At 32.2% G+C, this 72,089-nt stretch overlaps 3 protein-coding genes across 4 annotated transcripts in view; 2 read left to right on the top strand and 1 right to left on the bottom strand.

Annotated features, from left to right (window-relative positions):
• The first annotated feature begins 944 nt into the window (after positions 1-944).
• Positions 945-30,351, top strand: LOC124353087 (transferrin-like). Of its 2 annotated transcripts, none has more exons than XM_046802902.1 (15): positions 945-1,102; positions 10,323-10,419; positions 11,411-11,550; positions 12,613-12,743; positions 13,605-13,749; positions 16,151-16,311; positions 17,309-17,445; positions 18,896-19,053; positions 20,626-20,854; positions 23,488-23,639; positions 25,089-25,277; positions 26,871-26,981; positions 28,004-28,137; positions 28,780-28,938; positions 30,037-30,351. In XM_046802902.1, the coding sequence occupies exons 1-15, from the start codon at positions 1,018-1,020 to the stop codon at positions 30,208-30,210; spliced, it is 2,202 nt and encodes a 733-aa protein (XP_046658858.1). In that variant the 5' UTR covers positions 945-1,017; the 3' UTR covers positions 30,211-30,351. The 2 variants fall into 2 exon arrangements, with proteins under 2 accessions (XP_046658858.1, XP_046658859.1); XM_046802903.1 differs by having other exon boundaries at positions 20,629-20,854.
• A 23,283-nt stretch (positions 30,352-53,634) lies between these two features.
• On the bottom strand, positions 53,635-54,615 carry LOC124354940 (ester hydrolase C11orf54 homolog). The gene has a single exon (XM_046805759.1). The coding sequence runs from the start codon at positions 54,613-54,615 to the stop codon at positions 53,635-53,637; it is 981 nt and encodes a 326-aa protein (XP_046661715.1).
• Positions 54,616-56,245: 1,630 nt separating this feature from the next.
• The window catches only part of LOC124354946 (FK506-binding protein 5-like), a 23,478-nt gene continuing 7,634 nt past the window's right edge, over positions 56,246-72,089 (top strand). The window contains exons 1-4 of the mRNA XM_046805774.1: positions 56,246-56,597; positions 66,496-67,369; positions 68,285-69,503; positions 70,984-71,027. Of these exons, the coding sequence (XP_046661730.1) occupies positions 66,536-67,369; positions 68,285-69,503; positions 70,984-71,027 (2,097 nt within the window). The 5' untranslated portion in view covers positions 56,246-56,597; positions 66,496-66,535. The remainder of the gene's footprint in view (positions 56,598-66,495; positions 67,370-68,284; positions 69,504-70,983; positions 71,028-72,089) is intronic.

Below are 72,089 nucleotides of genomic sequence, written 5' to 3' on the forward strand. Positions count from 1 at the left end.
TAACAGTTTTGATCTTGTATTTATTTTATAACTTATTATTAGATACTTGACAAAATGGCACCATAATATGACTAAAAAAAGTTAATAAAAGTAAAAAATATAAAAATGTGTCTAAAAATAATAGTTACATCATGGCCAAATCACACCATGTTACCTTATCTATCTATAATCTGCACTCTCATCTAGGAATAGAACCATGATCTTCATACTTAAAACCATCTTGCCCAGAGTGACTTGCAGACAATTATTTTCATAATTATGAATTTTAATTTTGAGTAAATTATATTGAATATGTGCTGGGAGATCATACAATACAAATTATCAATTTTGTATTAAATTTGATTTATACATAAATGTATTTTAAGAGAACTTATTCTTTTTTAATATTTTTAAATTGAATGATTTAAGCCATGATTTTACCCAGAAATTCAGTTTTTTAAACCTCTAGTGTAATTTTAATTACTTTTCATCAAACCAAATGGTTTAATGTAACATGAAAACATATCTATACATTTTGTAAATATTTACAGAGAACTTACTCTTTTTAAAATTTGTTTTATTTATAATAACAGTATGCCATGCTTTTACCCAGAAATTTAATTTTTTAAACCTCTAGTGCGATTTTAATTACATTTCATCCAACTAAACGGTTTATTGTAACATGAAATCATATTACAGTGTAAACATACAACTTTTAGTAAAGAAAGAAAGAATTGTTGCATCTTTTTATGACACTATTATAGCAATTGAAAGTTTTTATATGGTACCATGAAACTTTTACAATGTTGAGCACATTGTCAATGTACACTGTTAGCCCAGTAGGTTGTACAGAGTTTTATAACAGTAATATATTGGGGTACAACCATGATTAAATTTTTTACAGTTGAACAGTAGGTACACTGGCAGCCAATGGTGATGCTAAAGTGAGTAATCTAATATCAACACCACACCTGGTGATAAGACTTACTGATAAAAGACTTGAAAGGTAATCTGTGTCAGTCCTGGCGACTCTCAGGGATGGTTAACATGGCTACTCACCTACCTGTCGGAATCGTGCTCCTACTGTCCGTACTCATCGCTAACATCAACGGAGATAACATCTGTAAGTAGGTTAAAACATGTTTAAACATTAAATTAATAATATTACTAGAAAAGCAGTTAACAAATCCAACTCATTTCAGAGTGGTTATTTGTGTGTAGGAATATTTAAAGTAGAAAATTTTACTGTTTTATAAAATTATATTTCAATCCATAACGAGTTTCTAAATCTTTTTTTAGTAGTTTTTTATACTTTTTTTTGCTAACATAGGTAATTAAACTGTGCTAGGTGAAATAATTATGTTACAACTCTTAATAATCATCTAAAGAAATTTTTCTAACCATACATACGTTTGAAGTACTCTCAACACAGAAAAGAATTGTTCATTAGCAGTATGGATTATAAGAATGCCTCTGTACAAAAGTATTTGTAAACTCTGAATTCGTTACAATTTATAGTTTAATACAGGAGAAAATTGTTCCTAACAAACCCTTCAAAATTACCAAAAAATTGGTTTTATATACTTTTTAAACGGATGAATAAAATGTTATAAGTATCATTGTTTTTTAATATCGTGATTATTTCATTAACGTTGTAAATATCACGTTGTTGTACTAGTCATCTTAAGTATTGTAATTTTACAAAATGGTTATATCGTGGGAATGTAAATAAATAAATAAATATCACAGCAGTCTGAATTCCAATTTCATATAAATTTTCATTTTCATTTTCATATAAAAATCTCAACTGAAATTTAACTGTTTTGAAATAAAGATAACCACAAGAATAAATTGTATGCTTGTTAAAATTTTGTTTATGCTGGGAGAAAGTTCTAATCGGTCAACTGTATTACAGCGAAATATTAAGCAATAATAATAATTGTTTGTCACTAAACCTATCGTATTTTTCTGGGATACCAATACAAATTTATAATTCGTACACCCAAATAGTGTTCGTTTGTGTTTTAAAACTGAAAATACATTTAAATTTGGAATGAATATTAAAATTAAAAATAAAAATATACCCTTATCAGAATATTTTATTATTTTTAACATTAGTGATAGGAGGTCCCCACATTTTGTACTGAATATTCAAATTCAAAATTTCTTTATTCAGACATGTAACAGATTACAAGAATAGCGTCACAATAAATCTTAATATAAATTTATCATTTATATAGTAAAACATAAAAATCAGTTTGACACTCACTGAAAAAGTTAGATTTGGCTATCTAGCCTTCTACAGACTAAAATTAAAGCAATTTTTACATCAAGGTAGTTATTAGTTAAGGTAATTATTAGGTAATTTAAGGGGATTTTATACATTTCTAAACATACCCAACAATACTTAAAAGTTATTTACATATTGAAAAAAAAGTCTTCAAAAGAATACAAGGATAACGTTAATAAATAATCTTTAAGTAGTTTTTTGAATTTTTCATAATTTTGCTCATTTTGAATATTGAGAGGAAGGTTAATCAAAAATTTTGTGAAACTAGTTTTCTTTTCATAAAAATTCAGCCTATGTTCTTCCACACATCTGCTACGTCTTAAATTGTAATCATGATGACTTAAAATACTAATTGGGTTGTTGTATTTTTTTACGTATAAAACAGTTTCATAAATGTATAGATCATATACAGTTAAAATTTGAAGTTGAGAAAAGAATGGTTTCACCGTATCTCTTTGTTTTAGGTTAAAAATTATTCTTAGAGCTTTTTTTGTTGTAATAAGATTCTGTCCAGATTTATTTTAGTTGTGGCTCCGTATATGCTTATATTGTAAGACATATGGGAATTTACCATAGCAAAGTAGATGGCTTTCAATGTCTCAATGCTACACACCCTTGAAATTTGGCGTAAAGCAAATAGACCGGAGGACATTTTTTTACCACATAATCAACATGTTTCTCCCAACCTAAATTCCGATCTAATATTATTCCAAGAAACTTTGTATTGTCTACTTTATTCAATTTTGAATTTCCTAAATATATGTTAGGCTCAAATTATAATCTTGTTTGGTACTGAACGATACAAAATTTGATTTATTTGGGTTTAGCAAGAGATTTTTGGAACTCAGGAAATCTTTAACAGTTAGAAGGTTTAGGAAACATTAAAGCTCAATGTCTTCCTGTTTATTACCTGAAACCGTAATACTTGCATCGTCAGCATAAAGGCATATTGAGCCTCCACCTAGAACCGTCCCAGGGAGCCCCTTTAAATATGCCGTTGATTCAATTAATTTATTAATTGAATCATAATTTATTAATACACACAGCTAGTTTATTCTTCAGAAGATTATAAGGAGAAGAGCTGTTCTAACTAGTGTGCAATGGATTAGTGCCTCCTTATAAAAAAATAATGCCTTAAATCTTCTGAATATAATTTGAACTACTCTAGAATTTGCTGAGTAATGAGATAAGGTAACTTTTCAATTAATGGTTTCTTAACTGCTGGTGTGATTCATTTTATTTTCAGCTAAGTCCACTCTGTGAGTCATTTGGAGCCAATCACGTAACTAGTCATAACACAATAATATTGTTCACCTCATTTGAGATTCATACTAGTTGTTTCCAGAATAAAGATTTTATGACCTCATTATTTTCAATGGAATTATAGTTAGTGGTGAATAATACACATCGTGAATCTCCAATGGCAATAAAATATGTTTTTGTTAATAAAATTATGTACTTTCCACAAATTAAACAAATTAATTTCTTATGATTGATCAATAAATTTTTAAACAATTATTAAATATAAAATAGTATTTTCAATTATACTTCTTTAATTTACAAGTTGGATAACAGAAAAAAACATTAAATAATATCTAGGTAAGAATGGGCTTTCATATTTTTCAGGGCCTATCAAAGCTGTTTATGTCCCTGTCATTTATTTAGAGTAAAAATAAAATTGAACCAATGTAGACTCTTGAGGGACCCCAGCAAAGAATTTAATTTTCATTATGACAACTGAATCCTCATAATGGAATTCGAACAATATGGAACCAAGAACATAGCCAGGAAATATTTTTGGGGGGCACAGTTTTCAGACAACTGATATTTTTCTATAGTGGACAGGGAGTAAGGCCCCATTTTGTTCCTTAAAAAGTTCTTGACCCGTTTCTTTGTTGAGAACGATCTTTCAGCAGTACATGTCAATAATACTGAATTAGTTAAATAATAATCATTGTTTACTAGAAAAGTAATTGAAAAAATTTGGGGGGGTTTGGACCCCGTAGACTCCCTTGCTAGCTACGTCCTTGTAGGGAACCTAAACAAACCTGCGATGAACTGCAAGAAAAAGTAAAAAGAGTTATTCATTGTTCCACATAAACTCAAATCTTCTAGTAAGAGTTTGATCTGAGAAAAATTGACTTTTCAGCTATATTATGGTCAAATATTAAGCAAATAATAATTACTATTCTGTTGCTAAACAATATTTATATAGAATTTTCATTTTGATTTCAGGCCTCATTAAAAAAAGTATGTGTCTGCATTATCAAAAATTAGGAAAGGGAATAAGAATTTATGGATACCACCTTGTAGAATGTTTTAAGTGATGTCTATATTAGAAAAAAGTAAACCAAACTATAAGTAAAATTACATACTTCCAAATATAGACTTTCAAATATCGAAAATGAATCTATTTGATAACTACAGGAAATGCGATGATTCAAGAGATGATGTGTTTATTGCAGCTTCACAAGATTAGAGATCTTATCTGTTTACACTTGTTTGTCACACTGTTACCTATTGGATGAGTGTTGAGATATTCTCGGTTTTATGATTAGTACTCAAAGCAGTTCTTTACAGCCAGATATTAGTATTAACTATTGTACTAATACTGATTAATACTTACTAAGATGTGATGGATTCCGTCTTTATCAATTAAATCTAAAGATGCTCAATAATGTATTTTATACAAACAATATCATTTTATTGTCACCGCAGTTCATGTTTTCAATTCCAAAACTATTCTTTGGTTTAAAAACTAAAACTGATCACCAGAGTTGCCATTTTTAATCTTCAATCTTTAGGAAATTAAAAATTTAATTTCTATTATGAGTCGTACAAGATCTTAGTGTTCTGGAAATCTAAGATCTGTGAGACTAATTCTCCCATTTGATTCGATTCAGCAAAACAAAATACACTGAAATAAATAAGTTTAGTGAAGAGATTAGGGGTTTTTCGTGTGGCTGTACTATTTTTCACTATACAAAAGAGAGTTGGCATTATTGGCAGAAGTCTATAATGTTATAGATTATATAAATAAAAGTAAAATATGAAAATGCTAAGTATGTTAAATGTCAAATATCTTTTATACAACTATTAACAGAATAAACAAAATAATAATATAAAATATAATTAAATTCACTAATAATATATTTATATTCTGTGTAAAATATTAATCTCATTAAAAAATCTTCTTTATAATTCCATGTTTCTCTCTGTTTATGTGTTTTTGCCATACCTTGGGAGTACTTATTGTATTGGTTTGAAGTTCAATTTTAGTTTCCAGTAGAAGTGTTCATTGCGAGTCAAACAAATGGTTTTTATATGTGTATGCATATGCATCTGCATGCTCATGTTTAAGCATGATATGTGACAAACAATAAATTTAGATTGCAATTAGATAATAAGTAATTTAATAGACCTTATGTTTTATTTGTCTAAAAATTTGTTACCTTTGTAACCCTACTAAAAAACACTAAGTTCACAATTTTTATTAACTTAATTAATTACATATTGCTCTCTGTATGCGTGAACAAATCTCTACCTATATATTTAAGTACATACATTTATAACACTATGGTTATGCCTGCAATTTATAATGGATTTTTTAATGAAAATGAATATGGATATTCTAAAAATATATGTTTAGATCATTATTAGGACCGAATTGAACTAAAGAAGGCAGACCCCCATAACAAAAATAATTTTTTACACAATTTCTCTTAAAACCTTGTCACAAGAATTTTTCTTATCACATTGCATTTGGTGTAATTGCAGAAGACTATGAACAAATTGAGCAATTTGAAGAGATCTACAAAATAATTCTAAACTTATGTCATGAACGTTATATACTCATATTAATAATTCTTTTACTAAAATATTTCTTACTAAATTGCCCATTGAAGTTTAGATATAGTAGCTAGACAAATATTATCTGTTTTTTTTATTAGGGATTGAACATTGAAAAAATATCTGTTTAATTTCTAAGTTAGCTTTTTTATAGCATGAAAACAAAAACTGTTTTTTTACCCTGGGACTATATATTTTTTAAGTACACTTAAAGAAGAGTAAATATGTTAAATTTGAATTGGAGAAAAAAACTTTTTAAAGTTATAAGTCAAATAAATTATTTGGAATTTTTATTACAATATTTTATCAAAACATTTTAACCATTGTTATCATAATGATCCCTCTTGTTAGTTTCCGTTTTGTATTAGAAAAAAGTCAGAGTGACTGAAACAAACTCAAAGACATACAAACGAAGTTTCCAAGGATATGAAACTTAAAAGTTTGTACAAATCTGACCTTTTTTTATTAAAATATGTGAATGGTCTAGACCAGGGGTTCCCAAACTGTGGTACGCGTACCCCTGGCGGTACGCGAGACGTTGCCAGGGGGTACGTGAGCAGGACCACCCCAGTTTGCCATTATGTTCCGGCGAGGGAAATTTCGGGTTGCGGGGGAAAAGCGAGGAGAAGTTTAGTTTTGCGCGACGAGAGGCTACATCACTTACGCTCTCCACCTTCTAGTTTCTTTGTCAGTTTGTCTATCGTCTGCCAGTCTGCAAAGTGTGTGTGGTTTTAAGCGTGTGTCATACTGCCACATTATTTGTGTTATTTTATTCATTATTTTATATACAGTGTTTGTTATAGCGATATGGATAAGTGATTAAGCAAGTCTTCAAACGTTAAGAAAGAGCAAAGAGTTTCATCATCACTTGAAGAAGGTTATTTTACTCTTGTACCTAGTACGTCTTCATCAAAATATCAAAGTTCTTCTGTGTGTTCTGCGAAGCCATGTGGTAAACAAACGTGCGTACAAAAAAGGCGTAAATATGATACCAGCTAATTGTCTTATGGATTTACTTTTAATGAAGTCCATGACAATAAAGTTAGGCCAACATTGTGTAATTTGTTTGGAAACACTTTCTCACCATGCAATGAAACCACCTCTTTTTAAAACGTCATTTCCAAACAAAACACGAAAATTACAAAGATTAAACCATTAATTTTTTTTTTTAAATAAGGAAGCTTTCATTAAAAGGCAGCAAGATAAATATTAATTCTTTTGCCAGTTTGAATTTAAAAGCGGTTGAAGCTTCCTATACAGTTAGTCTTAGAATTGCTCGAGGGCAAAACCACATACCATTGGGGAAACATCAATACTAAAAACATTGTGTCAAACCATGTTAGGAAAAAATGGGGCTAAAACAGATTGATTCACTTTCGCTTTCTAACAATACAGGTTTCTAGAAGAATAAGTGACATGGCTGCTAATGTAAAGGAAAACATTACTCATGAAAAATAAAAAAACAAATATTTTGCTATTCAAATAATTGATGAAACAACCTGACGTAACTAACGTGGCTCAGCTAATATGTTATGATGGTGGAAATACTGTCGGAGAAGACATGTTATTATTTGCCAAAACTTGCCTTCACACCCAAATGCAAATGAAATATTTGGGAAAATTAGACATATTTATTCGAGAAAACGAGTTGAACTGCGAAAAATGTGTAGGAATTTGCACAGATAGGGCAAATGCAATGGCTGGAGTTCATAAGGGAGGTTTTTACTCAAGTGCAGTAAGTAAGCCCAAAGGCTAAGTTTATTCATTTTAGTCTTCACCGAGAAGCCTTGGTTACAAAAGAGATGTCCAGCAGAGCTGAAAAATGTACTGAATGATGCAAGCAGTAAAGACAGTAAATTTCATTAATGCCAGAGCACTGAACTCACGCCCTTTTCCATAATTTATGTGATGAAATGGATAGTATTCACAAACAATTACTTCTGCACACGGAAGTAAGGTGGTTGTCGAGAGGAAGAGTGATACCTCGAGTTTTTGAACTTCGACAAGAAATATTGATTTTTCTATCCGGCACAGACTTTTAGTATCGTGACCATTTTTCAGATGAATTATGGTTGATCCGATTGGCTTATTTGGCAGACATATTCAGTATGTTAAATGATGTTAACAGGGAAACTACAAGGAAGCTATAACAATCCCATTCCAAGTTATGGACAAAATCAATAGTGTGAAACTAAAATTAAGATTTGCAGAAGGGGAAGCAAAAGAAAAAGCCAAGTGTCATTGTTCCCATCTCTTGAATCTTTTATTAAATAGAACGAACTTTTCCTGAGTCAAACAATTTTGAATGACATCAGATCATTGTAGCTCCCTCCAAGCTAGATTCACAAAATACTTTCAAGACGATCTGAGTTCATACTCGGTGGATTAAAAAACCCCTTAGCTGAAATTGAGAGAAAATTCTTCCATCAGCTTTTCTCTGAAACTCAAAGAGGAACTTTTTGAGTTTAAACTGTGATTCGGATCTGAAAGAAGTATTTAACAAAACCACTGTTATTGATTTTTGGATCAAACGACTTCAGAGTATGGTGAAATTGCTGACAAAGCAGTTGAGTTTCTACTACCATTCCGAACTTCCTATCTATGTGAGGCGGGATTCTCACATCTGGTGTAGTTCAAAAATAAATACAGGAGCCGAATGCAAACAGTGGAATGTGATCTCAGACTCAAGTTAAGCCCAATTATGCCAGACATCAGCAGTTTTAAGCCGTTCCATTCAAGCTCATCCCTCACATTGAATAACTGATGATAACTATATGAACATTTTCATTGTGCGACATCCACAATCTGAATTTTGTATTTTGAAATTTGATTATAATATATGTATTAATACAGTTTCTTGCATTTTATTATTCCAACCTGACAAGTTTTAACACAGATAACTAAAAACTAAATATATCAAATTTGTATTTTAATGCATTACGGATCTGTTATTACTATAGCATTTTATCTTTGAAATTCAGATTTTATCACATACGAGTGATTATAATTGCATATAAAAACGAAAATTAAAAAAAGGCAAACTAATGATACATGTACAATTTAAAATATATGTGTTATGAGCCAAGGGGTACGCCATAATACACAGTACAAACTAAGGGGTACGTCACCAAAAAAGTTTGGGAACCGCTGGTCTAGACAGTATTTTTGATAGGACATGTTTGGGTGATGTATCATCCATTGTGTTTCTCAAATGGTAAAAAAAATTAGGCATAAATGTTGTATGGAAAACTGTTAAATAAGATAAATTTAAGTTCAAGAGCTAAGAAATCAAGATACGCCATGCTTTTGTTTCTGAAATTTATATTGCTCTCTCTTTGGACCTGCCCTAGTTTCTAGCAATCTATTGTAGAGTTTTAAATTAAACATTGTGTTCCTAACATGTTTTCTACAGAGGCTTGTGTATAATAATGACACTTTTTTCAAACATGTCTGATGAAGTTTGCTACACCATTCGACCAGCACACTGGTCATTGGTTTATGCAGCCCTCCAGACTAAGATCATTTGACAAGCATGTCTAATTTTTCTCTACTAGCAAGAACGTAGCCAGGAAAAACTTTGGGGGTCCAGATGGTGATATTTTCCCATAGTGGACAGAGAGTAAGGCCCCCATTGTGTTCCTTACAAAGTTCTTGACTTGTTTCTTTGTTAAGAAAGATCTTTCAGCAGAACATGTTAGTAATACTGAATTATTTAAATAATAACAATAGTTTACTAAAAAAATAATTGAAAAAATTGAAAATTTGGGGGATTCCGGACCCTTTGGACCCCCTTGCTGGCTATGCCCTAGTCCACTAGCTCTTAAGACCTTAGTTCATGTGCAGAATCTCCTGTCAATAGTCTTTTGGGAGATTCCATGAACTTTTTCACATCAATACACAACTCTTTGTTTAAAATTATTATTTACAATAGTTGATATGAAAAGGAAATAGGATTTTGGACGTTACCATTGTTATTTGTTAGACAAATAGAACACAATTGTTCCGTTCTTATAACAGAAACAGAAAAAAAATTCTTGCAAATATCAGACATTCTGTTTTCAGATAACTTTCAAAGATCACAAAATTAAAGAATTTGTTGAAATGTTTGGTATTTTGCCTCATGAATTTTTTTATATACATTTTAAAATCCGAAAAAAGTTATGATGGAAGGATATTACGTTCTAATGTTTGAATTGGTTTTCAGACCGCCTGTGTGTAACGAACCGGGTGAATGTGCTGAACCGATGTCAGACCGTGAAGAGAGGTGATAGCCAAGTGGAATGTGTCCCAGTCGCGGACAGGTGAGGAATATTATATTCACAATGGTTATTTTAATAACTACTAAACTACCTATCTTAACTTAACTTTACCAATTCATTCAACTTAACTTTACTGAAAAAGTTTGATCTAAAAGGAGTTTCCAATGAATTATCATTCTAAATATTTGTTGACATTCATTCTCTACTTTAGATTTTTATTTTTCCATTCCTCCCATTTCAATCTTTGATGATATGGAGCTCTGACCCCCTTGGGTATATTTTTTCGAATGGGTTAATACCGCCTTCTTTATTGTATGGATTGTGATTTTCCTTAAATAAGTAAGAAAATACATATTATAGTAAAGAATGGTTTTTAATCTTTTAAATGTTAAAAATGAGTTTTTGTGAAAATTGTACAGACCTTGATAACATACAGCTTTAAAATTTGTCTCAACCCAGTTTTTATCAGTGTGGGTTCTCTTAATTTTTCTTTTCCAAGATGTAAAGAATATGTATAAAAACAACTTTGGCATTTGTAGAAACACGCAGTTCATCTACTCATACATTTTTCCTTGGTCTATACCAATGTATTTTGGATATTACAAATTATGCATCAGCCCCAGGAATTATGCACATTCATAGTTTCCAATAAAAATAAATTATATGTGTGCTCAATTGTAATATATTGACTAGAAGATTGTTTAATTGTATTAATGTAATAATTGAAGGAATGCTTCTGGACAACTTGTAAGTTTTTGATAGTTACTAACTAATTAAAAATTGAAAAAAGCTTTTGAACTTTTTTGGACAATTTATGGATCCAAAGCTTCTATGTGACTGACTGTATTTTCAGTGTTGACTGTACCTTGAAGATGCAGCAGGGAGATGCTGAATTTAGAGTGTTCACTGTGGAGGAAGCTCTGCTTGTGTCTAACTTCAGTAACAACTAATTACAAATTGAAAAACTTCTTGAATGTGTTATGGGGAACAACGGTTATGTATCCCAAACTTCTATTTAACTCTATGATTTCAGTGTCGACTGTGCCCTCAAGATGCAGCAGGGAGATGCTGACTTTGGAGTGTTCACTGCAGAGGAGGCTCTGCTTGCGTCTGACTTCATTGACAAGAGTGTTCGAGTTGTAGCTGACATCCGTCATGTAGAGCGTTCCACAGGTACAGCCAATACAAGAAGTGAGCTTCTGTTTTGTTGTAAATGTTAAAATATCTGGTGCAGACAAGATTAACAAGCTTTAAGATTATTTTGATAATATCTACAGAAATTTGTTCCTGAATGATATATGGATTGCCGGCTAGACAGAAAATATTTTCTATCAAAGTTACGATCCTCAAGTTTTAGGTCTACTCTGAAATAACCAGAAAATTAATAATTATTTCTATATTAGGTTTTTATTAAGCCTTAGAATTTTTGTTGCTGTACTAAACGCACACCACGCTGGTCTTTCACTTACGCAATTTCAGTCCAATTAATCATAATGTTCTTTTGGAAGTAAGCCATTGTTTAGAGATTTAGACTGAAAAAGCCAGAAATAGTGACTTTTTTGTTCTCTTAGGACAAGAAACTTATAAATTGCACTTAGTCCTATAAGGACCTTAGCGCTGCTTCCGGAGTCACACGATATTCATGATGGGTAAGGTTAAGGGGGTAAGGGCCGCCTCCTATCGAGATTCCTGAGGAAGAACTTGCACACTAATCTCAAAGTCATGTACCCCTGGAAGAACGGGAGGCCAGCTCTGAACCAGCCTCTCCAGTCAAACCAGGCAATGGGTCGCACACCCTTATTGAGGCTAGCAAGAACGTCTGATACTTAGGGAACATATCCCATCAATTTCATAGCCATCTACCGCAGTAGACTAGACCTATCGAATTACCCTTGCACCCCAGAATCTCAAAATTTGCGGTTAGTGATGTGCCTCTCCTGGACATCCATAAGGTTGCCCAGATTTAAGAAACACATCGGGTTTTGCTGTGCCCAGTGGTAGGTTCAACTGGAAGGTACAGTATACACCAGCCAGAAGTGATTCCTCCTGCGTTGAAATAGTGACTTTTAACAAGACCACTTCATTAAAATTACTTAAGTCACATAAACCAATGCCACATTAATCACACCATAAATGTAAATTGGTAAGTATCCGCACATAAAGATAATTTTCAATAAATGTACGGTATAATACATGTTGACTTGAAGATGTGATTAACAAAAATCTGCATTACAGATCCTTATGCGTTCGAAGCCGTGGCTGTAGTGAAGAACACGTATGAGGGCACCCTTAACAGCTTGAAGGGCTCAAACTTCTGCCACCCTGGATTTGCCCCTGGGGGTCTCTGGACCGACTCAGTCCTCAAGGTAACTGACAAACTATAAATTGTTATAAAATAATTATAATCAATATTTATACAAAACTAGTCTAATGGTGATGTAACTATTATTAATTTCTCAAAAAGTCCGTTTTAAGTATATCACACCAGGAAATATATGAGCTGAGAAACAAATTATCTTTTCATATTTTTAACTCTTTTAATATCCTCCAATTTCGATCTCCATGAAAAAAAAACATAGTTGACGATTGATTCATTTCTTAGAAAAAATTCAACATGTTTAAAAAAAACCATTTTGATTGCTTATAAAATTGGCTTTCGGCCACTGCGCTGCTGATGGGATAGCTTCATCAATAAAGTAAAAAATAAACAAAATTAAATAGTGATGTTATGTTAAAACAAAAATGGTTTATTTGGAATGACAAGTTATATGAAACATTTACTTGCTCACATTTACGTGAACACCCATGAAAACGTTTATGTTCTGTTTTAAATATTTTTGGAGATGTGGTTTTGGCATTTCACAAAGTTTAATATTAATAGTAATATAAATATGGTATTATTATCATCTGACCAAGAGGTCATGGTGCCAACTCTATGGCAGGTCAATATACATTTTTAATGGGTTCAGACCATTTTTCAATCAGTTAAAATGCTATTGGCACAGAAAAATAATTTTTTTTAATTGCAAATATATTATAAGTATTATTTACTATTGAGCATTCTGTATTAGTGACAATTATTTAAAAAAAAAAAAAAAAACTGTAATTTAAGATATTTTTGGGATGTAATTAATATCAACGGGGATTTGCGAAACAAAACCAAAGTAATGAATATTTTATCAAAATATTTTATAAATTAGCTAAGTAACTTTTGCTTCTTGTTTTAGCACTTTGAAAGATTTGTGGTCTCAACTCCTTGCGAGAAAAGTCTCTCAGTTGTGGAACAAGAGATTAAAGCTTTGTCCCACTTCTTCAAGAGTGCGTGTCGTCCTGGTCCGTGGGTGCAAGATGATATGTTCGATAATCGACTCAGTAAGGAGAATGTGGAATAATTTTTATAATCAATAGTTCATATTAACAAAACAATTTCTATTTATAGTATTTACTATATAATTTATAATAATAATAAATTTACACTGAATAATTTATAATTTTTTGTAGCCATTTAATAAGTACATAAAGGTAGACTCTAGAATCAGGGAGGGAGAATTTAGGACAAAGCCCTTAATCCCACCACTACCCCGGCAATTATGTACATCCAGTTTTTCTTCCTGTACTTTTGTACTTAAACCCTATATGTCTCTCCACCTTCCCCCAATACTTATAGCCCTGAGGATCATTACTTCTTAAATCTTCTTTTCCTTAATAGTTTCCATCAAGTTTTATTTGTCTATCACGTTTTGAAATTCTTAAATGTCTTATTCAATTAATTTATTACGTCTTTTTACGGGTCTTTCATAGACCGGACATCGCATTCATTGTGCATTGTGTTGGTAATTTGTTTAACCTTTTCTACAGTTTACACAGGCTTCTTTATCCTTCTTGTCCTTATTCTTACATTCTCTGTATTTATGTTCCTCCACACACTAAAAACATCTGACCTTCGACCTTTGCAGTGTTTTGCGACATGCCAGAATCTTTGACACATAACACCTTGCTAGGTCTATATAATCTTTTACCCTGCAGCTTTGCCATTCTACATACTCTCTCTTTTCCTCTAAGCATGTTCCTACCTTAACTAAAGACTCCACCACTAGGTGTACTTCCCTACCTTCATTATCTCAGCAACAAATAGATAGTATGCTGTCATAATTATCTAAGTGTTACTGATTTATTTCATTCTTCATATTGTATAAATACTGGTGTTAATTCCATGAAAAAGTTGATTTATATTTATTTACCAAGGCAGGTTTTGATCTAAAGTTAGCCAAAGTATTTTTCCTGACTCTTTAATAGTTATATCTAGAGATCTATATTAGTGAATATGATCATTTTGAGGATTAGCTGTTGAGTTTTTTGTTCATTTAAAACCAAATCATTGTTGTGATCTTAAACCAGTGTTCACCTTAGGGGTAGGTGAATCTTTTACCACTTTTTTCAGTCCCAGAATGCCCTTGAAGTCCATATCAAGGCGACATTTACTCCCAGTTGTTTTCTACTGAAGAATCTTACCATGGTAAGGACTTCAAGGTCAAGTTGGGATTGAAAAAAGTGGGCAGGAGATTCATTTGTGTCTTAATCGTCACAGTCTCCTTTGAAACCCCAAGCAGAGTATGGACAGATGAAAAGATAACTTTTCTTTTAGTGTACACTTTTCTCTCCCCGTTGTTTGGATTGATCTTTGGATCCAGGTGTGAATCCATCAGTTTCCATCTACAGATAATAAATAAAATCCGTTTGGATTCCAACAAAATAGCTGGGGAATAATCCTCCAAATACAAGGCTCAGTGCTGGAACCTCTTTTATTTCTTCTTTATGTTACAATAATTCTCAATTTTCCTTTGTGGTTACAATGTTTTAATCAAGTCAAGAATTAGATATGGTACAATACTTAAGAGATTCTGTAAAGCCAATTTCTTTAATAGAGTATTCTGTCGCAAAAAGAGGGCCTTAAGAATACTTTGGAGATTGGACCAACTGGAGAGCTGTAGGTATTTCTTCTGATCAATTAGAACTCTAACATTGGCAAGTCTTTTAATTTACCCTTCTATGTTATATTTTTCAAAACAAAACCTTTTAATTAATCAGTTCAGACTATCTTTATTAACAATTTCTTGTTTTTACTTTGATCGAAAATGATTTAATTCTTTTTCTCAGTCTATTAGATATCAGAATAGTTTATAATAGTTTAAAGTTAATTTAAAAGCCCACTTTGTTAGGGGAGCATTTTATAGTCTACTAGAGGCTTTTGGAGAGATCATGATTTTGATGCAGCAGATGTACAGTTGCTATCTTAAATTTAGTTAGCAATGGATGGTTACATTTTAGTTTTCTTAGTATTTTGTTTGATATAAATATCATTATGTTATTTTAGGTCAATTTAATAACAGTTTGTTATCGTTACTTGTTACTTTAAAGACTGCTCTGTATTGATTATTTGGTGTGTAAATAAAGATACAATTCAATAAATTGCAATTTTTAAAAGTTTCAAACTTTAAAAAATTATCTGATTTTGATAATATAGTTTCAGCAAATACTCTAATATGGCTGAAAATTTATTTTATTGACTGTATCTAATCTCCCTTTCATTTACGCTGCAAAGTCTTCTGGCTTTGTCCAGATTTTATAACCTTCTCTCGTTAGGTATTTGAAAAGTTAACTTCTCTGTAAAATTTTGCAGTTCTTCATAGAATTTCATCTTTTACTCTCTCGTATATTAGTTATGATTGAAATAATTGCTAACTCTCATCCCTAATTTGAAACATTGTTGCAGAGATGAACTACAGTAACCTGTGTGAACTGTGTGACTCGCCCAAGACGTGTTCCTACGCGTCACATGAGTCAGGGAGTCACCGTGCAGCTCTTACTTGCCTCACCCACCGTGGTGGTGACGTCGCGTACGTTGCTCTCCGTTACCTGCGGCAGTACTTTGGTGTAAGATAACTTATTTCTGAAGTTGACAGTCTTACTTAAAAAAATTTTATATCTAGTTTCTGAGCTGTGAATGAACTGTCTTCCAAAATCAAAATCCCTAATTGGTTTATCAAGATTAGTACATTTTGTGTAATATAATTGATAATGAAATTCACTGATATCAGGGTTGTTGTATCAGGATTGGAATGTACATTCATTCATATTGTATTGGTATTGGAGGAATAGTTACATTTTTATTGATTTATTAACTTAAGATCTCAGTTTTAATTACTGCAGATTACTGGATGTTCCAGTTTCTCTAAAATTAATTTGTATTTATAATCTCTTGAATGTTTCTTTTATTTGAAATAAGTTACCACAAAAACTAAAAATATACTCTGTGCATAAATTAGTTTTAAAATTTCAAACAGAATCAATTTTTGTATCATCAGTTTTTAAAATTTATGGGAAACAGTTTTAGTGTAATATTCAAAGCTTTTTTAATGGTGTAACACATTTAAAAAGTAAAAACTGTTGATAGTGCTATAAATAACTTACTGTATGTTTTTCACATACAAATTTCATTTTTGGCATACTTCTTTGCCAAATTAGGCCAGATATAATAGGTTTTCCTGCATCGTATAGTGTTATGTATTGCATAATAAATAAATTAAATACACATATTTCATTTAGAGTACTTGTTGAAAAGTGTTGAAGGAGAGTAAATAACACAACACATAATTATTTATAAATTTTTAAGGATAAGAGATGATTTTGCTCTCATATTTATTAATGCATATTCAGAAAGAATTGAGGGGCAAAAAAGTATTTTTATTTGAGGCATTTTTTTAAAGATATTCTCTCCAAAACCGTTTGTTCTCTTAAGATTTTTCATCCTTTTTTTCTTGTAGTTGAATCTTGTATTGTATTAATAACAAAAGTATGGCATATATAATAAAAATGATTTTTTTCTGTCATGGTTGTAAAGTCAACTTTCAATTATTTGTGATATGACTAGTTGGAGTCAGGATTCACAGCGATGGCCGACATGAACGATTTCAAGATCTTGTGTCCAGATGGCAGCACTGAGCCTCTGGACAACCCGAGCCCTTGCGCTTGGGTCCAGCAGCCCTGGAGTGGAGTCTTGGCTAGAAGGTGGGTAGAGCTCACGTCAATTAGAGTGATGTATGACAAAGAATTTTATCTAGTAAAATTATTTAGGGTACGTCACTGCTTCTGTTACGAAAACTGTTTTAAAATTTACTGATTAAAAACCTGTTAACACCTTCACTGCTGGTCTATACTGAGTAACACCATAGAACTAAGCATCCGCACTGTAAGGCATCTGCCATAGTTACCATGTTAACTGAACAGCAATATAGTATAAAAATATGTCATATAGTTTATAACACAGGTATTTCACCTGTTAAACCACCTAAAACAATAACAAAATTCTACTGTTACTCCTTTAGCTCTAAATAAATCAGCTGACAGTCAAATGATGATTTCATGGTAAAAATACTCATAGAGAATTTTAAAAAAGTCCTATAAAATCGAACATGGGTTGGTGAACAAAGACAGTTAAGAATCACTGAGCCCGCTTAATCTGTAACCTTTCTGAGCTACAGTACTGCAATTTTGAGTATTCCATTGCAGCATTTGCACATTGCTTTTTGTAACAGTTGTAAACAAAAAATTATTGGCATTATTCTTCTATTTTAAGGTCTGTAACAACACAATAAGATCTATTATTAAGGATCCAGTACATTGCAAAAGACATAGTAGAAGTATTGAAATCAATTAATAATTCTTTGTTTAATAGTTGGTTATTTACAATGGATGATTTGAAAAGATAAGAGGATTACGGACATTTGCCATCATTAAGTGTTAATAAATGAAACATAACGTTCCAGGGACTGGAATTCAATTTCCCTTTCAGGTGTCAAATACTAAAGAACAAGTTGGAACATGCAAAAAGTAAACTAGTCGATACATGAGTATTTATTTAATCCACTTCAACATTGATGAACACACTAAAAGTCAAATTTAACCAAAAAAGTTGTACATACAAAACAATCGCATATGAACTCTGCACATTTGTGTTGTTTCTAGGTTTTACATTTTTGCTTTTCCTGACATGTTAAGGAGCTCATGTATGTTTATTTTTTTATGTTCCAATATTTCGTTGTTAACTTTGATTTAAAGGTATTCACCACTATTGTATTGTATTGTTTAGTTTACTTTTTGCATAAGCTTATGCTTTATTATTTGACATCTGAAGAAGAAGATAGCTTCTAAATTTGTACAATATTATTCTCTTATTATTCTCTTCTTATTTTACTTACAATTGGGTCCTCTTCTATTCTTTTAGATAGATTTGCAGTGTAGGGTTAGTATATTGCCTTGGTTGTTTGGAAATACCCAGTGAATTCGGAACTTCATCAGGAAGATAGCTTGTTAGGCAGCATCTGACAAGACAACTTGATATTCGAGAGGCTTCATGTTATTGAAAGTGTCATCCTAGATATGCCCATGGTGCTTACAGGTGATACTGGCACTTCACAACCTAACAAACTAATCTTATTATTTTCTTATTGTTTTGTAGAGACATTGCAAACACACTGCAACCCCTGCTGCTCTCTTGGCTAGTAAACCAGCCCATAGATCTCCCAGCCTGGCAGGAGGCCTTGTGGGATCTCATGATGGAGCCTGACCATGTCATCAACAGCGTCAGCTCTCTACTCTCCAACTTCGTTCGCCAGAGTCAGTATCCTTATATCTTACAAGCAGATTTTTGCTGTACTCATCTTAGAGTTGGACTCAATAGAGAAATTAAACAAGGAAGGAAATCAAACAAGTTGTATGGGGCCACTGCAAATAAAAATCTGCAAAGCATTCTGCAACTTCAAAAAAAGGCAATTAGAATAATACTAAATTTAAAGGACCAGGATTCTGTGAAAGATTATTTTTCTAAATTGGGAATTTTAACTGTTTACGTCAATTAGGGTCAAGTCACGACTACTTTACTCGAAATAAAAACCAAGCAAGTTGGCAGTACATAAACACTCGTTGGAATTTCATTACAAAAAACCAAGCTCGGCAGGAATTAAGTTTATAAATAAAATTCCAAAAGACTTATTCAGTATAGAAAATAATTTATGTTCAAAAGAAATCTTAAAATATATTTTAACCAATAAAGTTTTATATTCATATGAAGAATTTATGGAAATATAAAAATATTTTAAATAAAATATTACTGATGCCGTTCTTTATTTGTATAATTTTAAATGTTATTGTACAAATTATATGAATAAAGTTGTTTTGAATTTGAAAGGTCTACAATATAATCGAGAGATACAGTTCCAAATACGACTAATGTTTAGAACCATTAGTTTTTTTTTAGTTTTGTTAACATTACAGAATTACTAAAACTGGTGGAAACACGTCAATTCATAAGCTGAACTGAAGATAACATGGGGAATGTAGTGAAATCTTAAAGTATAATTCAAAATTTTGCTTGGAGATTATATCTAAAACTTGTGATCATAAGCATGGAGCAATGTCATTTTATTCTTTATCAGCCTTTGCCATGATGTGGTGGCTACTGATCATGCCACTCAAGTACTATACTTATCATAATCTTTCATCATTAAATAGATAAAGCACAACCTCTTGGTTCTTGTATTATCTGTAATCCTGACCGTACTTTGATGGTTGGTTCTAAAATACAGTTTTGACTAATTAGTTTAACTAAGAGCACTGAAAATTTAAACTTCATTCAGTTGAATCTATAATTTAATGGTATTCTTGTTACCAATCAAGACTTTGTTTGAAGTTTGTTTATGACGATGGAAGGATTGTGGAGGAAACAGGATTTTTCAGGACATTTTACCTTGAATTTAATTTATTTACCTGAAGGAGAGATCAGATTGCAGATCTCGAAACAGAGTGTTGTTTTTTGTATCACTGAACGATGGCAAATGTCCGGAAAAATCTTGTTTTCTCAATAATCAAGAAGTAGAAGAATAGGTACACATACTCGTACTTTTTCTCATTCCAGAAGTGTTTAAAAACATCAAACTGAACTGCTCAGCAGTGTTAAGGGGCTTATACTTAGATTACATTTTCATGAAATTGTGGTGGATTCAAGCACGATAAATTGGGCTATTACTATTGTCAAGAAGTACATGAACAAGTATAAAGGAAAATGCGGATAAACAGTTGTTAAAAATAAAATCTTATGGTAAACTGGGAATTTCTGTTTTATTTATTTTGTAATGAAGAGGTAATTGAAAGTATCAAGGAGGCGCTGATGCACTGACATGTGACTTGCAGTAGGTGGGGAGACTCGACAGGCATGCTCGGGAAGTGTGAAGTGGTGTACCGTAGAGAAGACGGAGAAGCAGAAGTGCGAATGGCTCAAGGCGGCTGTGCAGACCCATGGGATACAGCCATCGATTGACTGTGTGGAAGCCAAGAGCAACTTTGAGTGCTGGGGACACGTGCGTGACGGCATCGCCAACATTGTAACTGTCGACACCGAATATGGCTACATAGTCCGCAAGTCAGTAGCCATAATACATACACATCTACTTACACTTTTGCTGCCGTGATATCCCATATCTTCTTAAGTTACAGTATTTTATATTCCTGAATTTAATAGTATTGAGTAAAGCCAGTTCCTTCAAGTATTAAGATTCAAGATGTCTTTATTAAGCAACATAAAAAGTTACAATAGAGTTTGTCAAACTATTGATTGGGCAGTAATACTTAAAGAATAATAATTTTAGAACTAGAGACTTATTTTAAAATTAACAGGAACGTTGCAAAAGACATAAGAACTTACAAAACTACTAACTGGTATAAATAGAGAGTGTTCGTAGGAAATTATTTAAGAAATAATTAAAGTATTATAGGGTTAAATAATCAAAAACAAATTGAACAAGAAACACAAAGGACATATACAATTAAAACCCAATGAAAAATGTAACAATATAAATATTTAAAATTTGTAAATCAGGTGGTTAAAACTTAAAATCTCAAAACTATAAAAACAAAAGTTAAAACTTGACAAGATAAAATTAAAAACTTAAGGAACTAATATCACAGGCCAAATATTCATTCACAGAGTAAAATGCCTTTTCTTTAAGCCATTTGCTTACAACTCTTTTAAACCTATTTATATTTACAATCCATCGTCCTTTTGGTAATTTATTTAATAGTTTAGTGTTATATAGATATGACTACCTTTTGTTTTTTCAAGCCTGGTCCTTGGCAGCTCTGACATGTACTTTTTCTAGTTTTATAAGTGTATATGGTTTCTCTAATAGTATAATTTTGCAGATTTGCTTTCACATCCAGTAAACAATAATATATATATACAAAGTGTCATGCATATTATGTGTCAAGACTTTATATATTTATTAGCTGTCTTATATGCCATAAAGATTTTGAAGACTTACCATAAAACAAGATTTCCTATTGTACGTGGCAGACATTATAAGCTTAACTAACAATCACAACTTATCGATTGTTTTGTTCACTGCACATCAATTCCTTACACGATCATGTCATTAGGAAGATATGTGTTGTTCATACATATTGCAACGTAGAAGAAGTCTTTTCTTGACAGTGCCACCAAAACATTGATGGTCTTCAGACACCAAAATTCAGAGAAAGCACTATGTCCACTGCGCTGTGACTGAACGTTGCATAAGACATGTGAATTGTTGTTTTTCTTAGAACTAATTTAGAAAATTGAAAAACATGTAATGTATCCAGTGTATGATTTCCATATGAATATGATTCATGTCAAGTGAAACCATACTTCTCAACAATAAAATCTTATACATACATACTATAATCATAGTTTTATGTAAAACCATATGTTTATAAATAAGAAATTTTTTCTAAATAAATAAAATGTTTATTTTTTTTTTATGGCATTTTCGGTGTAGTTTTTAGAACGTCCATAAAAGAGGACGTTTATACATAGTTTTTTAGACGTCCGGATAACAGGATGTTGGCGCTAAAAGGGTTAACAAGTTAACAATTTGAGAAGTATATCCTTGCCATAGCCTTTGCCAACATCCAAACAGTATTATCTTAGTGTATCAAGTTACCACTTGAATTTAAAATCAGGGAATTTAGCACACCGGAAATAAACTGGGAATCTTATTGGAATTTATTGAAGCCGAAAAAATCTCTGAAATATTTTTTTCTCAAGAACTCTAATTTAGGCCTAACATCTTTTTTGATTGGGAGCAGAACAATCCCATTGATTGCTTTTTACAACCCATGGTCGGTAAAATTGTGAATGAACATCAACAACACAACAAAAAGCGTGTCAAAACCAACTGATTGTGACTTAGTGTGGTGTGATAAATGATGTGTTCACAAGCTGACTCTTAAGCCCGTTGATCCAAGATTGTTCATTTTGGTTAGTCCTAGCTTTACATTGTGTTTCACAGTGCGTGACTATGATCTCGCAAACAAACAAGTTATAACATGAACCACAAACTATCCCTAGGAGAGTATAGTTCTGATTACCAAAATTTGGTTGTCACTTAAATTTGGTCAACCTAATGGGTATACAGGAGCAGTATATCACTAACAACAAATGTTGACATGTTGGGGTAATAAGAGATAGTTGATACGAGTAGGTTTAGTTTACTGGGAAGGATGACTATTGGAGTGGGTGGGGCTCCCTTTACATTAAGGATTTTTTTTCAAGCTAAACACGAGAGAGTATTATCTCTCTTGCCCGCTTTGACAGATCTAGCCTTCTGATCTTCCACGGTAATATGGCTGAGTTATACTGCCTGCTATCCATCATTATGGAATCTTGGCAGGAGTGGTCCTTATCTATCATGAATATTCTATCACTCTAAGATGATGGAAGTGCTAAGGTCCTTTTAGGCTAAGTGTAACACAGGTTTTCCTCATCATGAACATGAACATAAACCACATTTTTCCATTGACTTCTTTGCGCTTATTTACTTCGTAGCCGCAGAATTTTATTTCATCTAGCAATTCAGTACAGTTAGTTATCAAATTAACTATCTTTTTGCGTTATATGATATCATCTGAAGACAAATCGAAAAAAAAAAAAATTTATTGCACGGAAAACCAGAGTAAATTTAAATATTCACTCAACTTTATATAACTTTAATAACGTATCAAAACTGGTGATTTCAGATCTTTCAACTTGTCACCATTAGCGTACTTGGACAGTGGGCTAAACGCAAACTACCAGATTCTCGCCATCATCAACAGTTCCGACAAGCAGATCAAGAGCTGGCAGAACATCAGGCAGAAGAAAGCTTGCTTCCCAGAATTTGGAGGACTCGGTGAGCAGAGGATAAGATTTATTTAGTGTGCTTGTACTACATAAAAAAAATGTATCCATGCGTTAACAAAAAAATTATAACAACTAATATTGAATATTAGGCTTTTGTGGCCAGAGTCTAATATCAAAGTCTTCCGATTCACACTGTGTTGAAATATTGCTTACACAATCAACTTCTTGAAATATTTTGACCTTACTCAACAGAGTCATCTTCAGTGAACAAAAGTTAAACTAAAATCCCCGTTAATAAGCAGTCATACAGGTTAGTTGAAGGGGCAGAACTTTATCAGGATTGGCTGAAGCTTAACTAACAACCAACCAGTTATATAAATTTGGTTTCTTTATCACAGGTTGCCAACTTTTAGATAATTTCATGCTGTCTTCTTTCTTGCTGTTTGTTTTCTTTGTTTATGTTTGTGAAACATCTTATGGTGGGAGCTATAATTTTTTTATTTCATCAGATAGGATGTTCCAGTATTTGGCACCAGTGTATGATGGTTGCTTTTCAAATTTAGTTAGGAAGTGGATAGGAAAAGGCATAATTGTTGTGGTGCAAAAATCAAGATGGCTATAGTAAATCTAGCTCTTGAACATTCACCACAACCAAACAAACAAGTTAACTAATTTTTTGAATAATGAGATTTCACAAGATTTTAAAGCATAAGGTGGTGTGATTGATTTTAGGGAGTTCACTTTCTTAAAGCTTCAGAGTTGAAGCCCCTTGAGGTGACTGTTTCTGAAGACAGTAAAAATAGAAATTGTTTTATCACTATAAGAGCAATTATAGGCATGGAAAGGAATAACTTTGGGTAGTTTTTAGACAAGGCCAAAGGAAAATGGCTGAAATTAAGGATATGATTTTGTTACAGTGGGTATGTATTTTATGAAATATGAGTTATGACATGAGAATTATATGATTTCAGTGAATTACTGATTTAAGTATGGATATACTTGGAATATGGAATACAAATATTTTAAATTCAATATGAATATACAAGATGATGTTTTTTATAAAAATATTATAACAAGAAAATTAATTTGTATATATTATTCCCAACAGTTATATTTCATACTCATAAACACTTATCTTCAACTGTTTTTTCCGTGTTCTTGATTTCAAGACACTACTTTAAATGCTTACAATTTCTTGTGTAATGAAAAAAATATTTCCCTGTCTCTAGGATTGAAAAAATCTAAATTTTTGTTTGTCAATCCTATTAAGAACCAATTGCATCACCTTAATTTTACTATGTTCGGTTTTTTAATTTATAATACCATAATATGCCTTGCACATCAATACTTATTGCTGTAAAAGAAAGATCACTTTGGTAAATAGAAGCATCTGGTAACCATTTTCAATTCAATACTAAATATTGGCTATAATTTGAAATTGAAGACTTCTAGAGTTGAAGTGTGGTGATGTTGTTCAAAATGTCTGTTTTTCTTCTAGCCTGGATTTCAACGGTGGCAACACTGATTGAGAACCGCCAGCTGGCAAGGATGTGTCCACACGCAGCAGCCATGGGCAGTTTCTTCGGTGGAGCTTGTGCCCCAGGAGCCAAAGACATAGAGCACACCCGTGGCTCTGGCGTCGTCCCAGCAAAACTCTGCTCAGTCTGCAGTACTCACAACAGCTCTGGTAATTGTCTCATTATAATTCTCCGGGTAATGCAATTTTTTGCTTTTTTCTCCACTTTATCTCTTCTGAAGTGAGTAAGATTACAGGCAATATACAGGGGTGCTGAAAAGTCCCGGGACGGTCTAATAACTTTTGAACTAATTACAATATAAGAATCAAAATTTACATCAAGCTTTTGCTCATATAAAGCTATTATTTTATGTATTTCACCATGATATCCTGCTTATGGGGGACGTCCCGCTAGGGGTTGGTGAAAAATTCTTAAATAGAAGCATAGGTCGAGTCGTACATCAAATTAAAGCTCTTTTAATTAGAAACATTTTGGCGAAAATCTGACGTAAAAACAGTTAACGCATTACAAAATGGCGGACACTCAAAGATTATAAAATGCAGAATCTTTCAAATGCAAACATTCTGGTTGTTAGAGAAAACTGAGACACTTATCTTTTATTTTACTTCTTTTACTTGAAATAACTTACCAAAACAGTTATAACAAATGTTCAAAGTGTTTGCCTTTAGTTTGCTGACAATATCCCAATTGATTGTAGAACGCTGATATCGCATTGTTTATCTGGAAATTCCTTATCAGCAGGTAAGGTTATTACCTTCCTTATCTGGAAGGTAATCAGCTGGAGCAAACAAGACCAAAAAGACAACAATGAAATTGCCAGCTGACAGATACAGTTGTTTTATCAACTCAGTCACTTAGAAGTCTTCAAGCCCTAATTTTGCAAGTAGTTTCAGTAGTGCTAGTTTATTTTGCTATGGCGCTTTCCGAGAGAGAAAGAATAACTTTATTAATGATGCGCGGGTTTGGTGACCCATAAGCAGGATATCATGGTAAAATACATAAAATAATAGCTTTATATGAGCAAAAGCTTGATGTAAATTTTGGTTCTTATATTGCAATTAGTTCAAAAGTTATTAGACCGTCCCGGGACTTTTCAGCACCCCTGTATATAATATTGCCTGTATACATATATATATATATATATATATATATATATATATATATTCAGCTCCGTACTATCTGGAAGTGCTGATTGGCTGCAAATGCACATTAATTGTTTTATGCTTAGGCATACTTTAAGCTAATTTATAACCGTGAAGAACAAATTAGTTGATATTCTATTGACAATATTCATAAATACAATCATAATATATCCAGATGGATTTGGGTGGTACTCCTTTTTTTGTTTATCCACCAAACTGTAAGCCAAATAAGGAATTGGTATAAACTGTATGCAAATATAAACAAAATAAGCTGACTAAATAGATATTTTATTAAATTTACAGCATATGAACATAATTTAAGAATTGTTCAACCACTGACACAAAAAATCAGATTAGGAATTTTTAATCATATATCACAAATTGCACAGGTTGTTAAATAAAATACAAATTTATCTTCACTAGTGTCTGCCTTTGAATTTCAAAGTCAAAATTATTATGATTTGGAAACAAAATAATTATTGATGATTAAGTTATGAATAATGTACCTCTTTAATACACTATTTCTAATATTTATTAAAAAATAATTGGTATTAGAACTCAAGATGAACTGAAAACTAATAATTAACTAATGTGTTTCAGACTCATGTTCCACAACCTCCAGCAGTGTGTACTATGGTGATTTGGGAGCCTTACGTTGCCTTGCCAATGGCTTTGGAAACATTGCATTTGTGGATTACAGGCAACTCCAAGGTTGGTTTATATATGATTTTTATACATATAAATGTAGCTTGACTAAAAAAATGTGATCAGCAAATTTTGAAAGGCCTAATCAATGATTATACTTTGCTCATTAGTAGTCTCATTGATTAGATTCAGTTTTAAAATTTCATCTTGGCTTAAGATATGATTATTTGTTGTAGGACCATGCCTGGATTTCACACTAGGCATGTATCTAAGGGTAGTAGCTTAAAGGGGTAACAATATTTCTTTTGTTGGGTTATGAACTTTTTTTATTTACCACTTAGAGCTAAATTGAAATTAATGTTTTTACGTAATTTTTTGTAATGTGTAATGTTTTATAATGCTTTTACTGTACTGATTGTCGATACCAAATATACAGTTATAGTGTTAGTAAAGTCGAAGTCCAAAATTTCCTGCACCACTGTCCGGCTCATTCGTATCGTTCTCACTGACAATCCGAATTCAGCCTCAACTCCTGTCACAGACGCTGGGTTGAGGCTGAACTCAAGGTCTGAAGGTTAAAGATATTGAGGTTGAGGAAGAAACAATTATTTTCTATCGTAATATTACTTCCTGATCAGTAAACAGGAATAAAATATGTACTAAGGAGGGAAGGTTCTATGAATATTGTCAAGGAGTGGTGGACACAAATCAAGATCTGGTGGGGAGTTTTCCTCCACAAGGACGTAACCAGCGAGGGGGTCCAAGGGGTCCGGACACCCCCAAACGTTAAATTTTTTCAATTACATTTTTAGTAAACAATTATTATTATTTAAATAATTACTGACATTTACTACTGAAAGATCGTTCTCAACAAAGAAACGGGCCAAGAACTTTTAAAGGAACAAACTGGGACCTTACTCTCTGTTCACTACGGAAAAATATCAGTTGTCTGGACCCTCCCCTCCCAATTTTTTTTCTGGCTACGTTCTTGTTCCTCCATAAACTTTAACTGTTTCTGACTGACATAATTTATCTGAAGAAAAAATAATGGAACACAATAAATAGTAACAAATATGTCATTTTTCTAGGAAGCAATGGAAGGCTGGCACAGGACATAGACCCGAGCGCATACCGTGTGCTATGCCGCAACGGTTCTTTGGCGCAGTCCGTGGGACTGAATGTGGACAACAACTGTGCTCTGTCATACGGAGTTGGCTCTGAGGTTCCTATTTACTCAATTCCAGAATTATTATTAGAAAATTGCAAGGAATTTTGCATACATTGAAAACTACGACTCAATTGTCGAAATACTCACAATAATGCAAGGCAAAGTCAGAATTTTTCTAAAAAATTAATAACTGACTTAAAAAACTAACATTTTTATCAAGCCGTAGATACTTGTTGATACACAAAACACAAAGGCAAGGTTGAACTTTTTTTATATTGCCAATAAATATTACTCTTTTATGATCCTATTGATATTTTTTTAATTATGATAAGGAATACTACTATGTATCCTTGATTTTGAATCGACTGAGCGAGTTGAAGTGATTGTTAAAACGGTAATTTTAGATCAACTGTCACTCCAAAGAAGTATTGGGTTCTCCAAAAAGCATTGACTTAAAGCTCAGTTACATCTTTTAGGTAGATTATATATTATAACATTAAATTTGGCAGAGCAAGTACTTTTTGTGATTCAATGTTTATTGAAATTATATGTGTGTGTGTGTGTGTGTGTGTCAATGATTTAATACCATGGATTGATAATTAGAAGATAAATAATAATTGCAGAAAAGTTCAGGTTTCTAATTTATTTGTTTCAAATACTTTTTAATTCAAAATTGTATAGATAAATTTGGTTTAGATTGTGGCTCGAGCAGACAGATCTGAAACAAGGAACACGGAACTGACAGAACTGCTGCTAGAAATGGACCAGTGGTTTGGATCCACATCTCCCAGCAAGATGGACAGCGTCTTCCACATGTATTCAGAATTCCAGGGCACGAAGGATTTGCTTTTTAAGGTAAGTCCTACCATTTGTAGACAAACAAAACATCGATTTAGATTTTTTTAAATTTTTGATAAATTAATCATATGGTTAAATGTAAAAATAAACAATATGTTATTTAACAATAGACTACGAGCAAACCAAAATCAATACCAATAACACCCAGCAAAATAACTATTACTATTTTATCAAACTGGGAAGATTAAAAACTCTTTAAATTGGAAATTTATTTTAAAACAGTAATTTAGAACCCGATATCCTTCTTCCTTCCCACAGCCCTTGTCTAAACATCCTTATAATAATAAGAGTATAATGACAGCTATTTCATGTAACATAATATTCTTTTAAGGCTAATGAAACAGTGTGAAATTTGGTAGAGTTTTAAGTTTTCTGAAACAATGTATTTCTCATTTACCTTAGCTTTTTACTTAAGAAACACTTTTTTACTCAACTTTTGAAAATTGCCAGGAACTGAACTTTTTATGTGGAAAATTCATCTTTTAGAAATTGGATGAGTAATTTTTAATTTGCATATGATGATTATTTTTATATAGTTTACTCTTCCTTAGTTTATAACCCCTGAACCACTGGCCCAATTTTCATTAACTACAAACCAAATTTCTGTAATGTTTTGTGTTACTATTGAGGGTTTTATTGTGTAGTATGCTCTTAAAAAACTAGGTCAAACTCAAAATATCTATAGCATATACAAATTTAGTACAGTAGTAGTTTGGTAAAGACAACTAAAAAAGTGAGTTGTTTTAAAACAAAAACAAGTTAAAAATACCGATTGGATAAATAACACATAACAATATATTTAGGCAGATTTGATTTTGTTATTAGCTTTAAAATTTTATACCACAATGTTCATAGTTTTAATACTTGATAATTTTGAGATGAGCTCAAAATATAAAGGATCTTTGGCTTCAAAGGTTTTTCTGTAGATTCCCTGTGTTAAGATAAGAAATCCATTGTATCCAACAAACAAAAAAGAAGATTTTTAAATATCTATAAATAGAATTTTTTTTAAAGTAAATAATCTGTAGTTTAGAATCTAATGATAGCATTTTGTCTGATTTTTAGAATTTTTAAAACTATGGATGACTTTTTCAGGATGCAACTAGAGGATTGGTCCTTCCAAATGACGTAGGTTATTCCTATGTAAATGACTACAAGAAACTTCAAGATATCAACAGCGTATGTGTGAAGACAAGAAATTCAGGAGTAGCCATAATCCCTTCCATAATTGTTTTAATAGCAGTCTTTATTAGTCCTTTTGTAATTTAACCAACTGACTCAGATGGTTCAAATCACTGCCATTCAACTTCTGCCTCCTTGTCATGACCATTTCATTGTATTTTGCTGATATAATTAATAATTCTGTTCTTGTGTCTAAGTAATTTTTGGTAATAAATGAGTTTTGTTAAATGTTTGTCTCAGAATTTCTTCACAATCTCTGTTATCCCATTAACATATTTGTAGTTCTGTACAGGAGTAAATGACATCCAGCATGAAATCAGGTATAAATTACTGAAACACCTTCTCCGAGTTATCTGCACAGGGACTTTAGAGATGCAGACTCCTCTGGAAATCCTATTCAAACATGACCCACTTGTATAACACGAATAGTGCTGAAATATATGAGGACTGGCTGGAATAATTTCTGAACTTTTGGAAATAGCAAAAAAACACACAAATTTTATAACATACATGCAACATTCGTAGTCCAGATATTCCCCAGCCTGAATTTATTCATCTCTGCCTTGACACTCGGAGCCCATAGGCGGATAAATCTGTCGCTCATGGGCAATTACGATATCACCCCCTCCCCCTTAACCAAAATCGATAACTGTCATATATATACTCCTCCTAAACATGCCACCTTCGATTATATAAAAGCTAATGGGAAGATATGGCTACGTTAAAATCTCTACAGCATAAAAAAGCTCAGGTGTACGCTATCTAGCGAGAAATAAAAGAGACAGTGATAAATATATTATATAAAAGTATCAAATGTATTATATCAATGAACTCTGAAAATAAAAAAGTAAATATTTTATGTAATTCATTAATAAGTACTAGAAGATTTAATTGGATTATAACCCTTAGAAAATAATATGGTAGCACTATCTACAAATATTACCCCACAACATTTCTGTCACACAATCCCTATAAGGATGCGCAATCTACTATAAAGCTATCACTAATTTATCTAAAGCTACATGCGAAACACTAGCACACTGTACCGTTGTGCGGAAACATAAACAGTTCATTGCTGTTGCTATCCATGCAATATTAAAACAATATGTTGCATATAATTTGTTTATCAATTTATTGATAAACAAAAGATATTTATAGATATTTATTGCCCTAGAACTGGCAATCGCCGCATATGCGGCTCATTTGGTCTCCCAGAATTGGCATCGCCGCATATGCGGTCCATTTGCAATGTATTGTTTTAATGACTCGTGAACGTGTAATTATTAACCAATCACGTTTTATCTCACACCAATGTAAAGCAGAAGAATCAATCTACATATTGATACCGGTTTTGTTAGTCTTTGCTTTTATTTTGCATTCTCTTTGTACATTGTAAAATATTATTCCGCACTAGTCTATCGGTAGACAGCTGACGGCAACAGCTGTAGCGCATGTTACACAACGTTTGTTTCATCGTATTTGATCAGTCGTTGCTGCATACTTTGTATATGTTATGTTTGTTTTGTTTTATATTTCATTATTAAACTATTTAGTTAGATTCTGAATCATGACGATCAGATGAGTGGAAAACCTTCAATTGTGACTGACGAACTTGTGAAAAAAATCGAGATTGCGGTTCGTGACGATCGCAGATTGACGTTAGATGAACTTTCTGCGATGTTTCCGCAAATCTTCAGATCTCTGATACACGAAACAATCACAGAAACTCTCGGACATCGGAAATTGTCTGCGAGATAGCCAGATGGGTCCCAAAACAGCTGACAGAACAGCACAAGTTGAATCGAATGCAGAGCTACAAAGAGTTTTTGGAACGCTACGAACTTGAAGGCGATGATTTTCTCTACTCTATCTATTGTTACTGGAGACGAAACTTTGGTTACCCACTACACTATGAAACTAAGAGGCAGTCTAAACAGTTTTCACCTCATTATAAATTTCAACCGGAGCCTTTCCCTTCACAACGAGGTAGCGAATGACGGCGCGAATTTCCCACTTGGCGGGAGATACGATCGACATTTTTCGCGAGAAATGGTACTGCGTCAAGAATTTTCAACACACTAACCTCGAATTGGTTTTCATTTTGAAGGGGAGGAGTCAAGCTACGCGGCAGTGTTGCCAACATGTCGAAAAAGTATTCCCTACAGCTGTGAGAGTACCAGTACACTTACTTTCTGGACGTGCCTCGTAGAATAAAATACGGGTACGGATTTTTTTATAAACTACTATAAGTATAATTTTATGCATTTAAAGTGCAAAAAACTATATATTTACGAAATAAGTATAACATTTGGAGCAAAATGTATATCTCAGATTCCTTACTTGATACACAGGAACTTTGCTAGGCAACGGAATATTTTGGTAAAAAAGTAAAAAATTTTTTTTAAGTAAAACAACAAATCATGTATAATATGTTACATTTGGAGTAAGTTAATTGGTAAAAATACTTGTCTAAAAAACCCATTACATATCAATCTAAAATACTGTGGCATTTCAGGAACAACCATTGCCAGTTCTAGGGTTAAAATCAATCATTATTTAAAATAACTTAATTATTCATTGATGAATTACTGTTTACTTAAAATAAATGGACGGTTATATCCTATCAATTTATACCTTATAAATTGTATCGAAAAACGAGATATAAAGAGTAAAGCAAATATAATTTTTTTTTGTAGCTGCACCTGTACATTAGTATTTCATTATATTATATATCAAACCACTTAAAAATACATATTATTTATATTATACTACATACGAAAAACACATAATTATAAAAATTGACTATATACATTATTTTAACACAGTATACCAAATTAATATACATATCTTCTTTAACATTCTATGTAAGGTACTGCATTGATTTATAAAATATGCAGGACTGGCGTAGTCAGTCGCGGGCAATAGCGATTCATGATTCAACAGTAGTGTGGCGAAATAAATTGTGATTGTACTATGTACAGTAACAAGCAGAAGGGCAATTATCAAACCACAGAAAGAGCTTGTGTTCTATAATACTAATAGAACAGGCCATTTCAGCCTTTCAGAGACAATGCTAGGTTTCCGTCTTACAGTCGTTTCGCTTGTGACCCGCATTCCCACATTTGATAAAGAGACCGACCTCTTCTGCTACGTCGCCTGCATTTTAGAGGTGGCCATCAGACCCGGAGCATCAGAAGGATTTTGTCATTTCCAACGTTCGATTGAGCACAACCAACTCACCCGACTTTTATCCGGACTGTGCTCAGAGGCCTGCTAGCCGCACGTCCGTTAGGTGCACTAGACTACGGCCAGTTTCTGCGTCCGTCTATTATTATGATTCATAAAGACTTTCAGACTCATCGCGTCAGTTCCCAGATCAATAGTAACCTTTCGGTCACGACCTCATCGACTGTGGTGAAACTGTAGGTCTCTCGAATTTCTAAGGCCGCCATCGGCTCTAGACTTCGGACGATTCGGTTTACCACGATCGCATCAAACAGTGCAGCGCTGAAGAAGTCATGGTTCGTGGCTTCATGCAGAGTCCCAACAAGTCATCTTTGTGTCTTGTTTGCCTGATGGCCCTAACTTTAGTGCACGTGTCATCAGCTTTAACTTTGCCCTATTTTCCCTTTACCAGGTCCACTTTTCATTGAAGATAGGGAAAACCTAACACCTAATGTGACAGACTAACTAGCCGAATATCTCTACAGAATGGAAGTAAATTTATTTAGAAAGGATGCGTATTTGGTATTTGCTAAAGCGACATACTACGGACACTCTAGGAATTAAATTTTTCAAATTTATATTGATGTTTGGTTTAGGGTAAGAAACTAACTATACTCTTTGACGTATTTAGATAGTAGTTTTAAAACCAAAATATAAAACCAATATCTATTATTACTTTACATGAACTAAAATATCGATAGTTTTATTCAGATTAATTTACTACATTTAATATATAGATAGTTTTAGTTCGATATGTATCTGATTGAATGTTACTTGATACGGAATTGCAGTCCAGTCCAACACTCCAACAATTTTTATCGCTTAAAAAGATTTTTAATCGCTCAGTTAAAAGAAGACTATTACAAAAGAAGGTTTGAACAATGTAGTGGTAAATTCAAGGGACTATGTGGAAATTGATTAATGACTTAACCAGGTCAGACTAGAGAAGTAGATAGTCAAGTCAAAATAGAGGTTAATAATACCATAATTTCTGATCATAAAGAAGTAGCCAATGAGCTAAATAACTTTTTCTTAGGTATAGTAAATAGTTTAAACTTAGGCAGTAATGTTACAAATCAGTTTTTAGAATTGCAGTATAAAACCAATTTTTCCTGTAAAATTAGAAAGAAAATCAATTTTTCTTGAGCCAGTTTTATCTGAAGAACTTATTGCTGTAGTAAATAGTTTAAAGAGTAACACAGCCCCAGGCATTGATGGTATCAGTACGCAGTTAGTTAAAAGAGTTTATTTGAAAAATAATTGGCGTCCTTCTTTACATTATTAATTTAAGTTTTAAAAGTGGAGTTTTTTCCTGCAAAACTTAAGGTTGCTGTTGTAATACCTATTCATTAAAAATGGATCCAAAAGCCTTTGCAATAACTATAGACCAATTTTTCTTTACTGTCATGTTTTTCGAAGGTTTTTGAAAAACTTATGAAACATAGGCTCCTTTAAATTTTTACATAGCACAAACTTTTTTAGTGATAAACAATTTGGATTTCGATCTGGGATGAATACAGAAAATGCATTGATAAATTTCATGACTAATGTATTTGTTGGATTGAATGAAGGTAAATGTGTTGCGGGTCTGTTTCTCGATATCAAGAAAGCGTTTGATACCGTCAATCATAAAGTTTTACTAGATAAGTTATATATAGTTGTGGGATCAGAGGCAATGTATTTAAGTGGTTTTCAAAGTTATTTAGTAGGAAGAAAGCAATGCGTTAAAATAGGCTCAGTTTTTAGTGAGGTGGGTGATATACAGAGTGGCGTGTGCCCCAGGGCTCGGTCTTGGGAGCCATTTTGTTTATCATATACATTAACGATTTGTGTAATGCTAGGCTTAAAGGAAAGTTAACTTCCTTTGCAGATGATACTGCTTTCTGCTATGATAAATCCAACTGGGACTTAGTGCAGTCAGATATGACAAACGACCTTCGGGCTTTGCAGTGGTGGCTTACCACAAACCATATGCTGCTGAGCGCAGAAAAAACTAAGTTCATTTTATTTAGTCTTAAGGGTAGTTTTAAACGCTTTTGAACAAGTAAAAATACTCATGTGCTGATTGCCTCGATCAACAAGGTGTTTGTGTGAATAATAAATGTACATACATAAGTAGAACCAATGAAATCAAGTACCTAGGGGTTTTTTGTGGACAAGGAGGTTTCTTGGAAAATTTCATTTGAATAAACTTAAGGGTAAAATCAATAATATTTTAAGGTACTTTTATTTCTTGAAACATTTAAGTAACAGTGATGTTTTACGAACTTTTGTATTTTGCTTTGGTGCAAAGTAGGTTAGAGTTACGGAATTATACTATGGGGTAACACATTTAACACATATCTAAAACCCAATTTTAATTCAACAAAAACATATAGTAAGATTAAATTTTGTACAAGTCTAAATTTGAACACACACAACCTTTGTTTGTATCCCTAAGAATATTGCCTCTTAAGTATTTGTTTGTATTATAAAGTTCTTAAAACTGTTTTATTTAAAAAGTGGGAACATGCCCCAAAACGACAATGCTTATAAACAAAAAACTAAGAAAATGTTGATACTTTCATAGTACCTAAACCTAGAAATGTCTTTTTTACTAGAACCTACAGTTTTCTTGCGCCTAGAATGTTCAAATTTGCTACCTAAAAAAAATTAAGATTGCAAAAAAACAAGTATTTTTTTCAGTTCAGATTGAAAAAATGGCTTATTAAATTAGAAGATATAAGTTTTCTATTTACAATTCAACAATAGGTTTGTCCTAGTTAGTTAATATTTGGTCACAATTTATTTAATAAAACCAATTTAGCTCAAAGTTTTTCTTACACACAAATGCAACAGTTTGTTCAAGCTAAAGTTAGTTTAAGTAAAGAACACATATTATTGCCATATCTTTAGTAATTAGAGGCTTTTTTGAAAAACCGACAACATTGTAAACTATTGCTTTCTGAACGCTCAATTTTCAATGTTTAATGTGAGCAGAAGGAACCTCTAATCAGGCTCTGCCTTAGAGGTCCCTATATGTTCTTGAGAAAAATTGCAGTGTTTTTTAAAAAATACGTATTAGTAGTTTATAAGTATACATTGTTGTTATTAGTGTGTAGTTAAATACTCAAATGTAACTAATTCTTGATCAGTGCTGTATTTTGTATTTGTTGTAAAAATGTGTTCTCAAGAAATAAAATCATTCTTCTTCTTCTTCTTCTTTTTGGACCTATTTTTCAGTCAACTTTCTAGTTAAACCCATGAATTACTCAATGGATGGCATAAGTTGAAAGCTACAGAACTTCTTTTGGCAAAATATTATGTATCAGGGCCGTACTTAAGCTTTAGCGGGCCACAGAAGATATTCGGCCGGGCCCCATCATGTCCTTCGCCACAAATCAAATCCCCCCCCCCATCAAATAGCCTTGTGACGGAGCCTGGTCCGGCCCTTCAAAAGGCCCGGGCCTCGGTAAAATTGTCCAAAACAATACGGTCTGAGAACGGGCCTAGAGGCAGGTCTTCAAACAGTTTGTATACCGTAGAAATGTCCTTTCAACAGTCGCTGTAATACAACAAATCTTGTTACTTTTTTCGCCGATTCTTCATCTACATAGAAGCAAATATGTTCGTAAGATAGATCGGAAATTCTAATTTCAACGCCACAAAAAACTTATAACACAGTCACCTGACTTCTACTATCAGTATGTCACTTGTGTCTGTGACTCCAATCATGCAGCTTCTCATAAGTCATAGATCTGCATTTGTAATAGGAGTATAATAATAATATATATAAACCAAAATCCGAAGCATGTGACAAATTACTATCGGTTATTTCGGGAAAACGATCTCTGGACACCAGTAGGAATGTTCGGTTTCGAGACGATATATCGACGTTTTTAAACAAGTATGTTCGAGATCTAAAGATCAGCACAGTCATTAATCGAATGTAATTTGACACTATAATGTTCGGTTTCGTAAAATTTGACAATATTATTATTTTATAACAAAAAGAATCGTAGATCTTAAAAATTTTTCAAAGTTGAAACTTTTGTTACAATTTTTCCACATTTATTGGTTGGGTTGTTACCGTTGAGTTAAAATTTCTCGAACACTCGGCACAGTATTAATTAACCTTTCTTTCCATGAATACGAGAAACATAAAAACAATTTTGGAAAGAACTCCAATTGGAAGCATAATATGAAACGTGACAAGGCTATAAAAAATATAATACTAGTCGTACCTTAGGAAACATTTATTAATGGTTCATGTTTTTTTTTAGTCTATGATATTTTAATCACCACATTTATATTATATATTTATTTATTTATATTATATATTGTTATACCTTTATTTGAGAAGTATTGTTTAATAATTTGTCATATCTAACCCAACATGACTTTCCTAATCCTATCTAAGAGTGACGTAATGACCTTGATTACATCACAAGTGATGTAAGGGCTTCATAATTTATTGTGATTACACAACTTTCAGGCTTCAAGAGTCTATTATGTAATCTGAGAATGGAACTGCTAGTTGTTGATCGATACACAAGTGAAAGCATACTTACCTTGTTTGAGGTCTGTTAGTAGTTGTACTGGTTAACCTGGAACAATCAACAATATCCGTCTCCGTTCACAATTCAATAATGTAGAAGGTTACAGTGAAGTGAGGTTATTAAATAAACTTTTTATTCAAACTTCCAGCTAGGCCTAAATGTGTCAACAACTTTGATTTTTAATAACGTCCAACATTAAAACTTTGGATAAAAATGAGTGACAGTGAAAGTTGTGAGAGTTTACCTCTACAAATCGAAAATGAGGCTAAGAAAGCAATAGAAGAATCTATACCAGCTAAATCAAGAGAAAGATATGAGGGAACATTCAAAAAGTATGAAGATTGGTGTAAAAATATGGGCACAGAAGATCTAGGTAACGAAAAGGTACTTATTGCCTATTTCAACAGCTTGTCTAAAGAACATAAACCATCTAGCCTATGGTCTTATTATTCCATGTTACGTTCTATGATATCCGTTAATAAAAACATAGATATAAGTAAATTTTCAAACTTAATAGCGTTGCTTAAAAGAACATCTGAGGGTTACAAACCAAAAAAGTCAAAAACCTTTGAAAAACATCACATTACTAAATTTCTTTTAGAAGCTAATGACGATGAATTCTTGTTTACAAAAGTAGCTTTTGTTATCGGAATATCAGGTGCTTGTAGAAAACAGGAATTGACTGATTTGACAACTGATGATGTAAAGGACATGGGAGATTATTTTCATTTCCATTTACCCAGTACATGTACAACAAATAAAGTGTCAAGGGACTTTGTTATAACATCAGGTGATATGGAAGGGATAGATTTAGTTAATTTAATCAGAAAGTACATTAAACTTAGACCCAAAAATGTGAATCACAATAGATTTTTTGTTCAGCTCAGGAATGGTACCTGTACCAGGCAGCCAGTAGGGATAAATACATTTGGAGGCTTGCCCAGAAGGATAGCCAAGTATCTTAAGCTTGAAAGTCCTAACCTGTACACAGGACATTGCTTGAAACGTTCTTCTACATCATTATTAACGGAAGCAGTGCCCATAATTTTTTCTCCTCGTCATAGGAGTTGGAAGTCGAGTACAAATCCAGTGGTAGCAAGTACTATGGCTGAGCACCGCGTTACTGCCATGAATGAGCACCATTCTGGTACATCGATTGAGGCTCCTCCTGAAGGTCATGAGAGTAGTATATCTGATGATCAATACCATGAGCCAGTAACTGAAGTGTACATCGATCCATCAGTGAAAATCAAGCAAGAAGAGTGTGAAAGCAATAACACCTCCCCAGAAAACACAATAGAGCCTGCGAATAGTTCGGGAGATGAAGCCGAGATAGGGGAAAGGCCTAACCTTTACACAGGACACAGTTTGAAACGTTCCTCTACATTGTCAGTGACAGATACAGGGTCTAATATATTGGCTCTTAAACGCCACAAAGATTGGAAGTCGAGTACAGAACCAGTAGCTGAAGTATTCCTCGAGTCATCAATCAAGCAAGAAGAATGTGAAAGCAACAATGGTTCCCCAGAAAGTACAATGGAGCCTACAATTAGTTCGGGAGATGAAACCGAGGTAGTTGACCAAATTAGTTTTAAAATCTCAAAAAATCAAGCAGGAAAAGTAGAAATGATAATGGAACCTCCTCTTAAACATAACATTAACCAAAGCACAACACATTTTACAGCATCAAGTATATATTTTGCAGAATGTAAAAATTGTGTCTTTAACATTTATTCAAAATAGTTATGTATTTATTTTGACTTATTTAAAGTTCAAATAAAATTTATGTAGCCTACTTTGTTTGGCTATAAGAAATCAACTATTTTACAGTATTTTTTCCTTTCAAGTCACTTTTAAATGGCCTTGTACATAGCGTTAGCGTATTGTATATGAATGTAAATTCTCTAGTACTCGAAATGATTACTACAACGAAAAATGCCTCATCACACAACCTTCCACAATTAAATCATTGAATTTAACTTTTTTAAGTAACTATAAAATTAAATAAAAATATTTTTTTCATTAGATCATTCAAATGCGGAGAATAGGTAACACAAATTTAAAATTCATGTTAAACAACATAGTTAGTCCTAATTTGCAGCAATTAAAATATTTACGGAAGTCTTTAGTGAAAGAAAATGTTTTGCTATTAGGCCTATATGTAAAAGTTAAATGAATTGTTACCATGCATAACAAATATTAATAAAATTTAAATGGGTGACTTTAAATCAATTATTTAGATTAAGTCCTCAAATTATTTAATGTCTTGAAATAAACTTACGGATCTGATTGATAGTGTTTTAATTTAATTTGGTTCATGAAACATAAACTTTGAATAAATAAGGTTTATATTTAGGAAAATGTAAGTTTTACATTCTTGTGTAATAAATTATAGTAATATTATTCAACATTTTTCAAACAGTAGGAATGCAATTAATTTAAATAGAACCAGGCATCATAACTAACAAGTTTGGATAATCAAAATTTTGGGTATGCTGGATGCCATAAAATACTTGCTTCTGATTGGTGTTATGCAAAATAAAATGTTAATATCTAAAACCTGAGCAATAGCATCGTGCACACACATGTGCCTAGGCGTAGTAGTATATACACAGCATGTGCTATTAAAAACATTCCATCTTTGTTATGTAGGAAAGTTACAAAATAACACATTTATATGATACAATATAACAATATTCCGGCATGTGGACTGTCAACCATGCCAGAAGTCACTTATGACTTGTTCACTGTCATAACCACTGACGAAAGACATTTTGTAGTCAGACAATATAATTTTCTTTGTAGTGAATGAATAAAATAAATAATGCATAAAAAGTGTAGTCGAGTAAGTTTATGTTTTAAAATAGATGTAGCCTTTTGCTCCAATAATAACTGGGTTGTGAAAAAAATTAATTCTCCTAATGTGCTTCTGACAGCCTGAAACTGTATAACCACTTCACTAGTAATTTTGATGTAGAAAATAAAATTGAGTTATCAAGGCTTGAAATATATTTCCACAAATGTTGTGTATAACAAAATTGACACATATCTTAGTAGCCTAGTTGTTATTAATTTCACAATACCGTAACTAAAACTACTTAGAACTAGTTATTTAATATGGCATTAAAATATGGATAAAAAACTCTGTATTCAAAAATTAGTTACTGGTAATAATTATTCTGGATTTGATTTATTACGCTTATTAAAACTGATAATTATGTTTTCAATATTATCATAATTGCAAACTTTAAACAGCTAAATGGACAGTTTAATCCTTCTAATATCACAATGTTTGCAGTTTACAGTCCAAAAATGCTGCTTCCTGAAGAGGGTTTTTGCATTATTGTTTTAATTGCCCGTATATTTTTTTTACTTTTTATTAATTTTTTGTTTGTCTCTCCACTAACCATTAATGTTAAGCTATGTGAATAAAACATCAGTTTACTATTTTTTTAAACTTGTAAAATGTAAAAAACTGTTATTATCTATACAAGTAGATTTTTTTCTTTGTCTATAAATAAGCAAAAAGTCATTGATGCATATCATATTTTGCAAGAAAGAACTTTTATTTGAAAATATGCATAATTTTGAATATTCCTGCTAATTTTGTGCAGTATTTTTTTAAATAAAGTTAGTACAAAATGTTTTTAAAGTTTCTACAATTGCTTATATTTTAATCCGAACCCTATTAATAGTATAGATTAATATATTTTTTAGTAACTTAATATACTCACAAAATATTAGCCATTGTTTCACGTATTGGTTTTTGATGCATTTTAAAAACAGTTTTTTCTTTTTACATTTTGCTTTGTATCAGTTATACTACAAACAACTACAACTGGTGAAAGATCCAGAAGGGTCTGTACATTATGTTAGCTGCTTGAGTTGAAGGCTTTGGTATTTATAAATAAAGAAGAAATTTTCAACAAAAATTAAATTGTAATCTATAAAATACAAAATTGAGAAGAATATGACTTAATTTATAATCTTTGTTCATTTGTATTAAGAAAATAATATGTATCACCTAATCAAGCATAAACTTTTTTTCTGTTCAGTTAATATCCAGTCAAATGGACGTTGGCATTAATGGGGTTATCGCTGGATTCTTATGTTCTTACATAAAACATGTCTACAGAATTGTTGTCTTCATAACTTTCCAATAGAACAGTATTATAAAATTAGATTACTATACTGTATTAATATTGCAAACTATTGTTGATAGTAACTGTAAAGTAAGGACCTAGAGAGTAAACCAGTATAATTTTCATGAATATTAATATATTTTCTATAACAAATTGTTTTTTTTTTATATAAATAATATAAAATTACTATCAAATTTTTTAATAGACTGAAAGAAAGTTTATAGAACTCTAATTAAGTAAAATACATACGTATAACACAATTAAACACTTGACTTAAAAGCCGGCTCTACTGATTATCATTTTAATTATAGCTCCGTTAGAACGATGTCATGCATTTTTACTATCTTAGTCAATTATTATTAATAGTTTTTTCTTTAAATTAAACTAATCGATTAATGTACGGTCTACTGTTGTGATATCTGAATGTTTTTATTACCAGCAAATGAACAAGTTTACATCTTTAATGTATAAACAAGTAATCGTCGGTTGACTAAATTTACTAGTCGTCAATGTTTTAAGTATAAGCTCTAGCAAAACGCTACAGTACATTGAAAACGCAATGTAACTTTTATTACTAACAACTAGTGGTTCAACTACGACTTGTCGACTACTTTGGACACAAGTCGAATAAACAGGTAGTTGACTAGTCGTTTAGTAACACAACCAACAACGCTACTATGTAAGACTTCCAGTTATTCTTCAATCTAAAGAAACATTTGCGCTGTACCGTTTTACTGGCACATGAGGGGTTAGCTTTGAAATTTAAATTTTTGTGAAGGTTCAAAAAGGAAAAGAAAATCTGAAATAAATAAAGTTCAACCAAAAATAAAACTTCTTCTTGAAAATAATTACTGGATTTAAAATTAAAATTTAAAATTGATGACTTTTAAATTCAAACTTGTAATATATTCGTCACTCAAAAATGTACAAAGTTCTTACAGCTTGTCTTTTATTCAATTTTCATAATTCAAAACTTTCACACTCTAATCTGATCTGGCAATTCTTCACTTTAATTTATGTTCAAAATTCAATTTTATTTTGTTATTAATTTTCTTTACTTTACTTTAAATATTACTTCTTTTCAGTGTTAGAATTTTATAAGAATTCTTCAGTGTTAGGGAATTAAATATTACTTCTTTTCAGTGTTAGAATTTTTATATTGCTGAAAGCATCTGTAACAACCACAACACTCTTTTAGTATTTTAACATAAAATTTTATATACATGTGCTCACTGCACCAACAAGTTTTATATTGCACAGATCAAAAGGACAAGTTCCTAAATTCCCATTAAATTTAATTTTTACAATATTTCTTTCTCCAAAATTATTCAAAACAACTAAGAATGAATATTGACTGGACTTCAGCTAAAAAGTTCACTTACCCGCAGGTTCGATGACAATTAGCATGAACAACTCTAAGCACTATCAAAGACTTTACTCGTTACTGCTACTACTGATCAACTGAGACGGGAGGTACGGCACGTCTACCTCACCCCACCTCTCAGTTTCGTTATCAAACACTCCCATCTGCGATGGGCGCCTCGCTGATAGAAGCCTCTTTTGTACTGTCCAGTCCTTATTATTCTTCTGGGCCTACTCCTTCCACCTGTAATCCAGTTACCCCAGAATTACAATTTAATACAATTGGTACAGCGCAGTCATTACTTTTCTTTTGAATCCAAAATTGAGGATGTGATTCGTAAATAATTTTATTCCTTTTCAAAAATTGAGTGATTTTTTATTGGGTAGAAATCCGACTTCAAAAGTGCATTGACACTGGAGGGTATTACTTTTAACACGCCTAACGTTTGGTAAGTCTACCAGAAAAACTCGATATATCTCAAAGCTTCAGAGTGACCCTTGTACAATTTACAAAATTAAAAGAAAAAGCACTTGGGTGCGTATTAATTATACCTTTAAAATGACACATCTCCCATAACTTTACAATAAAAAATAAAAGAAAAACTCAAGATCATTTCACTACAGCTAGCTCTTAAATTGTTAATAAATAATTCTAATTTTCTAAAAATAGTAACATTTGTTTTGCCGTTCCTTTAACTGTTACTAAATTTAGATCTATCATTATAAAAAGTGACACAGTTCTGCAAGTAAATTATTATCATTAAGACGTTAAAAATTTAGAACGTGGTAATGAAATTACAAAAAAAGTATGTTGATTATTTTGTAGCATACATTTTAAAATCTATTATATAAACAAGGATTACTTTTAAAAGTTTTAGTATGTCTTAAAATAATCAATACTCAAATTATAAACAAATTCAAAATCAGTTGGTAACTTCATATACTGGTACTTGTCCTCAATAATATAATTATCCCATCTTAAGACATTTGTTCAGTTTTTCAGAGCAATATAAGCAACTTCACTGAGAGATAGACTTGATTAATTTCTTTACTATATTATAAACTAGACAATATAGTACTTTTGTTATTTCACCCAGTTGTATACTAATTTCCATTAGTTTACTAATCTCTTGACAAGTAAAGTTGGGTAAGTGCAATAAAATATTTGTAATCGTAAGCTTCTTCTATGGAGTTTTAGAAATTATTTAGTCTCACAGAAAAGTATGAAATCCAAATGCAGGGTTTATTTAATACTATAATCTGAATGCTTAATAATTCAGAAATGCTGAATACTGCAGTGGAAATCTGTTTTATCATTTGAAAAATGCCTAATGATAATAACAAATGTTTAAATTAAATTATGTCAGATATGTATTTTTATAAAACATTTATTTTAAAAGCATTGTATGATACCATTTTGAATGTAGCTTATTGAGGCAGTCTAGTGTAAAGTCATGGAGTTTTATCTCATAAGAGTAATGTTAAGAATCAACACTTTTGACTCCTTCCTTTTGGTCATAGAGTTATGGAATGTCTCATTTTTAAGATTTAGTTAATATGTATCCAAACACTTAAACATTTTTTAAGTGTATAGTTTTTGTAAAATAAAACAATAAATTATACAAAATAATAAATGTTCTTTTCTGAATAACAAATATTGCAAAACAAAACATTCTTTGGTTGTGTATTAAGTTTTTCACAATAATATATTGTTGTTGAATATTGTTATTATGGGTCTAAAATCACAACTAGCTCTTCTAATATTAGTATGATTCCAGTTTTAACCCATAACACATTACAGATTTTTATATTTTAAATTAAATTCAACAATTTTTGGGCTCAAGTAAAAATATTGTGAAAGTAATGGATTGGTAAGGAACACTAGATAGTCAAAGATTGAATAGTGGAAAGTGCAGTGGAATCAGATCTAGCACTAAAATTTGTACAAAAATACTTCTAAAATAAAATGTTTTCTTAATATATTTGTCTTTGACTGTGTTTGTCATAAAACCTGGTTGTCCAAAAATTAAAGTCATATTTCTTAGTTGGTACATTTGTATTTGAAAAAGTTACTTGATTTCTTTAATTTTAGGAAGAACAATCATAATATTTAACCATAGTAACTCATGTTTCATCCTTATTGTAAAGATTTTATTGGAGCTTCTTGTTTTGTATATTTTTACAAACAGAAATCTTGAACCAACCCATCAGGAATATTGGTCATGAAGTAACTGTTTAATACCACTACTACCTGAAAGCATAAAACATTTTGATACACAAAATCAATTTAAAACTTGCCTCAAACAACTTTTTTGTCTAATGTGTTTTACTCTGTTCAATTCATGAAGAGCTGCTGGGAAATTCAAAAGTGCTGGATCTAAAGTCAGTGTGATTGTGTTTTGAATATGTGTGTGTATAAATTGTAAGTATGAATGTGTGTGGGTATAAATTGTAAGTATGAATGTGTGTGGGTATAAACTGTAAGTATGAATGTGTGTGAATATCTCAATGAGCGGACTACCTATTAAATTGAGAAATCTTTTGATGATTGCGATACAATGTATTTTGTTAGCACGTTCACGACAACGGTTTATTTCAGGACTTTTTATTTGTTCTTGAATTTTTCAATAATGGCAAAAAACCATAACATTAAAAAAAAAGTTAAACGTCAATATAAAACAAGAAATGTATGTAGGCTTCACAATTTTACACAAGACATTTATTTCAATATTTTAATGTTTCTGCGTGTACCCCAGGGGGTTCATAAAAAATTAATTTATCTTAAAAATTAAGCAATCGTGCGCTCGATAGGTTACATGATAGTCTGAGGTATTTATTTAAGCATGGGATCACATTTAACAAACCACCAAGGCAGTAAAACAATAAAAACGCGATAATGAAATGCAACATGTACCACATTGGGCACACAATGCGCTTTAGAAAGCCTGGTGTCAATCTGATTGGGTACACAACGGCAGTTGTGAAAGATCGTGTGTACCTGATGTGGTACACGTTGTTGCGAACGTGTTAATATAACGCAATAAATGATTACTACTAGACTAAGCTGAGCGATTTGCATTTGCACAATGTGTGTACTATGGCATTTTCCGCAGTTAACGTTAATAGGATTCGGTTCTTCAAAAGATTTGGGTCATCCTATTAACATTGGATGGTAAGAGTACGCCTCGTCTCACCTACTGTGAAATAACAGCTTTGATGAGGTTGCATGCTAATTTCAAGTCCATAGCTCATTCATACTCGAGTTGTGCTGCGAACAGATATACAGATTGACAAATAAAATAGGAAATTTTTACATTAAACTCAGCAGGCAAAAGAGATATTGTACTGAGTGGAAGGGTTAGGTGATAATTAGCCAAATTCAATGAAGAAATTTAAAGTTTGCAAAGAAATTATTCTCCAGATATCATGCCATAGGATACATTTACATTTTTGTTCATTAAATTGGGTTTCATACATAAATTTAAAGAATAAACCCTCGAGTGATATGCTTAGCTAATGCCTCAGCCAATAAATGTAAAGTTTGAATGTATGAGTGTTTACCCTTCCATCACACAAAAATTATTGAGTACCTTACAAAATTGAAATTTTGTATGTATTAATAGGTCATTGTATGTTTTAAAATCTCTGATTATTATGAAGATATTCCTAAACGTGAATGCTTCCTCTCTGATATAGTTCTTTCGATGTGTTCTACAATAATTTAAAAACAAAATGCTTCCCTTTAATAGGATGTTTTTAATCCGTTCTCTGCATTACTAGGCGGTCTATGATGAAGCTCACCTTCTAGTAGAAGTAAATCAAAAGTTACCACAAACTTGCCTGAGATAACTCTAAAATTAATTAATTAGCTTTAAGCTCGATATTAATAGAAGAAAACCTGTTTCACCAGAAGGGTAAGCATGTGCAAATATCACTATTAATTTTAATATATGAAAATACTTATGAACAGAACTGTGGAATTTTATTTATAAGTTGTTAAAGGTTCATTTTAATTACAGTAACAGCTGATTTACATAAAAGTTGTTCAAATACTGTCAAATTATCGGCCATTTGTTTGCATGAGTAGTACAAAACCTTACATAAAATAGTTATTTCTAAACAAAAAAATTTTACAAAATAAATATCCGTGGAAAGAAAAATGTATTTAAAAACTGTTTTGTAGCTCATAAATTTCAAATATTTTTTTCTGATGCAATACCTTCTGATATGGACCCATCTACCAAGTTTTGTATCAATCGTAATGGTAACAACAATGATAGCTGCTAATTGGAAATTGGAAAAATAATTGGAACATGAGTAGAAAGAAAGTTGTTTGTTTTGTAGCAAAACCCTATCAGATCATGCTGCAGTTTATGTACAATTTTGGGAAATTATAGTACAGAAGGGTATGTTTAATACAATTCCAGCAAAAATTATAAAAGAAACATCTCTTAGAACATTCACAAGTTGAAAAAAATAAGTTGTTACAAATTGACTCGATTTTTTATAGTTTTGTAATATAGAACAAGTTATTAACCATTTTAATTTATTATTGATACATTCTTTGAATGAATGCTGTAGAATTAAGGAAGTAAAAGAAAGTTGAGAGGCTAATGTGTAATGGTTATAGCAGAATTGAAAATTTTTAGGAGTATGACACAACATTCTGTGATACAAATATAGTGGGCAAATAGTTCAGGCCCAGAGAATGAGATAGTTTTTTTAAATTAGAATATTCAAATATAAAAAAAATAAAATAATAAAAATATTGTAAAAAATTGTAAATGAACAGTACATTATAAATTATAACAAATGTAGGGCAGCATGAAATTGAATAAAAACAAGCTAATTATATAACTAGTATCAATGTTAAAAAACTATTATTTTTTATAGTTTAAACTGATCTAAGTACACAAACTCATCCAGCAATCATGTTATAGAATTAGTAAATTATTTTGTGTTAGACTGAATAAAATAGAGTATAATTTTAAGAGGTAAAAATCAAAACCGATGATGCAATGAAATGTGTAGTTAAGTTCATCCAAAAGTGAGTATTACTATGAATTTTCCAATAAGGCCATGAAGGAAATTATTAACGTATAGTATTATTTCTTTATTCAATAACATTTTAGAACAGAGTGTGTATACCTGTTCTCTTAAAGTAACAAAAATACTAATATATAAAAAGGTGAAACATTTAGCCCATCAAGTTATAGACCAATTTCTCTAGTTCCTAAATCAGTAAATTATTTGACTCATGCGTGGAGATATAACTGAATACTTTATTACCAATGATTTTTTTGTATTGAAAATTTTAGTTTCATTTCTAGAAAAAAATCAATCAAGCAGTAGAGAATTTTGTCAACAAAATTCTGATGAACTTCGGAAATAAATTGGTAACATCTACAGTAAGGATAGATTAAAAAAAGATTTTTACTGCATACATATGATACGTGTAAAAAAGTTATTTAGCTGCGGTATTAGAGACAAAGGAGTGAAGTTGTGTACAGAGATACTTAAGGGACAGAGGTCAAATGTTAGTCAGGGGCAAAGATAAATCTAACTTTAGAAGGGTAGAAAGCGAAGTTCTACTGGGATCTATCCATAGACCTCTATTATCTATTGTTGTTATAAATGACTTCTTTTATAATTCCCTGTTCATCAATTCTATTTACAGATGATACTATACTTCTTTACCACAAAAAAGATATATAATATTTGAGTTAGTGAGATGGGAGAGTCAATCTTTAGAAATAGCTCTGGAATTGTTTAATTAAAACTTTTTAATTATAAATGAGATTGAAGAGCTTATATTTTTTATAAACTACTCCGCTTGTATTTTAAAATATTTTATTTCTTTCAGGTTTACATCTTGATAGTCAGTTAAGATGGGATAGCCATGTGGAGCAATTACGTAAAACAATTTTTCTTGAGCACGTTTATTTCTTAGAAAACTATGAAACTATGTTAGGTACTCTTTATGGAGCAATTCTTGTAGTGCACAAATTGCATTTAAACGGAAAAAAGTTTTAAGAGCAATTAAGAATATCTCAGAATAGAAGTCGATTTAAATTGCCAGATAACACAGTGTTTGCATTTCCAAAAGTTGTCATTCCAAACTGTAATTAAAAATGGCCAAAGAAAAATTGTTTGTGTTCTGTAGATGAATTTCTAGCCTGTGACATAAGTACCTAAATAATTTATATTAGAAACGTGAATTTACTAATTTTACTTTTAAATGTTTGTTTTTTATTTTTACAAGATTGTTATTGTTGATTTTATTACACTGTTGTTATTTGTTATTTCTTGTTAATTGTTATGGGTATAGTTATTGAATGTTTTGCATTTTTATAATTACTTCACTTATTTAAATTTATGTATTCTTAATTTTCCTATTATAATAAAAAGGTGACACAACTTTTAACATTTGTGTGGTATGACTTGTCAATTGAAAATGTGTTTAAATGACAATAAAATATTCGTTACTTTTTTTATCAAATTACAGTTATGTTATATTTATTTGCTAGTAGATATTGAACTTTATTGCAGAACTAAAATAATGTAAACAAGTCAGTATTGAACGTTTACTGCGACTAAAAGTGCCTTAACTGTATTTTTTTATCTGTAGGAATGTTTAAAATAATAATTTAATTACATTTTTGTTAACTGTAATTTATTGATCATAATTTATTATTTGTGTCAGAGATTGAGATTTGTGTCTAAAATAAATTTTATAAATATACTTTCTGTACAATATAAAATAAGTTGAACTGAAAGTTCCTCAATTTCATATTATCATATCATTTATATATTTAGTATTACATTTCAGGTAAATGACTTATATGACAAAGACTGTTGTAACATTTATGTTGTTTAATGGAAATACAGAATTTGAATTTTACCATAAAATCTAAAAATTGGCACTGAAATGCTTTGTGTTTTATTCCCTTTCCTATGATGTTTCAAAAACAGGCTTCCTACTTAAAACTTGTTAAGCTGAAAGGCAACCCCTTCCTCAGGGAACATTCCTAAAAACTTTTAAATATGCAATAAAGTAGGTCTTTCAGAAATATTTTTTGGACTTTTTATTTGCTGTATGTTGTTATTCAAAAATTAACATGGGTCCGCCAAATTTTCTAATAGAAAATATACAGTACCGCCTAAATAATTAGAAATTTTGGGAATTTTCTTTTTGTAGATAATATTACTTTGCAGGTTTAGGCTTGTATGACTCATAATGACCAGAACTATTAGTTCCAGTAGAAAGCATTATGTACTCTGAAAAATAAATAAATTTATTACTAAGTAGCAGTTCCACTACTTTTGAGCTGTTTCCGGAAGGCAATAGTACTTATAAGTATCATGCCATATATAAAATCTTGTTAAGTTAGCACTCAAATTTCGTTAAGTTACTTGGTTGATATGTAACAATTTAATTGTAGCTTTAAGTTTTTTATATTGTTTCATGGTATATATTTGTTGTTGTCATATGTGTTTAATTTTATTGATTAGTTATTGTTGTTTTAAATTATAACATTAATCTTGATATTTTTTATTGTTACTATTTTAAGTTTTATTAAATCATCATTGAGCCGCGTTATTGAATAAACTGAAAATTATTGTTTTATTAACACTTAAATTACAATATATATTTAGAAATAATTAATTTAATTAGTTTTATTAAGTGTCTTGTAGTAATATTGTTCATATCAATATGTAATGTTTTGACATGATTATATTTTTATATTAGGGTAGAATCAGATTTTCTATTGCTAAATTACAGTTCATACAAGTAAACAACATAGACCTACAATTTTTTTATATATATGTAAGTATAACTGTCAATCACACATTTGTGTTCAAAGACAATAAAACCTTCTGACTTTTAACAAAGTGTAAGGGAATTTTTAACAGTAATGAAATTAATGTTCTTGAATGTCCAGAAAACTATCTTTATTTAATAAACCCTAGTCACCATTTATAAGCAACGGTAAGAAACCGAATGAAAAACAATTCTGCACTACAAAAACATCAATGGTTTTTGCAGTAATCAAAGTATGGTTCCACAGTAAGGAAATTCCAAATATTTGCCAAAAACTTATTGCAACAATATCAAAATGACGTGAAGAAGTGATTCAAAACTAAAGGACCTGTCAACTAATAAAAAGATATTATTTGTAACATGAGTTTTAATAAATTGTGTGAAATGTTTTAATCATTGTTATTTACTGTATTCCAATTAATTTGACTGGTGATGTCAGTGACTCGCTATATAGCGAGCTTCATCTTCCTGTTCTCTTTAACAAACTTGTTTTATTTTACAGTTGTGCATTTACTAGATATATCAGTAAAAATATAGGTGTAAGCATTCAGGGATACCGTTTGTTTGCAGGATCTACTTGTTTGCCTCACTAATCCATCCATAGTGTGACCCAGCAAACAGATTGTACTGGCATCACGATAAACTTTGAGTTTTTCAATAATGACTCGCAACTTTTTATGAACTGTGTAAAGAACAACTTATGTTATATCCTTGTAACTAATTTCCACACATACTTAATTTTTTGCATAATTGACCTTGGGCAATAATGGATGTATTATGGAATATGCTACACTTATGTTACCAACCATGCTTTGATCTAATAATTTAATCTTGTAAAATCGTATGGCTTAGTGCAAGCACAGGTAAAAAATACACTATCTAACCACAATAGACATACCTGAGGTCAAATAGACTTCTGTTTTGTAAATAATCCTGTAATATTTTGACATTTGCCATTATGAAAAAGGATTTGAACACAAATATGAAAACTTCAATTAGCAAATCGAATCTAGAACGGTAAACAAATATATAAATAAACAGAAATTCAAGAGCATATGATTAAAAGCTAAGAGTATTCATGAACAGAGAAGAATGTGAGACTAATTAATGAAACATATTGCACTGTTTTAATATTTATATGTCAATTTAATAGTTTAAATACATTTGTGCAAATAAGTCTCATACATAAAATATATGTACATGTTGGTACTTTGGGATTATACCGACCACACCCAGACATGAATCGTTATTTCACATTTCGTTTCTACTGATTACTAGATTAGCGTAGAACAATATTTCGTCAATATAAAACAGGAATTGTCTTATCGCAAACACCTCCCCATCCTCAGACAGAGGTCAAAGTCGAGCGTCTAGTAGATAACGTGATTGCAGAGTCTCGCCGCCCGTTCAGCTGGTGCATCGCTTTGTTGTACTTCCGTGTTTTACCTCTACATTTCTCCAAACACAAAAATTCAACAAAAACAAACATTTACCAAACTAAACTTTTTATTAAAAAAAACACTCAAAAACTTGTTTTTATTCTTGATCACATCCGCCACCCAAAATGCGAGTGCCTCCGGCCATCAGCGCGGGGCAGCACCGAAGGTGCTGCCCCGCGCTGATGTCGACGAAAGAAAAACATCCCTCGAGATAGTACCTATCAGTAAAATATCAAATTCTAGAGGGGCTAATCAGAAATATAAATTGAATTGTAATGGAAAGGCAATGATGTACCGTGCAAATCACGTGATGCCGCGCGGCCTGCCGTAATCAGGATTCTCGAGAATGATAAGATAACAGCGACAACAATACCGATCACAATACCTGGAAATGCTTGTAAGTTTGTAATTTTGTAATTGAAGAGTTGTTTTTTTCGTTGTATCATGTTTGTTTCTATAAATTTCTATTTTTGTGTTCTTCATACTGGTGTGGTCGGTATATTCCCAAAGTACCATAAAATATATGTACATGTTCATAAAATACATAATGAATACATTTTATCTTCTGTTCAAACCAAAGAATACTTTTGATTTTAATACTAACTGATGTACCTGTTTAATTTTTAATATGTTAATTGACGCTTTTTTATGTTTGCTAAAATCCTTTTTAATAATGGCAAATGTCGAAATGTTGAAGTACTATTTACAAAATAGAAGTCTGCTTCACGTTTAATATATTGACTTCTTATAAGTAATATTATATTCTTTCCATAAAAATAAGGGAATTAATTTACAGGATTAATTTAGTAAAAGGATTAAAAAGTAAAAATACAGTTTTAGTGTGTATAATTACTTTTCAAATCAACATGTTTATTTGTGGCATTAATTATATTGTTGTGGAAATCAGAAGTGTACAAAAATAATTACTTCCATGAATCACTAAGAATTATAAGTAGAATCACTACCAGGGGAAGGGTATCCTGTCAAGATTGGGTTGGCTGGATATTGTCCACTTTAAGAGTAGAGGTACACTGTGGGCGGTCTACATGCACAGCCTTCTCTGCAAGACTGAAGTATGCCAAGTAATCAACAGTATGGGGGTCGGTGTCAAAATGGTAGTGGCCTCCTTCACCATGACTGCTGAAGGAATGGAAGTGCTGTAAAATCATCTCTAAACCCATATCGTGGGTTAGGATGGTCCCAACAAACACTAGTGGAGGGTTCATGTTGAAGAATTTGAGCCAGTTATTGAGTTGCTCGGGACTTGTTATCGGAACCTTGGAGAACTGTTCGGGTGGGATGTGTTGACAAACCTTGCTGCCTTCCACAAGGAACACGCCTCCCAGTCCCAACGCTTTACCTTTAAATTTTTCTGCCAAACACTTCCTCACAGCAGCCGGGAAATCTTCATCCCTTATTCGGTTCTTGCAGTGGATCTTGAGCACTTTCCCAGGTTTCCCATTTGAGACAAATAAATTAGCCATGAGCACAAATTTCGTCTCATTCTTTGGTAAGAACTGCACTATGTATCCTCTGTCGTTTTCATTTGTCACTTTCGCTATCCTGTTCAAACTTTGGACTTCACCATTTGAGATGCGAGCATTTGCCAACAGCTCACAGCATCTGTGGTTGTCAAGAAAGGGACCTGCACCTGTCCCAAGGGCCACCACTGGGTCTACTGCCAACAATTGGTTGAAGTCTTTCAAGTCGTAAATTTTGTCCGGGTTGTACAGTGGCATGAAGTTTGATACTCCTCCGACCTCCACAACTCTCGGTGAGCCACAGAGCCCTTGAGCCACAAGACAAAATGGCTCGGCTGTCAGATCTGGACACTCAACACTTTCAACACTCACACTGCCAAAATATGAAGCTAGACCATCTTGTAGAGCTTGTACCACATCCTCCACTGGAGGCACAAACAACGGCTTCTCTTCCACTTTAAGCTTGGCAAGGTTTTGTGCCATGTTCACTGCTGCAGCACTGACTATGAGTATATCAGCCGATCTAGAGATAAGCTGCGTATCACAAGTTCATCTCTCAAGATAACACTGGCTACAACTCTTGGAACGAGTGCCAATAAACAATGCTGTTCTTGGCTTGCTGTTTGTTGGCATCTGTTTTAGCAGAATCAATTAGATCTTTAGACATATATGTACTGTCACTATCCACTAATATCTTCACATTATTAAAATGATTAACCGTGAAATCTTACACTACAACTGAATTCACAATTTATCACAAATAAACAACACTTTTACAATATTTCATTTGTGTTTGTGATGATAAATCGAAAGATAATTTATTCCATCTGCCTGCTGTGTGATAAAATATTTTACCATGAATTATTGATTTTCATCATCTTCTTTTAAATTATGAATATGAATCCACAAACAAAATTCGTTATCATTCATATGACGTTTTAATCATATCAGATACTTTCTATAAAGTGAATTAAGTAAAAGAACAAAACCTTAGGTTTGCATATTTTTTCTATGAGCTGACATAGTTTTTGAAGAAATGTTGTAATTTTAAATATTAGTTGCGTTTTTAAAAACTCAGTTTAGAGCAGTAAATGTCAAAAAAATTTTCACAAAATGGCATGATGCAAGAGACCACTCCTATGATTTAAAATTGGAAATAAAAATTTTCGATGTAAATAACTTTGTTATTTTTAAAGTTTTGTTTTACACATACTCAAATTTTATATACAATTTATAGTGTTTTTAATTATGATTCCTTTTGCTTTCTTTTTCATACAGCTAGGATTAAAAGAAACATTGAGATGGTTCCAAAATCAGAGTTTGACTTTTGTTGAAAATCTCGAGTCTCCAGATGCAAAAGTGATTCTTTTGTAAGAAAATATGTTCTTACATATGGGTGCAGGTGCACATCCCTCCCAACACACACGCATGTGCACGCGCACACACACACACACACACACTGAGTTTTTATATATTTAGATTTTGAATATATTATTGTTTCCAAAATATATAAACAAGACAAGATTAGAGATAGAAGTTATAACTCTTTAATAAGTACATTAATATCTTAACTGTATCTTTCTAATAATTCTTATGGATTTTATGCAATAATAGTTTACCAAACAATAGAAATTAAAATTGTGCTTCAAAATTTTAAAATAAGTGTGTGTATTCACTGCACAACGATATTATCGGTACTCCTCTCTTCCATAAGATGTCCTACAATATAGGATACAGAAGATTGAAGATGTTTTGAAGAGGAGTAGAGGAAGCAGAGGTAACTGTATAGCTAGAGAGAAGACTGAATATTATAATAATTATTTTGAACCATGAAGTGGTCCAAGAAACTAAAGACTAGATGTAGAGATGAAAAATTGTATAGATTAAAATTGTTGAAGAATAATTTTAGAACTTTTAAAACTAATATAAAAAATATAATAAAAATATGTTCACTATATAAAACAATATACATAAATCAGTCCTGTTTAATCTTGGTACTTATCGGGTTAACTTATCTTGTGAGTCTTGTGTATCTATTTTGTGAGTTAACAGCAGACGGTGTGGTTAATACTTAAGGTCATAACAAATGTGTCCTTGATGACTGCAGATTACCAGCATTATGAGGGTGATTTTATATTGGTTACATTAAAAAACAAATGAAAAAATAATGTTTTTTTATTGAAACATTGCTTTAAACAGCAATATTCAGGATTGTGGTTTTTCAGTTTTTTTACTCCTTGCTAAATCATAAAATAACATGCAATGATCACAGGTGATACACAGCTTATATTTAAATTCCAGCTGACATCTTACCCTGGGCAAACATCAGTCAGAGCAATTTCTGCTGTAATCATAACATGTCAAAATTAATAGTTTAGTAAACAAATAATTCAAATATTAGAAAAGTAGTTATAGGATGTGTTGTTTGCAATAAAGAACAAAGAGACTACAAAAAATCTTTTATAGTAAGTACTTGCCTTTTTCTTAATACCTACTGGAAAGATTAATTATTAAATTTATAAATTGTTTCTTATTAATATTTATTTGATAAGCCAGTTACTTATTTACATTTGTGTAGAGAGATCCGCTAAACCCACAAAATCTTTTCAACATTTTTGAAGTGAAAACTTCTTTAGGCGCGTTGAGCGTTTTGGTAGAGGGTAAAATCCTCGGTTCGCGTCACCGACATGCTAATGATACTAACCTGCATGAAAAAGTCAGTCTCGCTGTGTTTTTTAACCGTAGACTTGGCCGCGGACTACTAACCTGCATGAAAAAGTCAGTCTCGCTGTGTTAAAACTGTCCCGGCGGAGTATGAAAACAGACTGCGAAAATCAGTGACCTTTACGGCTTCCTCTCGCGATTTAAAAGTGAAGCCAATGTCGTACAATTCTGTAAGATGCCTCAAATTAAAGCTCTTAATATTGGCAATCTATTGGTTACATTTTTAAATATTAAAAAAATTTCGAAATAATTTTGATTATTGTTTACATTTTACATAGCATTTACAATGACAAGAAAAAAGTAGTAAGCGAGGATTTTTTAAATTTTTTGGTCAGACAAAATTTGTCAGCGAGAAAGTTGTGTGAAAATAGATGAATATTTTTTTTGTAATTTATCATTTTTTTATTGGAAGTTTAGTTTAGCCTGTAGTAGCGTATGAAGTGATGAGTGAACGTTTCTGCCGGAACTGTAGTTGGCGCATTGGCTCATTGATACCGTATTAACTCAATAAATTAGTTTATTGTGCAATAAAAATACCTTTACGAAAGAACCAAGTTAATTTAACTAATTTATTAGTTTTAAAAATATTGTGGGTTTAATTGTTATTGCAATTATATACTTTATCCGTAGCAATAACTGTATTATTTACAACGGTGTTCAACTCACTGTTGTTCACTCGGTGTTTACTCACTTGTATTCTATGTTTAACTAACTATTAATATTGAGCAATTACAACAAGTATAATGATTGCATTGAACTTTTTTGCATTAAAATAATATTCTTTAATACCTACAGTACTTTTTTACAATGGAGCGGCGAGTTCCTCCACATCACTGGCGTCACTATCCTCTTCACTATCGCTGGTCTCAGAATCACCGATGTTTATTATAAAACTTTCACTAATACATCGACTATTTCTGACTGTATTATGTGCGCGTTGGACGCTTTTTGGATAAGTATAATTTTGTGAGTCACGTCAACAATACGTTATAGTAGCAGTACATCTGTATAATTTTTGCATATAGTTTTAATTACTCTCAACTTAATAGTTCCGTTTTCACTTCTATCGGCAGTCCCACGACTGCTACTGTTTTTTTTTTAAATTTTTGGTTCATTAAACTCAGATATTTCATTTTTAGTTTCATACTAGTGTTGTAAATAAAAACAAGAAATATTATCAACATTTTTATTTGCGAGCTACCCTCCGCCACCCCCCAAGTACAGGCAATACTTGAGTCCACTAAGCTATTACAGAATTTAAGAATTAGTTATAAACAGTAAATTACCAAAATTTTAGGGGGTTAGTGAAAAGTTTACACTGGGGAAAACATTGTTTGTTGTGCAAGTAATTTGTTAATGATATGAGTTCTGGTGCTTTCATTGAAGTCCGGGCCTAAGGACAGATTTAGAGGGTGAGTTTAAAATCTTCTTTATCAACAGACAATTTCAGCTGCATGGGTTGACGTCCCAGTCGCTCACTGACATTTAGTGTTGGTGTCAGTTAAAATCTTCTTTATCAACGGAGAATTTTTGCTGCATGGGTGGATGTCCCGGCTGCTCACTGACATTTAGTGTTGGTGTCAGTTAAAATCTTCTTTATCAACGGAGAATTTTTGCTGCATGGGTGGATGTCCCGGCTGCTCACTGACATTTAGTGTTGGTGTCAGTTAAAATCTTTATCAACAGACAATTTCAGCTGCTGTTGATGTCCCAGTCGCTCACTGACATTTAGTGTTGGTGTCAGTTAAAATCTTCTTTATCAACAGACAATTTCAGCTGCATGGGTTGATGTCCCAGTCGCTCACTGACATTTAGAGTGTTGGTGTCAGTTAAAATCTTCTTTATCAACAGACAATTTCAGCTGCATGGGTTGATGTCCCAGTCGCTCACTGACATTTAGAGTGTTGGTGTCAGTTAAAATCTTCTTTATCAACAGACAATTTCAGCTGCATGGGTTGATGTCCCGGCTGCTCACTGACATTTAGTGTTGGTGTCAGTTAAAATCTTCTTTATCAACGGAGAATTTTTGCTGCATGTGTGGATGTCCCGGCTGCTCACTGACATTTAGTGTTGGTGTCAGTTAAAATCTTTATCAACAGACAATTTCAGCTGCATGGGTTGATGTCCCAGTCGCTCACTGACATTTAGAGTGTTGGTGTCAGTTAAAATCTTCTTTATCAACAGACAATTTCAGCTGCGTGGGTTGATGTCCCAGTCGCTCACTGACATTTAGAGTGTTGGTGTCAGTTAAAATCTTCTTTATCAACAGACAATTGTTGCTGCATGGGTTGATGTCCCGGCTGCTCACTGACATTTAGTGTTGGTGTCAGTTAAAATCTTCTTTATCAACGGAGAATTTTTGCTGCATGGGTGGATGTCCCGGCTGCTCACTGACATTTAGTGTTGGTGTCAGTTAAAATCTTCTTTATCAACAGACAATTGTTGCTGCATGGGTTGATGTCCCGGCTGCTCACTGACATTTAGTGTTGGTGTCAGTTAAAATCTTCTTTATCAACAGACAATTTCAGCTGCATGGGTTGATGTCCCAGTCGCTCACTGACATTTAGTGTTGGTGTCAGTTAAAATCTTCTTTATCAACAGACAATTTCAGCTGCATGGGTTGATGTCCCAGTCGCTCACTGACATTTAGAGTGTTGGTGTCAGTTAAAATCTTCTTTATCAACAGACAATTTCAGCTGCATGGGTTGATGTCCCAGTCGCTCACTGACATTTAGAGTGTTGGTGTCAGTTAAAATCTTCTTTATCAACAGACAATTGTTGCTGCATGGGTTGATGTCCCGGCTGCTCACTGACATTTAGTGTTGGTGTCAGTTAAAATCTTCTTTATCAACGGAGAATTTTTTGCTGCATGGGTGGATGTCCCGGCTGCTCACTGACATTTAGTGTTGGTGTCAGTTAAAATCTTCTTTATCAACAGACAATTGTTGCTGCATGGGTTGATGTCCCGGCTGCTCACTGACATTTAGTGTTGGTGTCAGTTAAAATCTTCTTTATCAACAGACAATTTCAGCTGCATGGGTTGATGTCCCAGTCGCTCACTGACATTTAGAGTGTTGGTGTCAGTTAAAATCTTCTTTATCAACAGACAATTTCAGCTGCATGGGTTGATGTCCCAGTCGCTCACTGACATTTAGTGTTGGTGTCAGTTAAAATCTTCTTTATCAACAGACAATTGTTGCTGCATGGGTTGATGTCCCGGCTGCTCACTGACATTTAGTGTTGGTGTCAGTTAAAATCTTCTTTATCAACAGACAATTTCAGCTGCATGGGTTGATGTCCCAGTCGCTCACTGACATTTAGTGTTGGTGTCAGTTAAAATCTTCTTTATCAACAGACAATTGTTGCTGCATGGGTTGATGTCCCGGCTGCTCACTGACATTTAGTTTCACTGACAATTTCAGCTGCATGGGTTGATGTCCCGGCTGCTCACTGACATTTAGTGTTGGTGTCAGTTAAAATCTTCTTTATCAACAGACAATTTCAGCTGCATGGGTTGATGTCCCAGTCGCTCACTGACATTTAGTGTTGGTGTCAGTTAAAATCTTCTTTATCAACAGAGAATTTTTTCTGCATGGGTTGATGTCCTGGCCGCTCACTGACATTTAAAGTGTTCGTTTCAGCTTAGCCGATTTTAGAATATTCAAAATATTGAACAAATATCTCAGACCCGGATGGAACATTTATAGGTGTAGTATATTTCTTGCGGACTGTAGGTTTTTCCTCCAGTGAATGTTTTACTAATACTTCAGATTTTATGTATAGGTCACACTAACTTGGAATTTAGAATGATGTTTTGCTGAATGTGTAATAACCATAGTTACTAATTTCAACAATTACACAATAAACATATTAAATATGAATATTTTACAATGATCTCTGTGGCTGAATTTGGAAGCACATGATTCCGGTGATTTGGTGGACAAAGGCTTTGAAGAAGACAATGTTTTATTTTGATTTGTAGAATAAGTTTCTTAAATATTTCAACTGACTAAGATAAATGCCATATATAAGGCTGTAAACTCTCATAATTAATTATCGATTTTGAAATCGAAGTGATTTGTGGGGAGATCAGTGTGAAGTAAATTGCATTTAACATTACTTTAGTTATGATGCAAGTCTAACTCCAAAACTCTGTCATTATTTAACTCTATCGCAATATACATAAAGGGTGGCCACGCTTCCGGAATTCCGGTAAAGTCATGGAAATAAAGTAGGTCATGGAAAGTCATTGAAATTCAAAAGTTGGTCCTGAAAAATTTTGTGGTAGCTGTTTTAGGCTGGTTTTCCTGCTAGCAGGAGTTGCATCCAAAGTGTTTGAGTCAATGTTTACGGATAGTCAGATCGCAGGAAAAATTTCACTTGAGCATACTAAAATTGGTTATTTGGTGAACTTTAGTATTGTTGAGTATTTTCGAGACCTACTGGACAAGGAAGCCCAGGAATCATCTGCCTTTGTTTCTATATTGGACGAAAGCATGAATAAAGTTAGCCAGAACAGTAAATGGGTATTGCACTAAGGTATTGGGATCCTGTAAGTGATAAAGTGACCACAAGATATTTCACCTCTGCTTCTTTGACTAAAAGCACTGGGAGCAATTTGATTTTAAAATTCAGAAGTCAATCAAAGCACATAAATGTAGAAAAAACATTTCTCATTGTCTATTGATAGACTTAATGTAAATTTAAAGTTTGTGAAAGATCTGGAGTAGGAACTTCAGACTGAGAATAATGATGATGATCCTATATTTTTTATTTATTACCTGTGGTTTGCACATCCTCAACAATGTGTTCAAATCAGGGGCTAAGTGGGATCTAGTTAAATTTCTTAGGGCTCTCTACAATTTTTTTGAAGATGTTCCTGCCAGAAGGGAATGTTGTGTACAAGTAACAAATTCAGACATCATGCTCCCCAAATTTTGTGCCGTGAGGTGGTTGCTTAGTGGAGAGTGTGCAGCTATCAAAATGGTGCCTCTCTTGAATGAATACAAGACCCATTTGGAGAAGGACCCTGGTGTTCCCAAACCACCTGATATAAGGTTCATTGCTATAAGGTTATCGCCAGTACACTAGGTGATAAGTTATTGACTGCTAAACTAGCATTTTTCAGTTACATCTCTAATATTTTCAAGCCATTTTTGACAAAGTACCAAGCCGATGAACCATTGGTACCATTTTTGTACACCGACTTGTCAGTTCTGTTGCACGACTTATTAAGTATAGTTTTTATTAAAAAAACTGCCCTCTCTGAGGTTTCTCCTCCAATCAAAGTAGAATTAAAAAAATAAAAACACCTTGATTGAACCAAAAAATTTTGAATTTAGTTTTGGTGTGGAAGGTGAAGTAAAAAAAGTGAAATGTGATAAGCAAGAGCTACTTAAGTTTAAGTCAGAGTGTGTTGTTTTTCTGAAAGCAATGTGCACAAAACTTCAGCTTAAATCTCCGCTGAAAAGTGACCTGTGCCTAGCTGTAACACTTTATGAGCCATCCCTTATGGATCACAAAACCGACACTGCTCTGAAGAGACTGAAAAGTGCTCTTGAAATATCACACAGGAGCAATTGGATCAAGGTAAATACATGTGACCGAATCCTGAAAGAGGTGAAGTCGATGGTTAGTAGGGAACATTCAAAAACTCTTCTCAAAGCTTACGAGCATGCAGACAATTTCTGGAGGAAAAATCTCTTGAAAAACAATGCCTCCGATAAATTTAAAGCGTCAATCAAGAAGATTTTAAGTTATGGAAATGCTTTTGTGGACCGAGGTTTCTCAATTAATAAAGAAATCTTAGATGACAACCTTCTAGAGAGGTCGTTTATTTCCCAATACCATGTCTATGAGGAGATCAAGAGAGCTGGTGGAGCAAATAATATCGACATTGATAAGAAGATAATCATGGAATGTCATCAGACCCAGAGCCGGAATACCTCGCAGACCAAAGGAAGGCAAATGTGGCAGCTGCTGGTAAGGAGGAAACCAGGAAGAGAATTCAGGCTACTATCAACAACCTTACGCAAAAAAGGGCTAAGATAGTAGTGCAAAAACAACAAGAGGCTGAAGCCCTCCGGCTAGAAATTGAAAATCTAAAAAAGCAATTAATGTTGTAGCTAATCAAGCAAGTTATGCAGAAAATGGCTGTCTTAATTTCTTATATTTTTATTTAACCGTAGACTTGGCCGCGGACTACTAACCTGCATGAAAAAGTCAGTCTCGCTGTGTTAAAACTGTCCCGGCGGAGTATGAAAACAGACTGCGAAAATCAGTGACCTTTACGGCTTCCTCTCGCGATTTAAAAGTGAAGCCAATGTCGTACAATTCTGTAAGATGCGTCAAATTAAAGCTCTTAATATTGGCAATCTATTGGTTACATTTTTAAATATTAAAAAAATTTCGAAATAATTTTGATTATTGTTTACATTTTACATAGCGTTTACAATGACAAGAAAAAAGTAGTAAGCGAGGATTTTTTTTATTTTTTGGTCAGACAAAATTTGTCAGCGAGAAAGTTGTGTGAAAATAGATGAATATTTTTTTTGTAATTTATCATTTTTTTATTGGAAGTTTAGTTTAGCCTGTAGTAGCGTATGAAGTGATGAGTGAACGTTTCTGCCGGAACTGTAGTTGGCGCATTGGCTCACTGATACCGTATTAACTCAATAAATTAGTTTATTGTGCAATAAAAATACCTTTACGAAAGAACCAAGTTAATTTAACTAATTTATTAGTCTTAAAAATATTGTGGGTTTAATTGTTATTGCAATTATATACTTTATCCATAGCAATAACTGTATTATTTACAACGGTGTTAACTCACTTGTATTCTATGTTTAACTAACTATTAATATTGAGCAATTACAACAAGTATAATGATTGCATTGAACTTTTTTGCATTAAAATAATATTCTTTAATACCTACAGTACTTTTTTACAATGGAGCGGCGAGTTCCTCCACATCACTGGCGTCACTATCCTCTTCACTATCGCTGGTCTCAGAATCACCGATGTTTATTATAAAACTTTCACTAATACATCGACTATTTCTGACTGTATTATGTGCGCGTTGGACGCTTTTTGGATAAGTATAATTTTGTGAGTCACGTCAACAATACATTATAGTAGCAGTACATCTGTAATTGTAAATGTGACGCGTTGTACATTAAGTATTAGAGTGTAGAATACATAAGTAAAGTTAAATTGACCACGTGGGAAGTTCAACTTAAAAACATAAAAAATTTCATATAATTTTTGCATATAGTTTTAATTACTCTCAACTTAATAGTTCCGTTTTCACTTCTATCGGCAGTCCCACGACTGCTACTTTTTTTTGTTAATTTATCTGCACTTATGTTTTCAGTTTTAATTCTAATTACTTATGGTTGTTGATGATAGACAGGAGAATACTTTCTAGAATGACTTTTAAAATTATTTATTAAACAACAGTTCATTAAACATTCTAAATTAAAATTGGCATTCAATAAAATAATCTTTATCTAATATTCAAAATATTTACATTTAATCAATTACATACAGGACCACTTGTCTTATAAAGGTTTCCTTAAAGAACAGATTTTTTTTGTTTTAAAGAAAATAAATTAAATCAAAATTAACTTATTAACTCAAGTTAAAATTGAACTAAAAACTAAACTTTCTCAGAAAAATTCAAATAAAATTCAAATTTCTAATTTAATTCAAAATAAAATGTACTTATTCTCTATTATAAGTGAAGCTATTAAAACTGAATCAAATCTTTGCTGAAAAATTCTTTATACCACATGTATCACTTCCTGTCACATATCTATTGGCACAGATTCAAAATAAAAACTGTATTTAAACTAAATTCTCCAAAAGTATTTTACTATAAACTTGAACTCTTGTTGTATTAAATTTATTCTGATTGTTGAATATTAGATTTCTATTGCAAGTAACCTATAACTAGTAAAGTTGAAAACTTACTAGAACAAATTTTGCTACGACTTGTTAATAATTTAGTACGCTCCGATTCCTTCTTAATTCATTAATAATTCACATAATGTACTATTTATTAACATCTGAAGTATGTTATTGATTCAGTATCAATTTTAATTTCAGTAATAATATTAATCAGGCATACTTATTTGTAGATTGGAATAAACAATTTTGCTGAATATTTTATAACACTATTATTAATTCATAACTCATTTATTAGACCATAACATTTTTACAGTGGTGGTGATAGGTGGTAGTTTTACATGTTGTGAAAACTGGCTGAATCTAACAAAAAATTAATTTACTGGGTAATAAGTCTTATCTAAGGTAAGGTTTTCAATCTTCTTTAAAACTCTTCATTTGATCAATTTTTGAAACGCTGTGGTAAAGAATTGAAAAGTTTAATTCCTACATAGAATGGTGTTTGTACGAATAATTTTGTCATATGAATTGGAATTGTTTAAAGTCTGTGTGTGTTGTTGGTACTGGAGCAAATGAACCTTTGGCCACTTTTATAAACTATGTTAGTATTTGAAGTTTTTGTGGAATTTTATGATTGTTACATAAACCCATAGACGATTCTATGTAATAAATAGTTATTTCAAGGTTTGGAATTTACACTCAGAATTCTTTAGAATTCCACATAATCTAACAACTTTCATGAATTAAAAAAAATTAAAACTACACAACTCGTGTATGGTTTAACCCTCAATCTAGTGAAATGTATCTTGCAACAAGCAGCAAAATCAATGCTTACATATTTGTGCAGCTGGGTAGATAGTTGATAGCATTTGCTTAGTAGTAAAGCAATGATTGGCCAGATTAAGATTTTATGTTGAATTAATCAGTTTCCCCCTTCCTACTTACATAATTTTCTATAGGCTTTATTATTGTTCTCCTATTAAAATACTTGTGGTAGGGTATATTGTTTATATATTATATCACTTTTTATCTAAGTTTTTGATATTGATTGTAGATACTTTATTTTGTTCTTATATTATTGTGAACTAGGAAATATTGCAGGTGTATAATAGCAACAAGAAATATGCAAGATAAATAAATTAATAAACATGAAATTAATATTCACCATAAATATTATGAATTTTTTTAGTAAGTTACTAACATTTGTGAAGAAGTACAATCTAAAGTTTTCCACAAATAAGCATAAAAAGGGAACATTTTGAGTGACCAATCATCAATTTTCACCAATCCGGGAAAAAGTTACAGTCAGTTAGTAATGACTTGTTATGTTAGTCAAGTTATTGATACCGGTATTCCATTGTATTGATTCAGTACATGTGTTTTGTTTAATGATAAATTTGGGTGAGCCTTAATGGTTTTCTGCCAATTGTCTTAAACTTCTTGATCCACAGCACTTTCCATATCTGTTACATGCACAAGGTAGATTAGATTAGAAAGAAAATAAAACCTGTAATTGATCTAAAAAGTAAGGATGAATATACATTATGATGTAATCTTTTGTTTATAAATTAATTACCATTGCTATAAATAAATATTATTCACCATTCATGTAATTTAATATTTTATAGTAATTTAATTGTTCCAAAACTAGTATGATATAGATTTCTCATAGTATAGATGTAATAGTACATGATAAAAAATATATATGTCTTCAAAAACTGTTTACTGTTGCAGATTTATTTAATTGCATTCAGATCTTCAAGTTGCCAAGAAGATGCCGTCCCAAAGAAGTGAAATGGAGAGACTAATGGAAAAATATAAAAGTGACATAGCGTTCTTAGAAGAGCAAGAAAAAGATATCCAGAGAAGAATAGAAATTATGGAAAATCTCATACCAACTGTATTGATATGGTACATGTGGAAAGTTTCTCAAGCTGAAAAACCGACACCTCTCGACGTGCAGAGTGAAGAAGATGCTCAAAGAAAGTTGTCACACCTTGAGACCATTTTGGCTGAGCTTCAAGAAGCAGATCAAGCTTTAAAGGAAGAGGAAAATGTTATGCGTAAAAGAATAGAAGAATTAGAAGAGTCACTTAAAGATACAAAAAGTATAGATTTTACGCTAAGTGAACCATCAACATCGAGATTGAAAGCTGAAAGAGAAAAAGTAATGGGCGAGGAAAAAGTAATGGCTGAAGAAAGTAGACAAGTCATGTTCAAAGATTTACTGAAAGATGAAAACACTGACTGGAAGCAGACTTGTGAAGATTTGTGTACTGAGATGAGTGGACTTCGTGAAAATCTACAAGAGACTATTGAGAAACTTAAGGAAAGTGAAAACTACATAAAACAACTAGAGGAAGATACCAAGTTAAAAGATGGAGTAATAGAGCAAAAGATCAAAGATTTGGAAAAAGAAACTAAAGCTGCCATTGCCGAAGTTATTGAGAAAGAGGAAGAAAGGGTTTTAGAAGAAGAACTACAGGATGAAAAAGTACTTTTGGTAGTGGCAGAAGCAATGGAAGATGTGAAGGCCATGAAAAAATCACTCCGAGTACAGGGTGAGATTGAAGAAGAAGAAGAAGAATCTGTAGAAAAAACAAAGCCAGTAAGTGAAATAATTATTCAAATGAAACAATTATTTTTAAATCTAAGTTTTAGGTGACATTATCTAGATACTAGATGCAGTAGACTGGGTTGTCGCTTCTCAGGAGCAGCATCCCTTAATGTATGGCACTTTAAAATTGACGCTCTTGTTTTTGACATTATAAGGTAGACTGCTACATTTCAGTCTGTGGAAGCAAGTTAGGCTGTATAATTCTTGTATGTTTTCAATTGTTATACTGTTCTTATAGGATTGTGTGCGCCTCAATATCAGGATCTGAGTGGAAATTCATTACATAGTCAAACAGTAAAAAATATTCATAATCGTACCGATGAGATTTGCATTTTTTTTCTATTTAAATATTCTAGTACACTTCTTAGATATATTAAATCACATGATTTATTAAGATTACCTTTACTAACCAACCAGAACACAGAATAACTATTGTATTGCATATGTTGCTTAAACTATAAAATAACGCAGGATTATGATTTTTTAAATGAATTACTCACAAGATGAAAAAAAACTTTTTAAATTTATATTTATTATTGAAACACATAAGAGTAAAACTGTGTAGACACAATTAAAATTTGAAAACTGATTTCAAGTTTCTGTTTAAACAAGTCTTGAATACGCTGGATTCTAATCTATTACCCACTGCATCTAGTTCTGTTCACTAATCCTCTTGATAAATTTAACAGCACGTATTTCTATATAAATAATACAATGGTGTAGTTGTGTTCTAACAAAAATTTCAGTCTTATTCTTTTATTTTTCTCATAGTAAATTCTTTAATTTTAAACTCATCAAAAATGGATGCATAATTATGTAATGTATAAACTTAAAAACATATTTTTTCGTTATAAAATACTTTGTCTAGTTAATGCACTATATTCTATATCAATATATTTTGCTTAGATACAAATTGGTGGACCTCCATCACCTCATAGAATTCAACAAGTTGAAGAAATGGGCTTAAAGAAGGAAGAATCACCTACACCTTTACAAGAAACCATAGATGGAAAAATTATTCCACTAGTTTTAACGCCAGAGGATGTTATTATGCCAGGTTCTGCAGAAATATTACCTAAACCACCAATTCATCCTCCACAAATATTTGAAGAACTTGAAGTCGAAGCAGCAGCTATTAGTACTGAGTTGCCTCCAAAACAGCCACAAGAAGCAGAGCCCGATGCTGAAATCCAACCTGCTGAAACTATACTTCAAGCAAAAGTTGAAGCTGCATCTACAGAAGGTGAAGTTTCTGAAACTTTACCGAGTGAACCCTTGCTTGATTTGTCAGCACCTCAACCTGAAGAGGTACAGCCTGTAATAGAAACCTTGCCTATTGAACCAGCTATCCAAATGGAAGCTGAACCTATACAAACTGAAATTGAAGCCCCTGTAACAAAACCTGAAGAATTGCCTGATGTGTTGGCACCTCAACCTGAAGAAGCACATCCTGCTACAGAGACATTGTCTATCGAACCTCCTGATATCCAAATGGAAGCTGAACCTATACAAACTGAAATTGAAGGCACTGTAACAAAAACTGAAATCTTGCCTGAAGTGTCAGTACCACCATCTGAAACATCAATTCAAAAGGAAGCTGAACCTCCATTAGATGAAATGAAAGATTATGAAACAAATATTCAAACTGCTCCTGAACAAACAGTACCTGAACCAGAAGTTACTCCTGAAATAGTTGTCGCTACTGATTCTGAATCAATACCGGAGGCCAAAGTTACATCATCTGATGTTGAAGATTCAGTTATAAAAACTGAAACTCCTCTTTCTGATGAGCCAACATTAAAGTCAGAAATAACTGCTGAAATTGCAGATGTAACAGAACCAGAATCTCCAGCTGCTGAGCTTGAATCATCTTCTGAAGTTCCTCATACAGATACTTCTACAAAGCCTCCACCTACAGGTACTGAAGTTGATGCAAACGTTTCTGAGGCACCACATGCTGATATTTTAGAATCTGAAATTTTACAATCAACTGAACAACCAGTCCAAATTTCACATGAAGAAAGTTCACCTGTTAAAGGCGTAACATCTTTCCCAGCAAGAGAAGCTGGGGAAACAGTGGAAGCTCTTGCAATTACATCAGAACCATTTGATGTTCAGACTACAGGTACGTGTAATAAACCATTATCATTACTAGGATTTGTACATTAATATCTACTAGGAACAAATCTGACAGTTTAATCTTAGTAAAACTGTCTATTTTCTTCAGAGAATAAAAGTAAATGTGTATCTCTGTATATAAAAGGAAATGTCCTACTTGATTTGTCAATGTCCAGCAAAAACTATGAAAGACATGCAATTTGGTTCATAGTTTTATCTTATGCCCCAGAGGCGCACTAAGGATCACTAAGCAAACAAAAATTTTTTAAAAAAATATGATCAGCTGTTTGAAGTGAACTGATCCCAGCACTCAATACATGAATAACTCGAGGTATCGATGATTCTTGATACAACCACTTGATTCAAATACCTATATTATCAAAATATTTGATTACAAAATAATGAATAAAACCAACAGAAGTGCTAAAAATGTGTTTTAAAAGTGTCAATATTTTATATACCTGCTTTCATCTTTATAAATAAATATTAAATACTGTTTATTAGTAAACCAGCAGGCCAGCTGGATTGATTTGCTATTTTTTTGTTTTAAAATGTTCATAATAATCCAAATTAGGTTTTTGTGGAATTAAAGTTGAAAATATATATATATATATAGCATTTCGAGAGTATTAGTTCTGAAAATATGAATGACATTAATAATTATTTACCCTTTACTATAGTTCGCACCAGTGAAAAATTAAAACCAACAGTCTACTCTTTATATTATTTCAATATTGCTGAAAAATTAAATTAGGCTCAATGATCAAAATTGTTAATGTGTGCACTTAACATACTCGATATTGGGTTCCCTTGATACTGTGGTACAGAATATATACAGGAGCTGAAGGAAAAAACGTGGCACGAGCAATAGCATAACTCAATGAGCCATTTTTCCATGACACATGAAATCACAAAGCAATACACCAGACACAAAATGCATTTTTTGTGGATGAGGAATCATTGAGGGAGAATCAAGTGTGTATTGCACTGATGAGGGATCCAACACTGATGTGGTTTATAAAAATTGATGTTTTTACTTTACTGAATCAAAAAATAGGATATAACAGTGAACAAAGATCGTAGAGCAAGAACTTGCACTGTACTATATCAGGTTTATAGATAATTATACTTTACAAAAATCAAAAGCGAGGATACTCACAATTACAGTGAGCCGTGTGGTCTTCAAAATAGGCAAGGATTTGACTGAATCGTACATAAATACTACATATGCTGTTGTTTAAATTTGTATGCTCCTGTTATGTAAAAGCTACTATGTACGATTGTTTTGACAGTTTGCGTAAACGCTAAAATAATATGTTCCTCAAATATGCCTATCGCTAAAAATATATATTTCTTAAAATAGGATACATTTGTTTTTTTACATTACCTCAGTTATCTATAATCATTTAAAATTAATCTGTGATCTTTAGAATGAATATGCTTCTAATTTTTTCAAGATTTTATAAAAAAAATTTAGCCTGTTACAGCCGAGCCAATGCCAAGTACATCTACTGGTCCTGTATTTCAACAGGTAAGTGCATATGTATACTAGCTTTAAAAATGTTCTTTTTATACAGTACGTACTTCAATTGGGTTTAAATTAGAATTTTAATTTCTGAATATTGCTAGAGCGCTAGTCAAACTAAGTCGTACTCTAAAGTCCTACTTAGGAAAGTCATACTCCAAAGTCCTACTTAGGAGGCTGTCAAAATTTCTCTTTTGTATTTCTGTGTATCCACATGATAACTTAGAAACAAATTGAGCTATAGAGTGGAAGATTTACATGAAGCGTTATTTCTATATATGTAACATCGAGTTAAAAAATTATGTAGGTCCCTCCATACGATTTGGCTGAGTAATAGCAAAGCCTTACTGTCCCCACAGGATATCTACTAACAGTCATGCTTAAGACTCGAGATTTCACACGTTTTGTAATAATTCATTGGATTGGCAAAATTCATCTGTTCTTTTTGTCTTCTGCTGATATCTCTAGAGCTAATTAAATCATATAAAATATGTTTTCTATGATTCTTAATTTATAATTACACAATATAGAGTACAATCATGGTACATATTCTTTTGTGGGATTTGATTGAGAGATAGCGAAGACTAATTGCCTAAATACTCCAGTAGGGTTCACTTCTGGCTGGTGTATACTTTCCAGTTGAACCCACACTGGGTACAGCAAATCCGATGTGTCACTTAAATCTGGGCAACCTTATGGATGTCCAGGAGAGGTACATCACTAACCACAAATGTCAAGATATTGGGATCCTGGATAGATTGATAGGTCTAGTTATTCTAGTTATCAGAGGATGACTGTTCGAGATGGGGCTTGCTAAGTATTTGAGGAAGCCTGGACATAAGAGAGTGCTATCCCTGTGGGTTTTGACAGGAGAGGCTGATAGACACAGACATAGAAATTTTCTTTATTTGCAGTTTCGTCAAGAAATACAATGGCGTCAAACATTTTTAAAATGAAAAGAAGAAAAGAATGGACAGTTTTCAGTTCTTCCATTGCAGGAACTCTTCCAGCGTATAAAAAGGTTTGTCGATCAGCCATGCTGTCAGAGCAGTCTTCAGTCTTGTTCCC

This window comes from Homalodisca vitripennis, chromosome 1, assembly GCF_021130785.1.
Source record: "Homalodisca vitripennis isolate AUS2020 chromosome 1, UT_GWSS_2.1, whole genome shotgun sequence".
NCBI classification, from domain to species: Eukaryota; Metazoa; Arthropoda; class Insecta; order Hemiptera; family Cicadellidae; genus Homalodisca; species Homalodisca vitripennis.

What these genes read in the sequence shown, in the direction of transcription:
- LOC124353087 (XM_046802902.1), top strand. Translation starts at nt 1,018, where the DNA reads ATGGTTAACATGGCTACTCACCTACCTGTCGGAATCGTGCTCCTACTG. An exon ending in ACCTGCGGCAGTACTTTGGT is followed by an intron (nt 16,312 to 17,308) that starts GTAAGATAACTT and finishes TGATATGACTAG; the next exon opens with TTGGAGTCAGGATTCACAGC. An exon ending in CATACGGAGTTGGCTCTGAG is followed by an intron (nt 28,138 to 28,779) that starts GTTCCTATTTAC and finishes AATTTGGTTTAG; the next exon opens with ATTGTGGCTCGAGCAGACAG.
- LOC124354940 (XM_046805759.1), bottom strand. Translation starts at nt 54,615, where the DNA reads ATGGCACAAAACCTTGCCAAGCTTAAAGTGGAAGAGAAGCCGTTGTTT.